Genomic DNA, 72,089 nt, shown 5'->3' with positions numbered 1-72,089 from the left:
TTAAAAAGTGCTCGTTTATATTTTAATTTATTTAATAATGATTTTAAAATTTCAATGTAAACAGACACGGTAGTCTTAATATTTTACAAATTGTAAAAATTATATATTTTACAAATTTAGTCATTTACGAAATTATTAAAATATTATTGATTTCCTTTGAGTGCAGCAGCGTACGTTTTTGCTTGGTGTGCCAGTTGGAAATCCACCAAGTCTTAAAATAAAGCATCAACATGTTCGTTAAGTTAATAATGCTTTAAAATCTAAAATTAAATTAAAAATTTATTAAAAACTCAATACCATAATAAACTCTGTAAAAGCCGAAGATGTCTAAACTCATTGCTGCCACAACCGCTAACTCGATCATTTTTGTTAGAGAATTAAATAAAACAAAGAATTAATTAATTAAAGCAATTAAATGAATGAATTAATTAAAGTAACGAATTCTGAGCGGAATTTGTTGCTTTCAGACAGAACTAATTTTTAAAAAATTTATCACTTAATAATTTAAAATTTATCATTTAATAAGCAATAAATTACTCTTTATTTTAAAATATATTAATTCGTGCAGAAACGAGTGGAATTCCCAAAAATTCCATAATCTGGGTATTTTATTTTTTTAATATTGAGACAAATTAATCCATGGATCTTATCGCAATATTCAGTAATACAAATTAATCCGTGAATCGAATGGTGTGAAAACTATCCGATAGATGGCAGCATATATTTCTGATTTGAATTATTTCGATTCTTGATTTAGTATACGTCTCACCATCCTAGATTCCATCTGTAAAGAATTATTTATTTAGTGAAATGAAAATTACTCTAGGATTTGGGAAAACTTTGGATTTTGTTGATTCCAAGTTGCAAAATAAAATATGGATTTATGATGCTTCCTATTTTATTAATGAATAATTCAAAGAATCTTTTCTTCGACATGTTCATATTCGTCACCAATTTAAAAAAAAGTATTTTGATCTGAAATTCAAAGATTATCAAATAAAAATAATGTTATCACCCACTCATTAATAGAATAGACCACAAATTAAGGAATAATATGGAGCGGTTATGTTCATCAATTGAGAAAAGATTAGCATAATCATTGAGGTATTGTAATATATGAATCCCTGCAAAAATACGAATTCCAATACAGTGGCTTTTAAATTATTAATTATTCGATATCTTCCTTCGTTGTTCTAGAGTTTCTATGAAATAGAATTAGAAAATAATTGATATTCAAGTTTTAATTCTATATCTAATAAGGACGTTACTGGGATACTAGAAATACTAAGGATATAATTTAAATTTTCGCCTCTTCCTTTCTTGTCAGTAAATGTTACAGATACATGAAAGTTGTTATTTTTCTGCTCTGTCATTCAATTTTGGTTTCAAGAAGTGATGCAAGAAAGTGATATTTTGTTTCCATGGCATCTCCTCATACTTCTCCATCACGATGTCATTATATGTATCTAATTTTCGAAATCTTGCCGGAAAGTTTACCTTCTTTCTGAATTTCCTTCGATTATAATCTGTTTTCCTTCTTTTATTTTATTAATTTTATCCGAACGCATTAAAAGAAATGATGGCGCTTTTTTGAAAGCCACAACCACGCATCTCGTTCGTCTTTCAATGAATAAACAAAGAATAAAAATAAACGATAACCACACTGGCTACACCGACCCCCTAATGAAGACTTTCGGATTAAATCTGATTGACCAGACCACTGCGACAACAACTCTGACGGGAACTAAGGTTGAGTTCTAAGGGCAATCACCGGTTACGGTACAACCCTTCCTGTGGGAAGCACGTCCCATCTTCGATAAGAAGTAGCTGACCCCCCTCATTTCTGCACCCACCATGGTGGCGAGAGCCAACCACCATACCGGAAACTTCTCGTCCTCATTTCTAAGATGCCCCCCGATGGGAGAAAAGGAAGTGATAGAACAGGGAAATTTTAATTTCTAGAATTTAGATTGATACTAGAACTTTGAATAGAAAACATTTAAAAAGTCTAACCCTGCAAAATTATGAACTTTTTAGAAAACATTTTTACAAAACATTGAACTTTTTAGAAATAAAAGTTTCTTATCGGTACCTTAACAAATGTAAATTACATAAAAAATAAAAATAAAAGATAGACAAAAGAAATGACAAATAGGAGAAAACATTTAATTTCTAGAAATTAGGTTAGATACTGAAACTTTCTCCATCAGCAAAATCTGAAAGATGCAATGATAGAAGACTTCCCATACCATTCACTACTTTCGTTTTTAAATAATAAAAATGTAATAAAGATTAAGTTATAGTTCTAAACCCTGTTCAAGCTTAAAACTTGTTCGGCCCATAATTTTAATATCTGAAAGAAATGGGCAATAATGTATTTGCCCACTGCCCCCCCCCCTCAGTTTTCTTTTTCTTTGAATATATATATTTTCTTTTACCTAATGATGTTCATAGGCTGCATGATACTTTAGATGACATACATGATGAAAAAACCGTTGAAAGAAACTGTGTACTGTAGGGGCAGAGAGCACATTATTAGACCTTGGAAAGCAGATGCTCAATAAGAAAGGGCAAAATATTTATTAGACATTCTAGAAAAAATTAATTGGAATGTTTATAATTAATTATTTTTTTATTAAAAATTAATCGAAATGTTAACGTTCTTCTTCAATAATTTCGAAATGCATGTCACAAAAGCTATTTTTACATCATTTTTTTAATTAACTCTGTAGTGATATCATTTTCTTTTCTAAACAATTTTTACTTTCTCGTATATGCAGTACAGAGAAAAAACATTATATAAACTCTCGACGACTCTTCACGTTTTAGATTTTCCTGAGGTCGAAGGGCACATTCTTGGAAAACGTTTGTCTGTCTGTCTACAAGGCGAAAAAAATACTTTAGAATGAAAATTGATACAGGATTCTTACACCGAATTTGTAGATTTCTGTTAAATTTCGAGCGAAATTCATTCAAAGAAACTCTGTCCGTCCAACTGTCCAAAGATAAATTTACACGGTAACTACAAAATGGAGAGAGTCAGATATATAAATTTTGGTGCAAAGTTTAGCATCTAAAATATAGAATCTTATCAAATTTCGATCCAAGTCTAACAGAGGCTCGATCGTCATTTGGTCTGTGCTTCGCACGCATCTAAGCGCAATAACTCATAAACGGAATGATTTAAATCAATGAAATTCGATGTGTGACAAGAACTATAATTCCGTGTTAAAATTTTGCTATCAATCGTCCAAAATACATATTCTCACGATAGATTCAACAAAAATAATAGATTCAAGCCAAAGATTATATTTCGTATCTATCGTTCACCAGTGCCATGCAAAGAATTCGTGACCTTACTTGAGTTCCACAATTTTATGCTGAAAGGGGGGGGGGTAAAAAACTGATCGGAGACTATGCGAGAAAATTTCGGAAAGATCATTCTCGCTGGTTTTCTTTAATTTTAATACATATGACACAAAAATTATTTTTTATTTCCTTCTGAAAATACAAAACATTAACTTTTCGATACCAGCTCAGCTGCCATGAAGTTATGATCAAATTTTAATAAAATTTTCAAATTATTTTTATAACTATAATGTTTATCTTTTTAGTCACGTACGTTCTTTAATGTGGAACTCAATGACACATACAAGAAGTAGAGATAAAACAATTTATTAACTCAACTCTGAACTGAGAATACAGTGACTGACAGATCCTCTGCTTTTATACCAACAGGGAAAGTTCCAGTATACTTTCCTGGAGACAGTAAGAAAAGTCCAGAACACTTGTCTGGTAAATTAAAGAAATGTCCAGAATCTTCTGGAATATGAAATAAAGGAAAACATAAAATCAAGAAATCAAATATTTACACATACTATGAATGGCATTGTCTCTAGCGGGATTCGAACTTAGGGTCTCTTGATTATGAAACCAGTGCTATGACCATTCGGACATTTAGACTCGATTGTCTGTTTTTCAATGCGACAGTATGTTCGTATACACAAAATTGCGATGATTTCGAACACATTTTTGTGAGTAAATTATCATAGCTCTAATTAAGAGTAAATTTTTAAAATTAGTAAAAAGATAAATGAATAAAGCTTGAAGCATTTTCATGTTACGATATTGCGGACAAGAGATACGAATCCCCATTTTACTTTTCCGTATAGGTAGTGCAGAGAAAGTAAAGTAATCGTCAAAAAATTCGAACTCACGATTTTGAAGAATCTCCACGTTTTAGAACTCCCTGAATTCGAAAGATATATCTTTGGAAAATGCCCATCTATCTGTCTGTCTGTCTGTGACAAAGATAACTCAAAAGCTCATTGAGCTAGACGGATGAAATTTGGTATACGTTCTTTATGCTAAATTTGTAGAATTCTATAAAATGTTGAGCAAAATCCGCTCAGAGGAAGTCCATCTGTCCGGTTGTTCGTATATAATTTAACACAATAACTGCACATCGAAGAGAGCTAGATATATTAAATTTGGTACATAGATTTAACATTTAATGTGTAGGCACCTGTCAAATTTTGAGCCAAATCCAACAAGGGATTAACTGTATGTCGGTCTGTAATTTCAGAAACATGTAAGTGCGATAGCTGAAAAACGCTATGCTTTAAATTCATCAAATTTAGTCTGGGATTTTGCAACTACAATTTTATTTTTGTGTCAATTTTTTTGTTTTAATCGGTTGAGAAAAACGCTTCTAAAACACAAATTTGATTTCGGATACTATTAACCACATGCCAGGGATTAAACGCCAAATATTTCACCAAGGATTAAGAGATAGATTTAGTAAAAATGCTATATTCACGCCAAAAGCTAATATTTCGTAACTATTGTACGCCAATGCCATGCAAGGTGTTCTCTAGGCTAATATCTTTATTAGAGTGTATGAGAGAAAGTTTTGAGGAAACTCCTCCCCCCTGGTATAAGATGCAAACTGATATAAAATGTGGAAATACATGAAAAACTGGTGATGAAATTTTTTCGTCAATTATAATGCTTTCTGTTTCTGAATGAGAAAATAAAAATTCCTATATTCATCTAAACTTTCAGTCATCAAAGTTATAAATATTATTTCTTTTTCAAACAGAAAATATTATATAAATTAAGCCAACGGATCTTTAAATGACTGTAAATTTTAAATACTCAAGAACCAACTTAGACTAAACTGCACCAACGGAACTTTAAAAGTAAAATGTCAATGGCATCATGCTGACTCCATATTTTATGGAAGGAAGTGTTACTGCGGATGATTCAGTGCAAAAACAGCCAGACCTCGAATTAAATAGCGATAGAATAAATAAAATCAATAAAGTAATGCTTTACACTCAGGACCGACATTAAATGAGAGTTGATTGACTTTTATTGATGAGTCACAACAGATAAAGCGCTTTAACTGTCTCTCTGCTCTAGAAATGCCTCTTTAAGAATGGAACTTCTAGCTAGAATTCAGGCAGAATTAAATAAGGATGGTTTAAGCAGTAGATCGTAAGCCGTTGCGAGACAGCATAAATAAATATCGCATCACAAAAACTTTAGATATTTCAGTATTTTTCAGCAAAAATAATTTAGAAATTCATCGTGACTTTGAAGATTTTATAAAGAAAATATTTGCTGAATAACAACAGTTGTTTTCTTGTATAAAAAATATAGAAAGAACTATAATCAGCAAAAGAAAAAAATTCGACCTCGAGATATTCATAAATTTCCAAACTTTAGACCTCTTTTTTTGAGCAAATTATTCTATCTGCGTTTCGCTCAGTCTAGACACAAACTTGCTAAGTTTATGGATAAACCGATCAAGTTTGAAAGGCGAAATTTCGCACACGTTCTTACCATTAAAAAAAAATGTAAATTCTGGCACATTTTCATTAGAAATGCGCTAGTACAAACGAATGATTTTTATGTTTGGCTACTTAAACTACTAATCTGTTGCCAATAGATGGCTACTATTCATAGTGCGTTGCTTGTTAAAAAAAATTTTCCTGCTGATAATATATTGTTTGGCGCATATATTTTAGCTCGGCGACTACTGGGTCAGTTTTTGTTTAGAACTAAGGTTATCTATTTGTAAATCTATTTATAAAGCTATTTATACTGTATTACTATGTTGTATATAATATTTGGCTTCAACGTAGAATTTGGCGACAACTCTCGCTCATATTTTACCTTGAAGAAGATAGATGCTTTGCTGAAGAAGAAATATTAAACCTCAATCATTGTTTGTATGAACTGTATGCAAGTTAAATCTTTCTGCTTGGATGTCCAAGCACATTTGAACGCGTCAATTCTTATACGAAACAATCGAAATGAAATTTTGGGCGAAACAATCTAAACAAATTTGGACGAAATTTTTTTTCTAATTGTAGATATGCGTCAATGCTCCGATCAAATCAATTAAAAAAATGATTATCTTCGGTTTATTTTTCCGTTGATATATATGAACGTGATATCTCATAAATGTACAAGATAAATTAATGAAATTTGGTGTTTGATCTTGAAATCAAAATTGGGAGTGTGTATCAAATTTGGTCACAATTAACTAATTGGAAGAGATCCAAATGTACAATCATTTCTCTTAATTCCACAAACTTTAACGTAAAAGTGCAATATTATGTATATAAATAAGAAGAGTACTTGGTTTTATTAAATTTTTAGCAACCATCAACAATTAATATGTGTGTGTATGTATATGGGTATAACTAAGCTACTAAAGAAGATAATATTTTAAAAATTACTCCACTGCTGAAGAAATTAAATATTATGATATATTGAGAAATTAAAATGAAATGCTATTGAAATGATTTCAATATCGTTATATTTTAATTATTTTATTGGATGCAAAAACATTTATGTTTCATTTATATATTATTTTCAAACATATAAATGAAAATTAGCAGAGAAACTGAAAATTCCCTTTTTTAGAGAAGTTCAGATATGTTAGTATGTTACGAGAGCGTATGTGTTAGTATGTTACGACAGCGTATATGTTAGTATGTTACGAGTTATGTATTTATAATTTATAATTGCAACAAATCTATACTACTATTATAAATGTGAAAGTTTGGATGGATGGATGGATGTTTGTTAGTCAATCACGCCAGAACGGCTGAACGGAATTAGATGAAATTTAGCACAGAGGTAGACTATAGTCTGGAATAGAACACTGGCTACTATTTGTTCCGGTTAATTGAATGGCTAATTTTTTATTAATTAAAAACAAACTTTCTCGCCAAAAATCTGAGGCCAAATCCCGCCAAAAATGAATAAAGCTTCAGTTGTTTTTTTCTACTCTAATCAGGTTAGGCTTAACGTATTTTCGACCGAATATTTCAAACGATTCTATTTATTTTCTTAGTGTTTGATGCATTTAAAATTAAACATTGTTAATGAATCTATCTTTCGGATTCATTCTGAAGTACTTTTAAATTAAAATAAAACAGAATAAAGGAAATTAAAAATTTATAATCTATATTGCGTTACCTTAACTGGCGTAGAAAATTCATACATTTGTGTTGCCCAAATTGGCGTTGAAAATTCACGCATGCGCAGGAGTAACAAAAGATAAAGCCATTGATGCTATAAATTCCAATCTATTTCCACGCGTACGAAGTCGCGGGTAAAAGCTAGTAAATAATAAAATCACGATATATCGAGAGAAATATTGATTTATCGGATGCTATATCTTGATAATGAAGATTAATCATCGCTTAATGGAAATATAAATCTAATGACATAAACAGTTTATGAAAAAAAGGGAATCTCTTAATGTGCTTTACCAAAGACCGCAAAGTGCCTAAATCAGCCATTATAACAAGGCATTCTTCATTTAAATAGGTTCGTTATTTCTATAATTATGGTACATAATGGATCTTCCTTAAAATTCTGATGAAAGAACGACAATTTCATCTAATGAGCAAACGCCCGATTACAATGGCGTTTCCCTAAGTGGTTAGTAGAATTACCTCATTGTAGAGCTGTGGTTCTAAATATAATGAAGTAAAATATCCCTGAAATAATCTTAATAATAATGCCTAAATCAGCCATTATTGCAAGGTATTCATTCTAAGGCATTTTTCATTTAAATAGGTTCGTTATTTCTAGAATTATGGTACATAATGGATCTTCCCTAAAATTCTGATGAAAGAACGACAATTTCATCTAATGAGCCAACGCGCGATTACAATGGTGTTTCCCTAAGTGGTTGGTAGATTTACCTCATTGTAAATCTGTGACTCTAAATATAATGAAGTAAAATATTCCTGAAATAATCTTAATAATTATGCAGAAATAAAATACTGAAAGAGTGAAACTAATAAAGAAAATTGAAGTAATAAAATTCTAAGATTTTGTTGATGAGTTTACTGAAAAAATATTATTTTGTTTCTTAAAGACCAGTAAGATTAAATCCTAAATGAGATTCATCAAAGAAAATTTCCTTCTTTTTCAGTAATAAAAAAGTATCTGAACCACTTTACTATCAATAAACTTCAATACAATTTTAAAAAAATTATTTCAATTTTTATCTGATGGTGTAACATTTCGTAAACATAAACAACTTTCATATTTTGCATATAAATTTTCGAGATATCACTTTATCTAAAAGATTTGAGGAGCCTTAAAAAAATTACCCACATTCGCCACTTATCAAAATTCATCTGAGAGAATGACCGAATGACTCAGAGACCCCATTCAGGATACTGTCCTATTAAGTAAGCGCATCTCAAAGAAACTGGGAGACATTTTTTCTTTTCTTCCAACAATATAGATAAAGTTACATTTTTCATCACTCCATGGAATGAGATTGGAAAGCTGTGAACTAAATCTTGGGGTAAAATTAAAGAAACATAAACATAACCTTAAGGTCAATCAAACAAATACATCCCGCAACTGTGCGAGAGATAAGATTTCGCTTGTATACATCCGTGGTCCAAAACTGCGGAAATACTAAGAAAAAAAGAGCACACGAATGTTAAGTGTACATTTCATCACCAGCTTGCTTAACACGGACAGTATGTTGATTCAAAAATGCCTGAAAGAAATAAATCACATGTCTTTTTGGCGTTCGAGTTAAGTTTTATAAACATCTGCCGCTCTCCGCTTCAACCAGAAAAGCGGCATTGTTTGTAATCCATTACAGGTTTTTAAATATTTAGTAAGGAATGCAGACCAGATGTCTCGATTTAGAAATTTTCGAATCCTTATTCCAAATTATTTAGTTTTATATTATAGAGCATTTATAAATAGCTCGTACCCAGAGTTTTGCTGTCGTAGACGAAATAATTTTGGAAATATCGTTTGAAATTTGAAATAGCTATCGTGTTTAATTAGGAATGATAAGAAGAATGATATTTATTTTCTTGCTGACAATGAATACATTCATCGAAATAATAATAAATAATATTTATTCTTTTTTTTACTGTATGTTTGTAATAATTACATTATGCCTATAATCTTCGCGCAAATGCAAGCAATTAGTTGGCAAAGTTTTACCGTAATCGGATGAACGGTATGGCAGCGCATAAGATACGAACAAGCAAACATTCATTTTTATAAATTAGATGAATTGTTCATTTATATAAAAGTTAGATTATAAATTTTTATATAAAAGTTAGTTTATGAAGAAATCTGTACCTCAATACTTATTGACGTAGAATATGGTCACTTGATATGACCAATGTATCAGACAAAAAAAAGTAGTAATAGTTTGCTTCGGATTGTTCCTTTTATATTTATGAGTTAATAAATAGTTTTTTTAAAGTTAACTCTATATAGATTTTTTTTAGTTCTTCTATTTTTCAATTTTTAAAATGGAAACAACATAATCACTTTAATGTGATAAACAGTAGTGTTTATAGTACATTGTAAGTTTTTAAATAATAGACTAATATGCAATAGAAATCAGAAATCCCAAACTACTCTGGAAAGATTCAGTTTTCATATCTTTTCCCGAAATGTTCCAATTTATATTTATTTGTTAATAGTTTATATCTGAAATCTATTCTTACTTTTACAAAGTTAGTTTGGGATATTTCTATTTTCTAGCTTTTACTATACATAGAATATGGTTACTCCATAATAGCCAATGTGTTAGACAGAAAGGAAAAGTTGTAAAAATGATAATTTGTGCAGAATTATTTTCATACTCTTCAGTTAAAAAGACACTTTTCTTGTATGAAAAAAATAATTAAAGATGCATATAAAATATTTTCTATGAATTTATACTGTAGTCCTAATAAGCGTCTTTTTATTTCATCTAAAAAATACTTTTAAAACTTTTAGCTATTTCGATGGTGCACAAGGAAAGTTCAAAAGTCCAGAACAATTTTTAAAATCGATATTTCGTAAAAGAATGTAGATAAAAAGACATTATTTCGGGAGAAATAATGTAAATTAAATGGATTTTTTTTTAAGAAACCAGATCATGACAGTTGACTGTTTAACAGTTTCAAACATCAGATGGCTCTACAGTTGTTGAAATGCTCAATTCATTAGATAGGATAAGGCAGCAGTAGATGTAACGATTGACAAATAATCAATATGTCGTCTTCCATTTAGTTTAATTTTCAAATGACGAACTACATTTTTCAATGCGATAAGCAACATTATTGATAATATGACAGAACGTAAGTCAAGAAATATTGCTGACTTTTGTTAATCGGCGACAGTATTCTTTCCTCTATTTTCTCGTATATTTAAACACTTTATTACCTTCTATTATGTTTTCCTTCTATGCTCCTCTGCATTCCATGAAAGTAGAGTGCGGGGGGGGGGGGGGGGAGAAAGGAAAAAAGCAGCAAACCCAAAAATCTACAATAGTGAGTAAAGCAGCAAACCAAGCATGGCAATCTGCAACAGTGAGTGCGCCTCCGCCTGATATCTGCCTATAGTGACATGAAATGACGCATTTTGTATCTCATGAAATAATTATGAAAACTGAGTATGCCTTTCAGACACATTCTTTCTTACTGATAGCACCCAAAATTTGACATAATCTGTAATTTTGGCCGCATCGTGGCATATCAAATTTTATTTATCTATGTCGTTTCGCTTTTCAGTTATCCTTTCACATAAGCTTGAATATACGGAACAACAAATTATTCCCTTTCCCCTTGACAGATTTGGTTGATTGAAAACTGTAAAGCACCGTTCACACGAGGCCAATTATTGAGCGCAACAGAAGGAGGCCGCACCTACCTTAAAAAGATCATGTGAGACAATGGGAAGTAGTTGCCCCGGTGAGAAAACTATTTGCCATTGTCTCATTTCGGTCACGTGATCTTTCTGAGGTAATCATGGCAGTCTATTGTGCGCAATAATCGGCCTCGTGTGAACGCTGCTTAACTCTGTTGATAAATACTTATACCAATTTAATCCACACAGCCCTTTGCGTTTTGGATTATTCACATGTATACGGACAGGCAGACTTCCTTTCGATAGATTTCTTTTAAATTTTGGCACAGATACGTAAATTTGATATTAAGACTATATATTAAATTTCATTGATCTAGCTAAACACATTTTTGAGTTATTACTTTCATAGACATACAGACATATATTTGCAAAGATGTACTTTTCGGACTCAAGAAAGTTTGAGACGCGAAGATTCACTGTCGAGAATCGAGTTTCCAAAATGGAGACTTTTGATGATTAAAATATTTTTTCTTCCATATCATGCGCGAGAAAGTTAAACTCTGTGATACCTAACCTCCGCAATGGAACTGTAGCGTATTTCCGACTAGTCGAAATAGGTAAATGTCTAGGGTTTGTAAGTTGAATAGTGGCAGGTCAGTTAAAAAAAATTATTTTTCCAATTTCCATGCGAATAAGTTTGTAGAAATTACAGCTTCTGTAAATTGTGAAGTATTAGGATCCTATTAACATTTTATCAAGTATAAATAGTTAGGTTCTCGTATGTTTCATCATATATTGAATTCATTTACCTACTGAAATATTTATAAACATTGAACCTCAACTTCAATAGTATTTATTGCGAATAAATATTAATGCCAGGCAGACTGGATTCATTATAGACAAATAAAAGCAAACTCATCTTCATAAAGTTTATAAAATAAATACAGATTAACTTAAACAAATAATTAGCATGTTAAAAATGCGTTGAAGCGTGATACTAAATTGACCAGATTTTTTAAAGAGATTTACTTAATAAATAATTAGCATGCCAAAAATGAGTTGAAATGTGAAACTGAATAGGCCAGATTGTTAAGAGATTAACTTGAGTAAATAATTAACAAGTTGAAAATGTGTTGAAAAGTTAAACTAAACTGATCAGATTGTTAACAGAGAGACCTCACTTTATGGACAGTCTAGGGCCACAAAATGCTGAAATTCCACTATTAATCGAAGACAACATATGAAACATTTGCAAGCCATTTTTTTTTTACCGTTGCTTATCCTAAACAACACATTGAACATTCTAGCAACTGCAGAACCTTCTGGAGCAATAAATTCGGATTTCATGACAAAAAAAATTTTTATCAACATTTTTCTGAAAAAAATGGTATTTCTCTATCTTCATAGATTTACAAATGATTGATTTGTGAAGTTATTTAGAAATTCTGAATCCTACTGCATTTTGTTTAAAAAATTTGTGATATTTAATTTTTTTTTAAATGTCATCATTTTAAACCCTTCAGATGGTAGTATCTATTTACTCAGCTACTGAGACAAAAGCAGAAAAAAAAATCTCATAACTTTTTCAGAAGCTTCACTAGAGATTCTTATCTTGAATGTAATTCAGTCCATCGTATTTGTCAAGATAAAATCACGAATTAGATTTGTTTGCTTTACACTTGAGATAAAACATAAAAAATTAAAAAGATGAGATAAAAAAAATCTATTTTTTTTTTTCAATTAAGAGAACAGCTGGTCTTCTCTTGTTATAAATGGCTTATACAAACATTACTTATACAGCTAAAAATAGATCTTAAATACTATTTCAGTACTATTTAATCTTAGTATCTAAACTATCTTAATACTTAAAAAGGAGGATCTTTGTTATTTGCTATTTAAGCAAAAATGGACAAAAAAAAATATCAAAATATTTTCCGAAATTTTAATACAAATTTAAAATAAATGCTTTTTATCTTCTCTCCGTGCCTGCATTTAACCCTCTAAGTATCCAGTTATTTTAACTTAATAGCCAGAAGATTAGTAAAAACTGAGAATTAAAGTAAATGAATAGTATTTATCTTTTGTATTTAATAAAATTTATTAAATTTTAACTTATTCTCTGTCGTTATTTAAGTCTGTTATTCGGATCATAGAATCATTTAACTTTTTCTTTGCTATCTTTTAACTATAATAGAAAAGGTATAAACTAATTAGATAATAGATGTGATCTAAGTAGATAGCAATCATATAGGAGTCATGCAGCGACAAACGTGATAAAAAATATTTTAAATTTAAGGTGGGTTTACCCTCGGCCATTTATAAGACGGCCAGTAAGACAACGCTTGCGCAGAAAGGGACTGATTTATATTTGCCACATTCATGATAGATTCAGGCATTCCATGATTGGCTACAAATTGACTTTTTGGCGCCCCTGAATTTTTCTTTTTCCACTGGGTATCGTATTAAAATGATGTATCTTTTACACAAAGAAATATCGTAAAATAAAAAAAAAGGTCAATATACCTAAATTTGGAAAACTATAGAAAAAAAAACGGTAAATGAAATGAAAAAAAAAAATCACATCAGAAAGATTAAAGAGCAAAAAGTGTCGGAATTAATCTATGATGAGTGATTATTTTTTCACGCCTAAAAGAAAACGTCAAATTCTACGAACGCATGCACAGTAAGAAAAATTACAATACACTGGCAAGTTATTGTCCCGTCGGGACTTGCCATGAACCGAGCAGCAGTTTTCTGCCTTTCTACTGCCCACTGGCCTTCTTATAACTGGCCGAGTGTAAACCCAACTTTAGAATTTAAAAAATATGCACATAAACTTGAATTATTTGCTTTTGCAGTCAGCATGAAATAATCAAAATATCAATTTGGATATTTGGAGGATGAAATAAAAATTTTAATTAATCAATAATCATAATATTTTTACTTGATCAATTTTACACACTGATATAGAAGAGAGTAGCTTACTGGAGCTTGCAATATAATGAAATTCGTAAGCACGGCAGATGCTGTCAAATGCAGATAATTCAAAAACTAAATATTTATTACAACTCATATTATATGAGATTTTTCTGTCAGAGCGTGATGCATTCAGTTTTAACAAGTTTCTGTATCGCATGGACGAGTCTGATTCAGTGAATAAACCTCTCTAAGATATTAGATGAATCATGAATCATAACACGTGCTCACAAACACAACTGTGAAGTTAAATAGTTTTTCTTCTTTTAAATGAGTGTTCAGACTTTTCTAATCCTATTTTGGGTTGTTTAAGTCTTTAATCTTTTCCGCTTTTACAGTAGAGCTAAAAAAATATAGGGTAGATCACAGAACCATAACTAGGTACCTGAGGATACAACTAAAAACTGATGGTTTTAAAATGGTACGTGCTAAACGTTAGTCATGGTTTTCGAGTTTTAAAAATAATATTTTAATAAAGGAACCGTGAAAAGAAAGTCAGTGGTATATTATTGAAAGTCGAAGAAACGCATCCAATATTTCGAACAATCAGTTCATTTGCCAAAATGGATACTATTTTAATATTACTTCATGTTTTACTTCAGAATCATTTTATTTCAAAAGTAAATATGTTTAGTAAAATATAAAATATAAATTGCAGATAAGATTTTGGTACAAGTATATCCATTAAGGAACGAATATTGTTAAGGAACGATAAGGAACGAATATTGTTAAGAAATTCTATATTTAAGTTATGAAATTACTTGTATTCATTTTCTAAAATTATATTATCTCTTGTATTTTTTATTATAGGATTAAAAGTATGCTTTCCTCAAAGATTTGGGGCAGAGTTTTGAGCTTGACATCTATCTTTACTTGACATCAAACTTAATAGTTATCTTTACTTGACATCTAACTTAACATCTATCTTTACTTGACATCTAATTTAACATCCATCTTTACCTGACATCTAACTTAACATCTATCTTTTCTTGATATCTAACTTAACAGCTATCTTTACTTGACATCAAACTTAATAGTTATCTTTACTTGACATCTAACTCAACAGCTATCTTTACTTGACATCTAACTTAACATATATCTTTACTTGACATCTAATTTAACATCTAACTTTACCTGGCATCTAACTTAGCATCTATCTTTACTTGACATCTAACTTAACATCTATCTTTACTTGACATCTAATTTAACATCTATCTTTACTTGACATCTAACTCAACAGCTATCTTTACTTAACATCTAGCTTAATATCTATCTTTACTTGACATCTAATTTAACATCTAACTTCACCTGACATCTAATTTAACATCTAACTTAACATCTATCTTTACTTGACATCTAATTTAACATTTATCTTTACCTGACATCTAACGTAACAGCTATCTTTACTTGATATCTAACTTAACAGCTATCTTTACTTCACATCTAAATTCACAGCCATTTAATCAGAATCATATGCATTTATCTACGATTAACACAGAGGAGATGCAGATCTTCTGAATATTAGCAGAATGTATATGTTTGTCTTTAAACTGTGCCTTAAAGCACATTTCTGAAGATTTAATAAGACAAGTATCTACTCTGTAAGGTGGAAATGTTTTAACTATAAATATATTCTGAAAATGTTCCTCCTAATAAATATTGTTTAATATATTCTTCCGTCATCCTTGATGTAATTTTATTGCTTAAACATTCATTAAAATTCCACATAAATGTCGGCAAGTTTTAGCTTATCGCCCTGTAGCAACTCTTTCATAACCAAAATTATAAGCTAGGCTATCAGTCTCTAATATAGGAATTATGTCCCTTTTGGATCTAAATAAAATAAACCGAAAATGAATCCTTGGCCAACTCGTTATTTATCTCTAATAAATATATGCACGCTTCAGAAGTTAATTTTTAGTTTTTTTAACATTCAATTATTCAATATTTAATAATAATCTATAGTCTAACCAAGTTAAATTTAAACTATTATTCTCAATTTTTTGTAAGTTAAAAATTGTAAAAGCTAGTGTTCCTGCACTTTGTCTTTTTCAGCACTAATAACTAAATACAAAAAAAAATCATTAATTTAAAAAAATTACTGATTTTTTTAAAAAACTGCGTTATACAAAATTTGTTTTTATTCATCAAATTTGCTTCAGTTATGTACCATAATAACATATTCCTTCAATCGAAGCTTATGAGTTTTAATTTGAGCTTCGGCCTTTTGCAATATTTAATGTCTCTAAAATGGAAGGGAGAAGTAAGCTATCAGTTTCATTGAACTCAAAAGAATATTAAAATGAGCTTTTGAGCATTTTTTTTAATGTAAGAAGTAAGCAATCATTTGAATTTAAAACAGCTTTATTAGAAATCAGTGCTCATTTTCTCCTTCTCACCCTTCATCCTAAAGTGGAATCTGACGTTATGTAAGCTGCCAAACTGCGCCTGCGCTGTTGCTACGTCACTAGTATTCTATATGACTAAAGATCCTTCCGATGCTGTTCCTAATTTTTCTCTCATGCTCTTAATTATTCATTTATCGTTATGTCTTCATTTGTGTAAATAAATGCTTTTGATGTTTTGCAATATCCGCTGCGTAAATCTCCAACAAGCTCGATTTTCAGTATTAATTTACCCACTTTATAAACTATATTTCAACATTCTAAATTTCCTTTTAATTGAAAAATGATGTTTGTAAAGAAAAAAAAAGTATGTTCATGTTATTTCCGATGAACTTGTTTCATTTAATAGTCTTGTACTTAAAACATTCTTTATAAAGAAAATTCGTTAAATAGAAATTTGTAAATTACTTTATATAATCAAGAAAACACGATTTGAACTTAGCTAATCCACTTCATTCACTTATCTTAAATTGTAAAAAAAAAAAAAAAAAAAAAAAAAAAAGCCTGGAAACATATTTTTAATAGGTTTACTACAAAAAGTCCATTTTTCTTATAAAATCTTTCCCTCTTTTAAAAATATTGAACGTATCATCTGTACATGTTGGAACTAATTATCTTCATAATGTATCAAAGAGAAATGCTGTAAATATCTTTTCTAGCTGAATTTTTAATATTCTCGTCATTATCGTCTTCATCACTGAATATAATGTTTTCATTTCTTTTCGTTGTGCTTTGTAATACTCTGAATGATAGTAAGCAATTACAGTGTCTTAGGCAGTTCTATGCTTCTTTCAGCAACTCCCATATCATTCAAATGCTACCGTTTTTTATTGAATTTTTTGGGACTTCGAAAAATGAGAAGCAATGAAATGTTGAAAGAAATATTCTAAAAAAACTTCATAATATGGAAATCAGCTTTTGTAATATGGGAAGAAAGTACTGTTCATTTCAATATTCTAAGACGATCACTTTTCGACGATTCTATCTCATTAAGGGGAGAGACGTGGAAGAATGGACGCATTTTTGGAATTCTGCGGATAATTTTTTTACCTTGATTTTCGTCCTATTAGAAACATTTTTTTATTCAATTTTTTTTTCACATGTATGTGAGTTTCGCATCATTTCTGTCCGTATTATTTTAATTCAGTCTGCGAGTAATTCGAGTTTATTTTATTGTTAAATCTAAGCATCCCTCCTTTCATCTTTCCTCTTACCCCTATTTTGACGAATTAAACCCATCCTAACACATGCGGAAAAGCGCAGAGGGTTTTAGAATCCGTTATCAAACAATAAGTATAAATACCATTAAAAATCAGTGGTCTGTAAAAAAAATACCGTTAAATAGAAAACTTTTTTAAAGGAATAAATGCTGAATAAACTATTATTTAATTTTTAAAATTGAATGCCTATATTTCTATTCTGTTGTTCAAGAGTACAGTAAAGCTATGAAAGCAGCATACTTAAAATCTGAATAAATATAATAGTGAGTAAAGCATGGAAAATTAATCATCATGAAAATAACAAAAATAAAAATTCAAAATTGAAAAAATGGAATTCTTCGCTTTCGTTCTAATCGTTTTAAGTATGCTTTTAAGACGTCAGAGCTTGTTAGTGTAAACTCTTATGTAATTTACATAAGTGGAAGTAATGAGATAAACAATAAAAAGTATACTAGAGAAAGATTTTCTTTTCACAGTGATGATCGAATATTTAGTAAACTATAAGTTTTCTACTTTAATATTTTAACTATTTAATTAAGGCATAAATTTCAGATCACTGAATTGAAAATATTTTAAAAAGCTCTTATTTACAATTTATAGTAATATTCAACTTTTTTTTCTAAAGAAAAAAAATAATAAAGTTTAATTATTTCAAAAATTTCAAGTTATTGCTTCTTTCTTGTGAGAAGTATTTTAAATATGTTTCGTATGCAAAATAAGCAAAAATGTATTTAATATTCTCAGTTCTCAACAGAATCACAAAGTATCCGTAAACAAAAGCTTTTTAAATAAATTATTTTTAATACAAAAGTGTCTTTTAAATAAGATATAATAGTAAGTAAAATCTTTTTATTGTTTGGAGTTTTATTTTTTAGTAAAAATTTTTAGAGTTCTTTTAATTTTCTTTAAATTAAAAGAATTTCAATAAATAAATTTTAGAATTTTTAAATTTGATTTTTTAACTAAATTTTAGAAATCTTTTAAACATTGCCACAAATATTTAAAAAATAAAATTGGAATATCAAAAAAAAAAAAAAGTCGAACAGCTTTACTGTTACAAAACTACGCAAAATCTTTAAATTTCTTTGTTTTAAAATCATTTTCATCTGGTCAACTATTAATTAAAATTTAAAAAGTAAATTAAAAAAATGAAAAAAAAATTGATCGAAAAAGAATCTGATGCCAATGAGGGATAAAATTATGATTTTTGATGTGATTTATGATTAATTTGCTCCAAAGCTGGGAAATTAAAAATTGTTGGTTAATTTCCAATTAGTTGAATATTTAATCACTTTTCACATTCTGAAAGGTGACAGTATCCTCTTGTCTTAAATAAGAAGTGTACAAAACTTTGTTGAATTTCCCATTGCTATTTAGAAGAAGATGTGGAATATATAAACCTTCATAGGCTTTTCGTTATATTAATATTAGTTGATATACTAAGATTAAATCCTTACAATACTTGGGATTAAAATCTTTCATGTATAATATTTTTAACATAAATACTGCTTCATAAATACTGAAGTATAAGAAATGTTTTAAAGAACATTTTGAGACAGTTTATTAAACATTTAATTTTTCATTAGTAGACAGAATAAAAATAATCAAAAGTAATTGTTCCTGATAAAATTGTTAATCGTTTGCTTTTAAAGTTTTCCTTTGGAATTTTGATATTGTATTTTGACAATAGCTCGGAAGTTTTATGTATCTTACTTTCACGTAAATTTGAGCGATGAGTTTATGTTTTCTTTCAAGTGTCATTAAATCGTTGCTCCAAATTTCTCATTATTCAATTTTCTACTTTTCTCAAATATCATTTATACATATATTACTTCTTAGAAGATGTAGGTAAAGATGATAGGCGGCAGGAAATTTTTAATTAAATTAAATCAGCTTTAGGATTTTTTTCAACCAATAAAACTTGTTTCTAAAATATTTAAAGCAAAAATATAACAGAAATGTCAAAATAGAGTAATTCAAATTCTCTCCGTTGATTAGCAGAGGAATATCTGTCAATTTTCTTAGTTCAAAATCTTCTGCCTGCAACAATTCAATTATTTATTAAATTTCGAATAATTAATTAAAGTTGAAAAAAGAAAATAGCCTAAAAATAGATTTAGTAAAATAGAAAAAAATTCTGTTTGTTGTAGACGACTTTCCCGTTGTTTTTCAACTACTCCGCTCGTGATGTTTTAACATGATCTTTCATTAGTCTGAAGATATTATTGTCATCAAACATGTGTTTCATTTCTCGTAAAATCTTTGCTTTTATTGCCTTCGTTTGAGTTTTGACTTGCGCTTGTTTTTAAGCATCATCAAATCATTACTTTAAAACCAACAAAACATTTTCAAAATATATGTTTTAAAATAACAGAGAAATTTAACAAACAATGCATAAATAATTCGAAGTCTTACTGTTTGTCTAACAATGGTGTATTTATATATTTCCATATTTCAAAATCATATACGTGAATTTTTTTTAATAATAAATTAATGGATTAAAATTAATTTAAAAGGGTCAGAGAAATTGATATTGTTGAAGCGTTAAATTTTTGAATTTTAAAATAGAGTAAAAATAATTATTGTGGAATAAAATCCTATGAAATTACTGCGAGAAAAAAAAGGCATCATTTTGATTAACTTTTAATTAATTAAGTTCTTACTTAATTTTTGCACTTTGAAAACTTGATAATATACTTCTCTTAAATAATAAATATGCAAAAATTTAGTTGAATTTCAGGAAGAAACGCGGAACATACGTATATACGTAGACATGACGATTTTTATTTATATTAATATTATACAGATTCAAAATGTTTCACCTGATGGCTATTTTTAATTGACTTTTTTAACTTAAATTAAAAACGTAAAATCTAATTTACATGGTTTTTATCTAATGACAGAAAGCATCTTAATATTTTCCTTGCTGTTGAATGTAAATCCGATTGGCAAAGAACACTTTAGTCACAAAAATAACTTTGACTGGCAAATTTTGTCTGCCGGCATCAGCATGGCAGCATAAATTTGTTGTTAATTAAGCCATTGAATGGCGTTGAGGTCAATGGAGATTGGCACTAGGTTGGCGCGGGACGTCAAATTAGCCGGAAATGCATTTAAGTGCTTCCATGTGTAAACAAAATTTCACACGGAAGACTGGTTAACAACTCAGTAGTTCTAAATATGTCTTGGGTACCATCTCTGGGATTGTCACTGACAATTCTTAAGATCATTGCGTAACATTTGGAAAGCATTAAAACGAATGACATGGGAGAACAAAGTTAAGGAATAAAATAAAAGATTACTGGTATTTATTTTTAGAACTACTTCATTGATAAAATGGGAGGACTGAAATAACAGATTAAAAACTCACATCTAATGAAATATTTTCTTTTTCTTCTTATTATTTTTATAGTCAGTCAAGTGAAATACTGATTAAAAAAATTATTTTTGTAGTACAGTGGAACATAGAAAATTCGAATTCTTTGACAATTATATATTTTTCTTTTCCTTTGGATTTAAGATTAGATAGTGTACTGTCTATTTTCAGATTCCTTAACACGCTTCGTTTTCGCGCATAGTCAGCTTGGTTTCATAACCCCAAAACTGAGCTGAAATCAAAAATGGAATGAGACATTTTATTTTATTTATTTTTACCATGCTATTTGTAGAAACGTTGGCAATTTCGAATTAAAATAAAGTAGAACAAATGAAAAAGAAAATCAATGCTAAGATAAGAAAAAAATAGATTTTAAAATTTTCAAAACAGGAATAGCACCAAAAATTAGCAATTTTCTCATTTTTCTACGGTACAAATTGCCTCAAAATGATATGGCAAATTTTTGGAACAGACAATTTGCTTATAATCCAAATTTATTTTAGTTAGACAGAATAAAAGAATTCTGCTTATCTAATGGAATTTTACAATAGTAAATTTTTAATGATTTTTTCTCTGATCATCTTCAGTATTTAATATTAAGTGCAGTCGTTAAGTATGTAATGAGAAAAATTCTTTTTTATTAAACTAATTTAATATTTTAAAATAATTTTTTATACTTTATTTGAATGATATCACTTCTTATGGCGACGATAGAGTATTCTGACATGACATTTTGTGAATAAGGAGTAAAAATAAGGTTGTTTCTTGAAAATTTTATCAACATAAATGTAAATGTTAATGCAATTTTATCTAAATGTCTCATTTTGTATTAAAATAAGCAACTAATTATTAAAATGTAGAGCATCATTCATGGAATTTAAAATATTAAAGTTAAAATTCACACAGCTTTCACGTCCGTAGCAAACTTTATGAGTTCCGCCAGAATCAATTGAACAACTAAACTCATTACCATCATTACAATTCTCAAAGTTTCAATTCCTGTAGTAAACTCTTTCACAGATAAATAACGTCCTGTTACCTTACTGTTTCATCCGATTTTGTCCCAATCTTTCGCAGGCTTTTTGCGCGGTTGTTATTCCGGTTTCATCAACAGTTTTTGCACTTTTTCAAAAACTATTTATAAATTTTTTTAGTAGTTACTTCTTTTTTCTAATTAAAATCAATGAATTGATTTATGTTTGTCTGTTTGGGTTTTTCTTAATAATATGAAAAGTCCGTTTAAAAAATACCGCCAACCAATCCTTACAGACAATTCTTGTTGATTTATTTAATGAAATCATTTTGAGCTGGTGAATGCAGCAAAACTGTACTACAATTTTCGAATGCCAAATAAGCTATAAAAAAATATCCTACTTAGCTTGAGAGTGTATTCAGCGAATTCTTCTTGGGAAATTGAGAAAACCACCTTTCATTCAATTTGACTCTCTGATAGATTAGAATAGTAGAAATTTATCTCTCATAAGGTAGGTTCAGGATCTGCAAAAGATCTTCCTAATTCCTTGATTATGTTGCCTCTCCGTGTAACAATTTCAAGTGATGCTTCAAATTGAATATAGCTCTCAAATCCTTCATTAATATGGTACCTATAATTTCGGGGCATCTATAAAATTAACAAAATATGCGTATTAGACAGAAATTTTTTTTTTTGCTCAGAGTATCGACGTAAACAAGTTGATATGTTGTAGGGAATTACCTCACAAAGTGCTTTTCTAATCGTAACGTCTCATCTCAATTAAAAATGACTCAAAAATTAATTGACTAAAAAATTGATTTATTCTAATGAAGAAGTATCAATTTAATTTATTATGAATTTTTCTTCCTTAAAAAGTATTCAGCCAAAAAAAAAAAATTCTAATTCTTAAAAATTTTTGAACAAGTTAGTCAGGAATTGAACGGTTAATTTTGACATTTATTTGTGCAACTAATAAGCCCATTCGATATTTTATCATCTTCAACGACTGAAAATATTTTATTGTTGTCTTTAGCTTAAAAATTGTCCTTTTCTTTTACTGTTTTCGAATTTAGATTTCTTTGCGTATACGAAGAAAATAAAGAGAACATTGTGTAATTATCAAAAAATTCGAACTCGAGATTTTGATGAATCTTCGCATTTCAAACCTTCCTGAGTTCCAAAAACATTATAGAATTAAGTGTGTCTGTCTGTGAACATAATACCTCAAAACCGCTTTAAGCTAAATGAATGAAATTTGGCATATGATCTTTATACCAAATTTGAAGATTTCTATCAATTTTTGTTTGAAATCATTCAGAGGAAGTCTATCTGTCCTGGTGTTTGAGTATAAGTTTGCACAATAACTACAAAACTATTAAATAAAATTAAGTTCACAGATTTAGCATTTGAAACGTAAATCTGTATCAGATCCGTCGAGCACTGGAATCAAATCCGTCGAGGGATTGGTGGTCTGTTGATTAAAGTGTTTTGCATATTTGTAAACGCTGTAATTCAAAACATGAGAATTGCGTAAATAAAATTTGGTTCGCAGTTTTAACATAAAAGATGCAGATCCATGTTAAATCTTGAACCACATCTTTCAAAAGATTGACTGTCTGTCGGCCTGCTCTTATAAACACGATACTTAAAAACTCACAAATTAATGAAATTTCGTGTGTGATCTTGTAACTAAAATTGCAGTTCTCTGTCAAATTTTGGTTTCAATAGGTCGGAAAAAAGACATCTAAAATACTTATTCGGTTTTTTGGTATTTGTGTATTAACCACAATCCAGCGATTAATCATCAAAGATTCATGCTATAAGCTCTCTCACCTATCATAGAATTTTTGTATGCTAATGGTATAAGGTTAATAATACACAAGTATATATATATATATATATATATATATATATATATTTAAATATTCTGGGAAACACGCAACTCCCATTCTCAAGACTTCGAAAATAAATAGTTAAGCATATGTGGCGTTCACGGCTTTGCTCAAAGTTCATATTTTTATGTCGGGACACTCTTATAATGCTCTTTTCAAAGAGTATGCAAGAAATTTTGGGGGAGAGAACTTTTGCTATATTCTTTATTCTAATTTTTGGATAAACTGAATTTTTGAGCACATCAGTTTCGAATTAGCAAAGGAATAAAGAGATATTTATAAAAAAATACTAATTTATTGTTTTTAAGTTAGTTATATTCCCATTTCGAATCACTTTGAGAAATTAAGTTATTTCCAAGCACTAATAAAATGCAATTCGAAAAAAAATGGCCGTACACATATATCTTAAAAAATGGAAAGCTTGTATTATTCTAAATAGTTCGTTCGTATATTCAATGTAGATGGAATATAAATATAACATGCATTTTTCGGATTTGATTTTGTTTTTCCTTCGGATTTGTCATAATAATTCCATATTTCAAATGCTCCAAAATTGTGAACTCTGTGCTTGACATCTTCGAAACAGTCTTTTTTTGGTAACAGTGAAAAAAAAAGCAGAGCAAAAAGCTTTCAAAGCCAGAAATAATTCTTTTCATCAAAGGACGAATATCATCTCTTTACGGCATGCCGCATCAAAGGTCAATTTCGTAGTTTTTTGCAAGAAAGAAAAACAAGTAACGAATAATCAGCTGCTGTTTTATGAAGGGGAAAACAGCTGTTATGAAAATCACGCAACTTTCATCCATAAATCCATTTACATATTCTTTGCACTTACGAATATGAATAGTCTGTGCAATGGAGAATTATTCAACGAATCTCTATCATTTTCACTTTTTTAAAAAAAAAATGCCTTTTTATTTATTAATCTTCGATTTTTGAAAGCTGTTTTCAGTTATGCAAGAGGGGGAAATACACTATTTTATAGATTTTGAGTTCGTTATTTCTAACTATATTTTTATATAGTTTGCCATGTAAAAACTGGGTTATTTTCAATCCGTTTCAAAGAACAAACTACTGGTAATGTGGTAATAAATGTTAAGAAATATTTATTATAACTATAATAGACATTTTTATAATTATTTTTATTTAAAATAGAAATATTTTGCACTCAATTAAAATTTTGTAACTATCAGAAAAAATACATATAATTCTAAAAGATTTTTAAAAACCGCAGAAAACTTATATTTATTTTTCCCGTAAGAGAATAATTTTAAAAGAATTAAACAAAATTTAATTAAACGTTATGAGTAGTAACTATGTGTTTACGGCATGGAATATGAAAGTATTTTCAATAGTGAGCTTCTATCTCCATTTCTGTTTAAATCCAAGAAAATGCGCCATTCATTTATTGTCGCACTTCAGATTGTTTTCCGGTTTATAAAACGAACAGGAGTTTCTATTCTCAAGTTGGCAATTTTTCAGTCAAAAAATAAATTAATTAAAATCGTTTGGAACTCTTTTTTTTTATTATTCATTAAAAATTATTCTTACTTTAATTTTCAAGGTTTTTTTTCATATTTTGTCTGTAATTGATTGTTTTTTCTTATTATTTTTATTAAATATTAAATATTAATATAATATTATATAATATCCGGAGGATTTATTTATGGCCACATACAATTCCTTTGACCGTTTAAAGTAAGTAGAAATCATGTTTTGATTCAATATTTAACTAACAGAAAAGTAATTTTCAATGTAAGAAACTTTTCGATTCCCAAGAGATAAAGAAAATCCTATTTATAAAGGTCTCTTTTGCATATTTTAACTTCTTAAAATTAATTTTAGTAAACAAATCATGCGACCACCATATTGTTTTCCGGCATAACATGCAGGCGAAAAGGGAGCATAATAATTAATAAAAATTACCTGTTTAATTCATCACCAAGAAATATTTTTTTAAATCTTTCTTATGCTTCACAGGGTTCGAAAGAAAAATTTGGAAAAAGTCTGTTCTGTAATTTGGATTTCTATAAGATATTTTTAAAATTTGTACTTCAATTTTGTTTATATAGAATGTTGTAATTATTGCACGAAGTTTACAAGTGCTAAAACAATGACTGTTGGATTTTTTTCCTAAAAATATCCTTTTTAGACTATCTACCAACTTAGTTGAAAAGTGCTTCCTTTTTTTTTTTCACTTTCTCGTATACTTAGTATAGAACAAGTATTGTAATTGTCAAAAAAGTCGAGATTTTGTCATAAATCTCTTAAAGCTACCTGAATTCTAAAATCACATTTTTCGAAAATGGCTATATGCCTGTCTGTCTTTGTCACAGACAGACAAACCGCTGCATCCCTGAGTTTGGAAAACACATTATTAGAAAATATCCATCTGTTCTGTCTGTAATAAAGAGACCCAAAAATTGCTTTGATGCAGACGATTGAAATTTGTTATACGATCTTTACACTAAATTTGCAGATTTTAATCAAATTGTGGGTAAAATCTATTTGGTGGAAGTCCGTCTGTCTGGCAGTTTAAATATAAGTTAACAAAATAATTATAAAACGAAGAGCATTAGATAGGTAAAATTTAGTGCATAGATGTAATACATCTATGCATCCATAGTGTAGACGCTTTACAAATTTTGAATCAAATACAACTACGGGTTACTGTCTGTTCGTCTGCACTTTCAGAAGAATCATGTAAACGCGATAGTTCAAAAATACAATGATTTAAATACATCATATTTGGTATGGGATTTTATGACTAAAAATGCAGATTTGTGTCAAATTATTGTTACAATCAGTTGAGAAAAATGTGTCTAAAACACAAAATATTATCTCCCTGAAAATTGTTTTTTCTATTTAAAAATTATTTATAAATAAAAAGCAGATTTTGACAAATATTTATTAATATTCGTCAAAAATTTCATTTTTTTTTCAATTAGGTTTGTGCTATGTTTAAACCTTGTTGCAAAATTTAGATACAGCAGAAAAATGTATAAAACTGCTTAATTATCTTCCAACTTTCTAACCGACAAAAGTATGCTTGACTGACTTAAAATGTTTTTATTACTGTGCTAACTATGTTCAGAAACCATGCCTTTCTATATAATGTATTATTTCAATTGAATTACCTCTAAATTTAATGCTTCTCTTTAAAATTAAATAAAAATAATTTAATACGTCCTCTCTAATCGCCTTGAATATTATCCAAACAGACCTGAAGGCCATTCTCTCTTTTATTGTCCGTCTCGAACTCGAATTTTTTTTTCAACTTGATTACGAAAGCTCTTTAATCTGTACTATCAAATTGTTCAATAAATAATTAATTTTTTTATTAAAAGTGTACAAAAATAATATAATTTATAAATATTTCTCTAAGCTGTAAATTTCCTCCTGTGAATTTCCCTTTGCACAATGCTTAATTTATCTGCTGATTTTCAAGGTCATCTGGCTTTGTGAATTCCAAATTACGAGTCGTTGTTAGCCAATTCTCAATAGAAAAACTCAATAGCATTTTTATGTTATCATTCATACACGTAGAAAAAGTATTGGAATGGCCAAGAAATTCAAACTTGAGTTCCGATGAATATCCATATTTTAAATATTTGAACCGTGAAAAAATAAAAATACTTTTAGCATTGTATTCACTTGTTGATCATTAGTTTAAAAGTAACATAACATTTTTTTTTTAACGTTTCTAAGTAATCGTATTTGTGAACAATCAATAGATCTACAGAGAGGCAGTCAACTCAGTGGTTTGTCTGAAGCAAAATTTGTACGGATATACAGTTTTGGTAATAAAACTATATGACAGTTTTCATTTATGTACTTTGTTTTCTTATTTTATTTTCTCTCATGCACACTATGCAAAGAGAAGATATAATCGTTGAAAAATTCAACATTGAGACTTTGATGAGTCTTCAAATTTCAAACCTTTTTCTTAAAAACACAGTTTTAAAATTATGTCTTTTTTTCTTCTTTTTTTTTTTTTTTCGTAATTTAAAAACGCGGAAACTAAAAACTGAACTACTCAAGCAAATTTAATTTTATAGTCCAAATTTTATTGTCAAGCTAATTTTATAGTCCAAATTTATAAATTTTTACCAAAATTTGGACCAAGAGATTTCATTGAAGGTAAGTCGTGTAAAATAAAGTTGTAAAGTAAGGTATGTCTTCCTGTCTGTATGCTTGCGAATACGATAGCTCAAAAATCTAAAGAGCACATTGAATTTTATATTCAAAACTAGAAGAGCATTACATTTTTTTTACAATCTAACAAAAGTAGGACCATTTGTTGATCTGTGTATCTAAAATAGAATGCGGTAACTGAAAAATACGACAAATTAGATAAAGTGATATTTGGTGTATGTTCTAGAGGCCAAAATCGCAGAATCTTTATCAATTTTTTTTTATCCAACACGTACGACGGAAGACATCTAAAATATGTAATAAATTTTCTTCATTATATTAAGAAGTATAAATCACAAGTCAGGAGGCACAGGCCCTCATACTTGCGGATTGCCATGCCTTCTAAGACTTGTCCCCTCTCATCATGCATTCCGGGAATGCAAAGAAGGGCCAACGGAAAAGAAAGAAAAGATGCTAGATCGTCAAAGTTTACGAAAAAAATTGAGGGGGAAACAATCTCTATGGTTAACTATCGTTTTTGTCTGCACATTAGTGGATGGACAGATAGACTTACAATTGGCCAAATTTATCATAATTTGAGAGGAGTCTCAAATTATGACGAGGAACCGAGACATAATAGTCATAATTTGAGGGGAGTCTCAAATTATTATGTCTCAATTATGTCTTGAGCAAGTGAAAAGAACACGCGCTAAATTTCATCTTTCTGGTTCATTGAGGTTTTCAATCATCGCATTCACAAACAAAAAGACAGATAAGAAGAATGATTGAAAAGTAGAGAAACTTGATTCTAAAAATAGTTTTTCTCATTTCTAGGAGGTCTGAAACATAAAGATTTATCGAATTTTTTGTTGATTCTCTTGGTGTACTTTACATTCAACAGAGTAAAGAAAAAAATTATTTCTCTGATCTGGTTGCATCTGGTTTAAAAGAATTATGAAAGAAGCATCATTTACTTAGATTTTAGTTCAAGCGATTCTATTATACTCTGAAAATGAAGTACATGTAGAAATGGTTTTAACCGTTACTTCATGGAATGCTTCCACGGCACTTAACGATTGCGTATCAATCACATTTTATAGCATCAAAAAGGACAGCACAATATTTTTCTATCGAAAAAAACTGACATTTTTTAAATAGGCGTGCAATTCCTTTTATGAGTTTTTTATTAAATTGTTTGCAGAATTTTTCTGACGTATTTGTCGAAATCAAGAATACGTTCTTCTCCCTCAAGCTTCATTTCATGTTATTAAATCTTTCAATTTGTATCGTGAAATATTCCTTTAATATTGGATCTATTAAATTAATCAATAAATGTTAATTTTAATAAATAAGGTGCGAATAATTAAAATGAATAACTTTAAATTAATAATCTCTAGGAATAAAAAGTTAATTTAATAAACATTTATGATTTTATTCTTTGACAGCAATAATTGTACAATAAAAGTTCAGAATAAAGAGTACATATAATATGATCAATTTTTTAAGTGAAATTTTTACGGTTCTCTGGGGCTGAATCCATTATATACGAATTTAGTCCTGGAAATGAATGAAGGGCATTAAAAAGTTTTTCATTTTCATTTACTAATGGCATTAACATATTTAACGAACAAAAACAATTCCGAAATAAAAGCAGTTTTCAGTTTTAATGTTGAACTAATCAAAATATATTCGTAATCAAACAATATTTTAAAAACATCTCAATAGAAAATTAAGGAATTAGAGAGAAAAAATCGCAATATCAATGAATTCAAAGTGAAAACGATCAAGTCAGCAAAAATTAAAAAATTAAATTAAATTCATTAGATATAAATACAATTTTTCTTTTCTTTTGTAACATAATTTATGGAAAAAAATTATTTTTACGAATTCTTTTAAATATACACTGAAATTCCATTTAGATTGCATATAATTTAACTAGATTATTATTTCTTATAAACCGCTCATCCATTTATTGTTTTGAAATGAATATGCATATGAAATAATACGAAGCCAAATAGTTCATGATCTTTCAAAGTTTTGACGGTTATCGGCATGGGGAAAGGAATCTGATTTAATTTAAAAAAAACTTCTTGTCTAAAAATACACAATCAGACAGTGAAGATCCAAATCCAAAATCCAGAGTATGACACAATAATTTATATAATTTCGGTTTATCTGTCAGTTGCATTTGAGATAAGGTGCCATCTTGTCGCATAAACAAATCTCAAAAAAAAAAAGTAAGTCCGGAAATTTGAAAGGAAATGAAATCTCTAGTCTGTAACATTGTATCATGATTGTATTATAAGATTGATTTGTCTCTCTTCATATTATTTTTTAAATTTAAATCTAATTGCGCAGTAGCAATAATGTGCATATAAAAATGTGTTTAATATCATAGGAATATGAATGAGTTTGTATTCAGTAACTAAAGCAACGAAAATTATTATGGCAAAATTATATAAGAATAGTTTTAAAAATTTATTAAAATTAGAAAAATATTATATGGAAACAAAACTGGTACCTCAAAAAGTCTCTCTTTTTTTATTTGAAAGTGATGTGAATTGATTCTTATGCGAAAATAGTTTCCGAACTTATCGAGATGAAACATTAAAATTTTAAATTAATATTTGAATCAAAAATCTAAATAAAGTTTTTAAAAAAACTCCTTATTAGTGATCCAAAATGAAATGAGAAATTTGATGACTGCAGGATCAATTGTTTCTCTGAAGAGCTTTTTGCAGGACTCTTTTTATCATGCATGTCTCAATTTAAGATAATATTCCAACTTATAAACATTATCCTGCCAAAAGAAGTAAAAATTGATGATAACGCGGTCCGTTGTGGGAGAGGGAAATATTCCTATCAATATTTTGAAGTGATTATATAGAGTGTATTTACACATTTTTTTAAGGATTTCTGGATTTTTATTTAATTAATTTAAAATATAAAGACTACTTTTTTAAAGTTTCACTCTAATACCTTTTCTCTGGTCCTTAACTAAGTCCGTACCGTGGTTTCCACGATTGCAGAGCTTTTAGTATAATTTCTAAGGGTACCAATTTCTATTCTTCTTTTACTACTTTCAAGAGTCCACCAATTGTAGTGGTTTTGCACTAGGAAAGAGATCTAGAATACATGGAAAAGATATACATGCAATATTAGTATCAGTGCTCATTTTTTCAAGGAATGCAGTTTTCGAAATATAACTTCTAATTTTGTCTTGATGAAGTTTCACTCTTTGAAAGTCAGTGGGATTAAGAAACGGAATTTCTTCTTTAAATGTCAGACGTAAATCACTCTTTTAAATTGATTGATTGATTTGATTAAAATAAAATTTCAATAATTTAAAAAAATCTCTATTTTTTTTTTTTTTTTATTTCCTATTAAATGAAAAGACTGCGACAATCATAAATCCTTTACTGAAACTTTCTTTATATTGACGGAACCAGGTTTGTATGTCTTTTTCCCCTTTTTCTCGATAGTAAAAAGACCTATTTTTTTATAACAGTCATTTAGGTAAACCCATGCTTCATCAAAGGTCACAATGCATTTTCATTAATCTCCTGTGAAATAATTTTCATCCAAGTTTTAACAAATTGTTCTGCGTTGAGTCACATGATTCGGAAAAAGCTGGTAAACTTAGTATTTTTTGCTTTTTTAAACTGTAAACCCGGTTTATAATTTTTTACAGACATATTTAAAGATTTTACAATTAATATATGCATTGGTGTATTGTCTCCTTTTTTGCCAGAGATTTCACTTTAGACATATTTAAAATAGCACGTCGAATATTCATTTGGAATAATTTTTCTCTGTCTAAGAAAAACTGATAATTTTTTCCCATTCCGATTGATAATGTTAACTATATTTCTCTTAGAATTTTTAATATCATTCTTTTCATAACGTTTTTAAACAATAGAATAGGAATATTTCGCTTTGGAAAGCACAGAAACATATCCTTCAACTCACAGTTTGCTTACATGAAATATTTTGAAAGAAGAAAAAAATTTTAAAGTGGTGGACGAAATTTCTTGTTTTAAATATTGAGCTGCTGGCAGAAATTTTAGTCCAAGACATTTGCTTTTTTTAAATTTTTTTATCAAAATTGTTTTAAGAATGTGTAATTATCTCTGTATTTGAAATATTCTTCGTAAATTATAAATAACTAGGAATGGGTTTGTGCAGGATTTGTGTTGTAAAAAATATATGAAAACGTTTCAAATGAACAATGCATTAAAGTCAATAGAATCATGTTTTCTGCTTATTTCATTTTAAACATGGCGAACAAACAACAATGTTTTTTTCTTTGAATTAGCATTTTCCTATTCTAGAAAATTTCCAAACCTATTTTAAAAAACGGAAAATCTCTATTTATTTCTTGAATGTTAGCTGAAAGAGAAATTGAATTTCTCAACTTTATCTTTGGTGATAATACTTCAGTGTATTCAGCTGCGAATTCTGCTACTTTTTTTTCAATGCATCTGTATTTATTTACGTTTGCTATATTTAATTTACGAAGACTCTGAAGAGAACTAATGTATTAGACTGGTTTCGCTCCACTGAGTTTTTATTACTTATTTAAATGGAAATAGCATTTGTCAACCGGATATTGCGTAAGGGATGTTGGTAATATTAATCTCAATTAATATTCTTATGCATGATTTAATGCTCATAATTCATTTATTAAAATACATTTAAGCATCTAATTGTAATAAATACTTCGTCTTGTTATTTTAATAGGCTCATACTTATTGTTATGCACGTGAATCTTCTTACTGGAGTCAAATTCCAAGAATGCCATTAAAAATCAAACTGTTCACGAAATTATTTTTAATTATACGTTATTTTTCGTGGTATTGTAACTTCACTTTCTCATTCTTCTAGTAAACCACGCAAATGATATAATATTTCTGCCATAGATTTCAGCAGTGAAAGAAATTCATTCAAGTAAGTATTTATATTAACAAGAACGGTTTATTTTTAAAAAGCGAGCAGTTTAATTTTAACATCTTAATCTTTATTACAACAATAGAAGATAACGATGGAAATTATACAACAAAAAAAATATTTTTTTAAGGAATCGTCAAAGTAAAGAAAAAATATACAACCAACTACAGTACACTCCCGATTATCCGCGGAATTGGGTGGCGCGGCCGCCGCGGATAACAAAAATCGCGGATAATCCGAAAAAAGCTAAAAACGGGTATAGCAAAAGAGAAAACAGTCATTCGAACTTTGAAAAATCGTTTTATGTACAATAAAACGTAAAATAAACAGCACAAAATGTTTAACTAACGCCTAATATTTTAGTATATCAGTCAAAACGAACCTAAAATTCATTTTGTTAATGAAAACAGAAAAGTGCTTTGTACTTACGAGAGGCGTCAAGCATACACAGAAAAATTAATACATATATACTGTTTTAATACTGTAATGTATTATGTAATTACAAAAGCATAACTGTAAAACTACACCTTTTTGAAGAAATCAGTCATTTGTGTTTGCTTCTTGTTTTGGAAGCATTTTCTCTTTGCTTGGAAGCAAAAAAAAAAAAAAAAAACTTAGTGCTGCAGGCGCGGATAATCGGGAGTCTACTGTACATTCATATTGATATCATTATATCATTGTATAGTATATTGATATCATCATAAGATGATAGTGTAGTAATTATAAGATAGTGTTTTGAATTTTCAAATGATTTTTGTGACTATATTTTCAAAAATTTCTGAAATTTCTTAAAAATTTGCTTGGTTTTTAATTAATAAAAATTATAGTTAAAATTTTGAAAAAATCGAGCACAAAGAAGAGCACATCTTACTTTCCAAAATATATTTGGAACAAATTTCGCATTGTAAATACATTTACAACAAATTAATGGACAATGATCTTTTTCCTATATAGCGCTAATACAAACACATATGATACACATTCTCTTTCATTACTAAGAAAAATTATTACTATCTAGAATTGTAATTGCACTCTTTTGCTCTTGAAAAACAAATTTGCATGAAAAAAAAAGGATTTTATAAATGATGTCGATTTTGGATTACAAGCAGAAGTATCGTTATTTGTTCCTGATCATAAAAAGTTCGATAATTAAAGATTACATAAACAATTTCTACTCCTTCTAGTAATCTGTTATCATGTTAGATAATCTTCTGATAATCATGTTAGAACAAAGAATCGAGTGAACATTCCTGAGCTTTTATCAGTTATTGTAAGTGATTAGGACCTTTTCTTCCGTATTTACTTTGCTTTCAAAAAGAGTAATTTTTTCTTTATTGTCTTTATCTTTAATTCAAAATATTAAGTTAATACTACGTTGCTTATTTCAAATAAAACGTCAGTGGTGAGCATATATCCAAGCAAACCTGTCTGGTGATCCAAATAAGCAAGTAATACATGCCATTAGCTAACAAATAGAATGGATTATGAATTAATTTCAGAGAGTTAAAGAAAGAAAGAAGTCGTCAAAATGAGAAATTTGAAAAAAATAATAAAACTCAATTCACCAGATATATTTTAAGAGAAATGTCTTAACACTTGAATGCCAAAGAATTTCATAAAAATTGGTTTAAGAATGATTATTTGTTTTTTAAGCTTATTGTTTGAGAATATATAAATATAATTAATATTTAATTATTTTGGTGCACTTTTAAAAAAGCTTAACATATGTTTGATGTATTCGCTAATGCACAACACAGCTTTTATGGAATAATTTTACAACAAATTACTATATATGTTTGTTTTAAATAACATCCTCAAGCCAAATCGCAAAATTTGCAAAAAGGCACGTCGATTATTTTCAAATACCTAGAGAATGTAATCAGCAGCGTTGAACGATAGCTCAAAGATTCATATATGAGAAAATAAAAACTACAATCATATAAAATGACATCATACGTTACGATTCCTTATGACCAGCTTATAAACAATTTTTTCTACGGACAAATAAAAAATATTTCGAATGAATGTCAGACCAATGTCGTGAAACATGAAGATTGAAAACAATACTATAAAGAAATTACGACACATTAATTATAATATGAAAAAAAAATCCTAATATACAAAAAAAATTCGAAATATGTTATTAATATGGTTACCATCTCAATTTACTTAGAATATTTTTATCAGCACTTTATGCTCTTACGATTTCGTACAGATGTCCTTATTTTTTCATTTAAAATATCTAATTTTTAGTTCATTTATAAAGACGGAATCTTTTGGTCAACTGTTATTTTAATTTTAATTACCATCTGTAGTGCTTTATAGACAAGCTGTAAAATTTAATTGAGCAACTATAGTTATATCTATTCGAAATAAAGTAAATACAGTTTCAGAAAAATAACATTTCTAATAAATATCTCCAGCTTCTGGTTATACCATTGCGTTCTTTTATCCAGAAGTGTAAGAATTTATGAATGAAAACTGAGTGGACTAAAATGGTAAGAAGCAATAACTCGATCAATCTTAGCAAAGTTTAATCATTGAGATAAAGCTGCGCATCTCTACCTGTGGGGCGTTTCTGCGACCTTCTCTTTGAATATCTCAAATGCTGATTGGATGGGACTCACTGAGCCAAACCACAATCAATTCCAATCGAGATTAGATATTTTCTTTCTTCTCTAACTAGATTTAAAATGTTGTTTAACTGAATTTCAGAAGATTTTGCAAGATCTTTCTTTGCATACAAGTTGAGAAAAGTGCATAGGCACTGGGATATAAACGAATCAAGCAAGCAGTCTTTCTTGTTATACATCTTTTTTTGTTCCTTTTTTTCATCATTACTGATTGACTAAAGCATATAAGGTGTTGATGCTCTTCATCTGCAACTGCAGTTTCAACTGATTTATCCATTCACTGTGAAATTTATCTTATATATTATGGTAACTGAAATGGAAACTAAAAAAAAGATGACGGAGTCCACATGTTCAACGAAGAAAGCTGACCAGAAAGCTGATGATAAATCTGTTGGTCTGAAGAAAGAATTGGGTTTGTTGGATGGCATTGGTGTCATTGTTGGAGTTATTATAGGATCTGGTATTTTCGTCTCACCAAAAGGTGTGCTAATACATTCAGGATCGATATTGATGTGCCTTGCTGTATGGGCGTTAAGCGGAGTGCTGTCAACATTTGGTGCATGTTGTTATGCAGAATTAGGTACTGCGATTCCCAAGTCAGGAGGTGAATTTGCGTATCTCAACGCAAGTTTTGGACCTTTACTAGCATTTTTGTATTTATGGGTCGCCTTGTTGATTATCATGCCAACGGGAAATGCAATAATTGCATTGACATTTGCAGAATACATTTTACAGCCTTATTATGGACATTGCTCAACTCCGCAGCTTGCTGTTAAGCTACTTGCTGCACTAGTTATTTGTGAGTATATCAATAATTTTATTTTATATTAAACTTTGCTTCAATTTATTTCTTTTAATTTCGTATATTCAAATTGCATATTTCAACATGCATTGGAATTTGGTACCAAATGTTAACGATTATTTACAATTGTATTTTAAAATAAAATTGTTCATTTTTATAGGAGTTAAATCTTAATAAAATTTCATTTTGAATCGTGGTTACTTTTAAACATTTCAAATTACTTAATTAACATTTAATTTACTTCGAATTAATTTACTTTGCGAAAATTATAAAAGGGACTTGATGCTTTTATTATAGAGAATATAACTGTGATACATGGAAAAAATAACTTACTTAAATTTTAATTTTTGAAGCAAATATTTTAAACGACTGTTAAGAAATAAGGTGTATTTTATACAATATACCATACATTTAAAAGCATATCACTTCTGCTTCATAGCAGCTTTTAATGAAATATTTTTTTCTTTTTATTTACTTTAATTAATAACACGTATATTGGCTGTGTGGACATTTATAGTGAAAGTGAGAGCGGAAAGAGGGTCTTATGGACTAATATTCTATTCTTGATGTCTTACTTCGAAATGGCCTAAAAAATCTTTACTATTATCTCATATAAAATATATAGAGGATTATTCCAAATTCAGCCTACTGACTGTTTCGGCAGGTAGAAAACATGAAAACAAATTAAAACTATTAAAGAAAGTATTCAACTTAGACCATTATGGTAAATAAAAACATAAAAGCAAATTAAAATTATTTAAGAGAATATGACCAATTGAATGAGTTAGAAGATACTGCTAAATCATTATTGCTGTAGTTGGACTTCAATGCCTTTCATTTGAAGTTCCGACCAGGTGCTGAGAATATGCAAAAATGGGCGATTTCTAAAATTATGGGCATACACGTTTGTGTATAAAGCAGTCAATGTTAAATGATGAGTGATTGCGGAATGATATCAGAAGACACAACAATAATAGTACAGAAATATCGCCAAATAGGCGCCAACAGGCTTAGGAATAGTTGAATGCTGCAGTTAAACTTTGTGAGTATTCATTTATTAGATAGCTCAAGTCTGTTTAAAAACTAGTTACAATTGTAATTTTATTGATTTAATTTATATAAATCCTTTTTTCGGAAGTATTTTCACTGTTTCTCATAATATAATTTGAAATAATTAGGGAAAATAGGCATTTTAAATATAATTAGGGAATAGAAATATGAAGACCTTATATTTTCAAAAATTGAAAAGTCATTGAATATCTTTCGTTATTATTATAATCGTTCTGTGCTTTTTCAGTCACAAATGCTCTTCACTAAAAACTTTGTAATTTGAGCCAAATGTCATGTGAATGCCTACATTTAAAATTTCACTACATTCCTATGCAATATTGGTCATTTTCTATGTGCTATTAGAAATGAATGTATAAGTTTGCCAAGTTATGATGTAAGTTAATTAACTCATATTTTTAAAACATAAGCATTTATTGCATCATCAATTATATAAGAGAAACGATGTTTATATTGAGAAATAAAGAAGTAGAAGTTAATTAGATGAAATACATTTATCTGTACTAATGTGATCAAATGGAATGAAAAATGTTATTTTATTGGTTAAAATTTATTGCATTCCTGCCGAGTGCAGAATATTTCCGCTTATATTTTTTCCACTCATCAAAGCATACCTAAAAGTCTTTTATGCAAATAATTTAGAGTTCGTGCCGAATTTTTTAAAGGAATTAATGGATTCAAAAAACTGACTGCGGTAAATATACCAGATCGGGTGAAAACAGAAATTGTGTCACCGCATTTATTGATAGTTTGATTAAAATCTCACGGACAAATATTCATCTGTAAAAAAGTATACTATTGTGGATCAAATCTCATGAACTTTCTTGACACATTTTAAGATATTTTCGATAAATTGCTTAACCCAAGCAACGCAAAACACTCAAATAATAATCTTCATTGAATATGTTTAAAAGTTCTTTACAACATTCTAAATGCTTCTGTAGCAAAAATTTTATCGAAAACAATTTTTAATGCGTGTTTTTTGCTGCATAACATTCGCCATCTCGGAAAATCAATGAAATGAAAATTATTAATTTTCATTAAAAACAAATTTATTTTCAGGCGATAAAATGAAATAAATTCCTGACTGTTTCCAGGTGCTTTGAGAAGTCGTAAAAATGTTTGATAAAAATTTGACTTTTGTAACGTAGTAAAAAGATGATATTTTGCATATTTTAAATGAAGCATACCGGATACTTTTTTATCACAATAGTATACAATAGTAAGTAATAGCATTAATAAAATCATTCTAGTTTTTCAAGTTCTTTGAATTCGTCTAATGCGGCCTTATGACTGAATTGTTATATACCGCATCACAAATATATGTGAATTTTCATCAGGATTTGAGCAAATGAGGGACATTTTGTAGCAGCAGATATGGTGATACCCACTAGCTGTCCAACAAACCTCATTGTAAGAATCTCCATCGCTTCTATAAATATCCATAAAAATTATGAATAATTCTGAAAAGTTCGCCAATCTATCATCCATCTTTATGAAGAAATCATAGATATTAAGACCTTGAGTAACTCTGAAATTGAATTGAATCTTGAATATTGTGCAGATGTAAAGTATCACCAAATAAAATTCATCAACCATCACCACTCACACTTTAAAAAAAAGAAAGAAAAAAAGGTATAGTTTTTCGACAAGTACGCAAAATTCATTCCAACCGTCTGAAAAATTGCCAAAAATCCCCAGACTGGATACCACGCAAGATTGCCAAAATTTCTACATTTGGTAAAAAATCTTTTAAAAAAATTCATCAACAGTGACCTATTTTTAAGTCCGACCAAAGAGTTATTTATTAGCTTGTCATTTTTTTCGTGTGATCTCTAGCTTACTTCGGTGCATTTCAGATCATACATTCTTATGTGATAATGACTTTTGTGGGTTTTCTACACTTTTTTTACAGTTTTTACGCTGAATTTTAAATCATACTATGTATCCTTACTGGCTCCGAGAGGCGAATTTCAAACGACAACCTTTAAAATATAAAAATTAGCTTTTCTTAAATCGCCCATTAAAAAAAATAAAATACTCGACCAATAAAAAAAAATTGACCATTTGATGCAGAATAATTGTTAAAACTTTTTACTTCGACTAAAGATGTTAGAAGACATTCTGAGAATACCATTGAAGTCGGCGATAGTAAGTGAAATGTCTGGGCGGATAGTGTGCGAAAAGCTACGAGAGTATGGATAGGATAAGGTGGAATGGCCTTGCTCTTGTATATCCATTATATAGTGGAACTTCAACTATCCAAACTGCGGTTATTCATATTTATTTGAAAGAAAAAGATGAAGCTGACAAACAAAATATTTGTAGTAAACGCAAAGGAATAACCTATTTCGACTGATATGTTCAAACAGTTATACTTTAATATAGTTTATAAATATGCAAAATGCAAACAACATTATTTTTTTGCTTGTTTGTCACTCTCTTCAATTATTTAACTATTCAGATACTGAGCCCGATCGTAATTGATTAAGTAGAATTCTACTGCATTACATTCTTTTCAAATTTAAGATATACTATAAAATAGATTATGATAAGATTCTAACTATTTCGTTGATTCTAATGATAACGACACAACGAAATAGTCTAGAACCTGCTCTACGTTATCAATGAGTAGTCTCTATGAACTCATAAACAATTTGGGGGGAGAGGGCTCTTTTCTCCTATCCAACTTCGATTTTTTTTCTTTTGCTTCAATTTAATCTCTATATAAGAAGGTTTAAGTAGCCAAATTCGACATATATAAATTATAAAACATTTGATTTCGGATCATTTGCAAGAGAGTAGTTTTCATTTTTTAAGAAAATTCAAAAAGTAATAAAAATTTTATTCCAAAAATATAAGCATAAGGAAATTAAAAATTCAAGTTTAAAAATAATTTTAAATTCTGAAAATAATGTTCATTAAAATAACAAAAAAAATTAAAGCAATTTAAATAATATTTACATATTATTACAGTTATATTCCATGTAAGGCTTGGCAATGTAAATTAGATAAAAATGTTTTTAAAATAATATTTCATATTTAAAGGTGTAAAGGTAAAGGTTTCTCAACCTTTATAAGTTAACTGACAGTACGAAACTTATTCTGAAACATCACAAAAAAATTATCCTAACATCTAGGAGCTCTTAGACGTTTTGCCTGCTTTGCTCATTTAGTAATCCGACCCTGTTACTAATTGATTATAGCGCGTAGAGTTTAATAATCAGGCATAGTTCTAAATAGGGAAAAAAGATTATTAGAAATTATTAGCATATCGCACGATAAGCGATTTTAATTGCTTTAAAAATATCTCTGAAGAATGATACTTCAATTTTTGTGCCCCATCACGAAAAAAATATAAATGACATTGCATTTCTCCTCTTTTTAAATCTACAGTTAATTTCTTTATAAAAGGATTGGAAATGTCAAAGGAAAAGAGGAGAAATGTGATGATATCAGTGGAAGGAAAAAAGGAAGTAGAGACATTTGACAATTACTTTCTTGATGCCTTATCTGCATCTATATTAATAATAAAAATGTGTGTGTGTGTGTGTGTGTGTGTGTGTGTGTGTGTGCGCGCGCGTGTGTGTGTGTGTGTGTGAGAGCGCGTGTGTGTGTCGCAATAGCGCTATATAGGCCAGACCGTTTGATTCAAACCTACCAAACTTTTTTCACATGTATACCTTAGTGGATAGGTATGTAATTAGTTATGTTACATTTTGGAATGTTTCCGTAATAACTAACGAAAACATTATTGCGCAGAAAATGAACTTTTCACTAATTTAAAAAATGTTTTTTTCTATTATATATATTTAATAGCTGTGCGAATTTTTCCTGAATTTAAAAAAAAATACTTTTTGCCTAATTTCCAGCATTGTTGCCATAAAATTAAAACCAATTTCAATGTTTCATCAAATATTTCATCTCGTAATTTTCTTCTATTGGTGAAAGCTATAGAGCAAAGATTCTATTGAATATCCGTATAATTTACAAGACAAATAAAAAAGTGAAATTAAAATATTGCGAAATTTAGAGGTTGGGGGAACTCGATATTTACATCTTTAATAGCGGTATGATGTTATAGGACTGTCTCCAGTAGAAAGATTCATTACGCAATAAACAAAACTTAAGAAAGACAATTTAAATCAGATAAGGTGACAAAATAGTGGACATAAAGATTATCTAAACTATTTATCAAAAATTAAATATAACCAATATTCTCGGAGAACCAGTTGGTGGTCAGAAGAGAAAGTAAACATATTAAGTGAACAATCAGTAAACATATAAATTGACAATCAACCTGGCAATTATTTGTTACTCAGAGGAATTTGCATTTAAGAGCATTTTGAATGGTTTTTACTTTATAGTACATGAAATAAAGAGAATGTATTATAACAGTTTTACAAATTCGTAGTCGCAATTGTGACAAATGTCCACGCTTCTGATCTTCCTTGATCAGAACAGCACATGTCTGTAAAAAATAAAATTGGATACACAGTTTTAGCATTTAAATTGAAAAACCAAAACACATTTTAAACTGAATCTGCCAAAAGTTTGACCGTCTGTCGGATGTATGTATAAATCTCATGCTGAATTTTTTAAATTCAAAACTACAATTACTTTTATTTATACCATAAATATATGTGATAAAATTATCAATTTATATATTTTGCCCAATCGAATTTAATATAAAATATTGTTTCTAAGCGATGATTTATTGAAACTTTATGATAGCAAATAAAATTAATTCATAAATAAATTGACCCTATATTCCACTTTTATGAGCAATAAAAAGTAGTGAAATGTTTTTCAAATAAAATTATATAAAATTATATTATATGACGCATTTTTACAGATTCGAGTCAAAAGTTGACATTTACATGCGTTTTAAATTCCGATGATTAAATGAAACGAAAACTTTACTAAAATAGAAAAACATCATGGTCATATCTTTTTAATTAATTGTTCAATGAATTTTTGCTTTTCATTACTAGCAAATTGTTATCTGCTCGACTCCTTTTTTATGGAAGAAGATAATACATATGAGTGTCTCACTACCACAGGATTGCATTGTTCTGCCGCTATCCATTGATTAGATGATATGAAGCGTTATACCATTCCATTCAGAAAAGTTCTGGAATTATTTTATTATGTAAGTCTGAGTGTAGATAAAGCTGCTCAGTTCGCATTTCCTTTGAAATAACACCCTCTGTAAATAAGCATTTTTACCATCTTACTTAAGAAAATGTAAATGAATTTTGTAAGTTTCCTTTTGCTATATTTTCCGGAGCCTTTATCACTGCATATTTTGAAAACTTGACAATTGTTGCCTTTTAAGCAAATTTTTCTTTCGAAGAAAAATCATATAGATAGAAGTCAGGAGAATCAGAGAGTTGTGGAAATATCGGGAATGATATTTTGAACAATAATTTGGCATCAGGAAGAAGAATCATTGACTGTGAACTCCATGACTTGCCCTTTACCATGATGGGAAGTTTTAAATGCCTGTAATCATGAGATATCTAAATGTTCTGTAGATTTTTAACTGAATGAAACTTGTTGTAACCAATCGTCATCTAATATTCTTCACTTGTTCTGTAAGAAATGGCATAATTTTTTTAATTTTAAAAATATTTTTAAAAAATTTCGCGTCTTTTTTTTACAGTTGTAGCAATAATTTTACTGTCATAATAGAATTCACTTTGAAAAGTTATTATTAAAAAGTTAACCAAACAGCTGGATAATGAAAATGACGCTTTATTTCGCAAATATTTCAAAAATTGAGGAACACAGATCATGAAAATAAAGATGTGAACAAAGAATACCGTTTGTAGACATTAACAATACAAAGCAGGTAGCAAACTGATAGTTAAATAATAGTAATAGTGTTCAGCAACCGCATTCTTTAGCCACATGCGAATTTATCTCCAGTGAGAGATTAATAAAACTGACAAGTTTATATAGATTGTGCGGAAGGACGTGATGTCACATGGAATTTTCCAGAAGAGTCTTTAAATCTCTGTTCGTATTAGAGATAAAACCATAGCTCTTGCATTTTCCAGAACCTACATTTTTGTCGCCAAATGATAACAAGTTTTATATCACGGATTAGGTCATCGAATTATCCATTAAGAATCTCTGCCAATGCCTCTTTCCAACTATAAGACTAACATTGCAAGGAAATGGTTTCACAGATTCGTAAAGATATATTCAAACAGTAATGTATGTTTGCCCTTCAATTAACTTAGAGCAACCAGATTTCTCATTTAGTTACTTTTTCAGTAGCATATGTTCACTAAGATAGAATTATTTGAAACTGTAAAAAAATTAAATAAAGATAATTCAAAATATTAATTTTTTTCTTCAATAATTTCAGAGCATATTATTGCACAAAAACCATTTCACGAAACTTTAAAATTCAAAAAATTACTTTTCACAAATTTAAAAATCAAAAAATAAGTTTTCAATTATGCCCATTTTAATTCCGTAAAAATTTTACTCTGATTTTAATTATTTTTAATTATAATTATTTAAGTATTTAAGTATATTTTTATAAGTATAATTTAATTATTTAAATATATTTTACAGCAATACTTTTCATTGCTTTAGTTACTATGACGACAATATTAAATGCATTTTTTTGTATGAACGATATAGTTACTATGTAATTAAGAATAAATTTTTAAAATAAATAAAATTAGACAAATCCAAACAAAAGCATCATTATATTACGATGTTTCAGATTAGAGGTTCGAATAGCTCCTTAAAAAAATCCTTTTAGATTAGAAAGTTTATCCGAGTAGCTTTCTTTTAGATGAGATGTATAAAGCAATGTTTGTAACTCAAGGCTAACATTTAATGAATTAAAAGCATCAGCTGAAAGGAAATGCTCTGAAACGCCACTTGACATACTTAGTCGTATATGCAACTCACTTGGATGAATTTGTCAATAGTGCATGAAAAATCTTACTGTTAGTGCTCCGGCAAAATTGCAGTCATTAATTCGAATTAAAAAGTACACAGAAATTAATTTGCTTTAAAAATAAAATAAAGATAGATGAATTAAGCCTAAACCATTATCACGCCTCGATGTTTCTTCTACAAGAATATCATTTATTTATTTTATAGGTTAAGTATTATACAGAAAACTTAACTTTGGCGATTTTTCCTCCATCCAATTTTCTTAATCCCTGAATGTTTTCATTTATAAATCTGTTTAAATCTTATTTTAAAAATCATTTTCATCGATCTTAAAATTTTTATAATATGTTTTTAATACTTTTTCTTTGTTTTTAATTTTTTATGTTTAATAGTTTTTTATTTCTTTAAATGCCATTTTCTGAAATTTCAAATTTGGGTAAAATTTTCTTGTGAAGAATTTCATGGATGAAAACACAAAACATATTTTTTGTTGAAATTTAGTATAATAATTTCTCAACATTTTTAGTGATTTAGTAACAGAATAAGGTTTTACATAAGTTTTACGGTTGTTTTCATTCTTTATAATGTGAAAAAAAATGAAAATATTGTGTTGTTTGCCATTCGAATTACTGTAAAAATTCCAAGAAATGCAACAAACTTGTAGATTTAGAAAATAAATAAAATGATTTTGAAGTAATCATATGCTAAATTTCTAAATTAGAAGGTTTCTGCTTTTATACCTTTCATTAACAAAAAAAATTTATCACATTTCTTCAAATTTTTAAAATACCTTTAGGTTTTAATTTATATTCTTTTGTTTCATAAGCGTCTTTTAAATATACTTAATGTGAAAAAATTAAAAAACATGAATATTTTAATACCTTTTACAAAAAAATTTCATCCCGAAAATAATCAAATACAAAAAAAATCAAATATCCAGATAAATTTTGTATAGAAACTCCTGCAGACGATTAAGAGCATTAAAATGTTTATATTTAAAAATATAAACGCGAACCGAATGTTAAAAACATTTTCAAGAGAATCTAATATTTTGGAATGTATTTCGCTGAAGTTTATCGTTCGCGCACAGTGTTTTCTTTCTCTATCAAATATAGACTTCAAGGCCACTGTCACATTTTTTTTAAATTTTTTTTTAATATGCTAATGTTTACAGATTAGAATCTATCGACAAACTGCGCGATGGGTAATGATGAAATTTGTGCAAAATCATTAACTCAGAATTACCAAATGCGGTAGATAATTATTTCTTGTAAAAGTTCATGAGGAAAAGGTTTTTCAAAATTTAAATTAAAATTACAAATAAAAATTAATCAAAATTTTAGCGTATTTCCTTAATAATTTCAGAGAATATTTATTGAGAGACGTTAGTATAATATATATTTATTTTCTTCACTATATGTAGACGTTACAAATCAAAGGAGTAGTTGTAGAATAACAACAAGGGTGATGCCACTCAAGCTAAAACTAATTATGTGAAAATGTTTGCTTGCTTGCTGCAGCTATATTTATTGACGAAGCCTTTTATCATTTTTTCCTCTAATTTTAATATTTTTAGCTATTTTTTACGATAATTCTTTTTATTGTCTTAAGGTGTACGTACACACTTGAAACTTCGAAATTCGTTCAAAATATCGAATATTTTTTTTATTGCTTAATAATGTTCTCTGATCCTTTAGCTTTCAAACGATACCAAGATGTTGTCAATATTCGAAATATTTTTCGAGTTATAATTATTTTTCTTGAGGTGCTTTCATTAAAAACTCTAGTTACGGTTTTTTTTTAACTCATTTTATGAAGAATGGCATTTTCCCACTATGTTGTTTTTCAAACAATCATAACTCAACAAGAAATGAACCAAATACAATTATTTATATATCAAAACAATCTGTATGAAATAGCGGATGTCTTTTGCCTCAATCAAAGTTATATTTATAGAAATAAATTTTTAATAGCTATTTAAAAGTTAAAATGACAGAAAAAATCTCGCTTTTTCTATTTATCGTTGATGAAAAAATTGTTAAAAAAAACTATATATTTTTATAATTTGATTGAAGCAGACAACATGAAGACTCATATTAGGCATCATTTCCAACTAGAATTGTGTGTCTGTACAAATTAGAATTTAAGATATCATGTTTCAAAAAATGTGCTAATTAGCTCATTAAATATTATTTAATTAATTAATAATTAGTGTAATATGGTTTTTTTCTCTCTGAAATGAGTTTAAACATATAATAATGACCTACTGAAAAAAAACTGGATTTTTAAAGTTAAAATTTTAAAAAAAATCTTCAAGTATGTACGTACATCTTAATAAATTATACGCACCCACTCCGTGGTTATATAAAATACATTTTTATATGTGCATTATCATTACTGTAATAAGAGTAAATTTTTAAAAAAATATTATAAGCGTAGATGTATCAACTCTAAAACATTAGCATACTATGATGTTTCGCACTAATGGTTCGAATATTTAATTTTTGCTTTCTTTTTTTGGCCGAGCTCATAAAAAGGAAGAGCTTGACGTCAGTAACATTTAATTATAGAGTCATTAGTATTCTTCCCAAAAGAAGGTACGTTTTGCTTTGTTAATTTTTTGAGAAAATGACTTGAGAAGATTCAGCCACATCTGTTTTCTGTCAACTGCAGTCATTGCCTTTGTTGTAAAAAGAAAGTAGGAACCTCTCATGAATTCTAATATTAACTTGTGAAAATAAACAAAATCGTAGAGTCATTCTGATTGCAAGCGGATAAAATCTTAGTACAATCCTTTTCACCTCTTCTAATACGAAATTTATGAAGAAAAAAAATGTTATCTTTAAAAAAAATTATTTCGAGATTTTTATGATTTTCTACATTTTAAACTACGGAGACATAGCATTTACATTATAGAAAATAAAAGGTCCAATATGGGGGCAGGAAAAAAAATTTAATTTTAATTTCATTTATTTATTATTGCTGTAGTTTTTTTTATAATCAAATATGATGATTTATTACAACATAAAAAAAATTTCGGTCGTTAATAGCTAAAATTTTCTGGAGACAAAAAGAGGAAGATAGGGGAGTCTGTCTATCTCTTAACTCGAAGCTAGAAGCATGAAATTTGGTTAGGGATGTTTACACAAAATTGTAGTGTCTGCCAAATTTTGAATGAAGGCCTGAGCTCTGGTCGACCTTATGCATAATAATACGAAACTAAAAAACGTAACTAGCTAGATAAATGACATCTGTATCATTTTGAATTCAATAGATTGTCTGTCTGTCAATCTGAGTATTCGTGTTTTTGTGAATTCAATAATTTAAAAGCGTAACAAGTTAGACATCTGAATTTAAACAAATGATATTTACACCCACATTGTTGATCTATATTTCATTTAGGGCCAAAGAATAGATTGTATGTTTTTAGTCTTGCCGTATGTATATGAACATTATAACCGCGATACAAAATAAGCGAAATTAATGAAATTTAGATACATTATTTAAATTCAAATCATAAATCTGCTTAATTTTCTGGAAATAGTCGGTTATCGAGTAGAAAACTAAAATACTTACTTAATTATCTTCACTTCACTGAATATAATATGCTCAATATAAAATGTATTGTAATGTTTAAGTATAAGAGGAAGTCGATAGAAAAATATTCCCATGTCCAGTTGTTTATCTGCAGATAAAATAAATTTCGTTATTTCAGACTCGATTAATAAGCAGCTCTATACTGTCGAAACGAGGTGGTAAGTTAAATATGATTTTAGAGAAACCTGAAATAAACCTGCAAACTGGTTTCTTAATATTGTAGATTTTTAAAAAATGAAAATAGAAGAAATATTGTTATTATAGGCTTATAAATAAATATGCTCATTTGTATTCAGCTTTGAAATAAAATTTAAATCTGTGAGAAATTCTTACTCGTAACTTAGTTCATACTTGAGTTATGTTCAAAATAATCTTTCCTTGGAGCTTTATTATTACGCGATATTTAGAAGCCAAGCACGACAAAGCTGGATGCTTTAAGTAAAAGAAAATTATCATTGTTAGAAACCTTTTTTTTTTTTTTTTTTTTTTTTTTTGCCAAGAACGTTTTCTGCATAAAATGTTGTAATATAATTATCTGAATCCTTGCACTTTATCCCTATGCTATGTGTCTTTAATCATACTGCCACCAGTTTTTTTTAAAAAATTAAATAACTGAATAGACTCCATTCATCTTCTTACATATAGTACCAGCCACTTTTGCCTACCAGCTGGTGCGCCAGGAATAATGATGTGTTTTTTAATTAAATCTTATTGTGACTGATGTTCATCACGAGCCTACTTTTGTGCAATTACTGTCAATTTGCACGGCAGACAGACAAAGTTTCTTGAATTGATTTCGTTCAAAATTTGACAGAAACCTAAATATTTGGTGTAAAGCCGACATACTAAATTTCATCCGTTTAGCTGATAGTACTTTGAATACTTTTCCCAAATACTAGAAAGTAAAACTAACAGCATTATCAATTCGAACTCGAAAAAAAGTTTAGCCTCATATTTCATCAAAATGAATCAGAATGAAGCTATTAGTTAAGCAACCTGATAAAAGAAGCTAAAAATTGTAATTTATTTTTTAGATATTAAACCTATGTGCCGAATTTTATTTATTTGTCTCTAAATGTTTTGTAGTCATCAAGTTCATTTGTACTCGAACAATAAAACAGATTGACTTCCTCTGAATGGACTTCGTTCCAACTTTAATAGAAATCTACAAATTTAGTTTTAAATCCATATACCAAATTTCATACATCTAGTACAAAGTATTTCTGATTTTTTCGTGTTGACACATAGACAGAAATAATTTCAAAAATGTGTTTGGGGGAAGTTTGAAACGCGGAATTCATTAAAATCTCGAATTCGAATTGTTTGCCAGTTATAAAATTTCCCCTATATTTCGTATATGAGAAAGCAGAAATCGCAAAATATTCAGCCAATACAGATGTACTTTGAAAAAAGAAATAAGTAATAAATATCCAATTTAGCATTTCCTATAACTTGTTTTATAAAAACATCCAAAGTTATGTGGTGAATAGTGAATAGCAGCATATAAGCCAGTTAACAGCTCTTCTATCCGAACAGTTGTTTTGGTATAATGGTTATGTTACTGTACTGCGAACCACACGGTCCCAGGTTCTATCCTCGCTCATAACAAACCGCTACAGTTGCAAGGACCGACTCCCATGAAATCTGGCATTTTCAAGGCATCTTCAATCCATAACAATAAAAATTCATGTCCCCGCCCTCCCCCCATCTTTCTGAGATATTTCCCAATATGGCGCGTTTTGTGCTTATTGGGAAATGGTGAAGAAAATCGAGTGTGAATTTTGTACTAGTATCACCATCTATCGTATCTAAAATTCCACAATGATGAATATATTTCCGTTTAAAAATTGCATAACATTTGTTCATGAATCTAGTCTGCTGCATTTTTGAGTTAACATTTTTAATTGATGTTCATGAAAGAACGGATTGACGGATATTGTCCAAGATTTGATATAAATCAATTTTTGTATAAAGATCTTATACTGCTTTAATCATTCCAGTTGATTATAAGGCAGACTTAGTTAAAGGCATTAGCAAATTTGAAAGTCCTGACTAGAGTAATTTGACTTCCCATTTTTTAATTTCAGAGGCAACAACAAATCAAGATATCTAACAAACAAAATAAGTAAGGACCAAAAGAAGTCAATTATCTTACAATTCAGAAAATAGGAGCCTTTTCAAAAGCAGTTTGGCGAGATCTTTCCACTCCTTCCCCTCGAATACATACATGATTAATTTAACAGTTACATTTGGAAAAAGGATTCTATTCTATGTATTTATTTAATACAATGATATACTTAATATTTAAATTAATGTAACAAAACATGTATGAATTCCTTGTATTCTTTTTGTTTTTAAATTATTTATTTATTTGGTATAAAAATACTTTTTTTAATTTATTATAAGAAAATATATTTAAGTAAATAAATTTTATATACTTAGATAATATAAATTACTATAACAATAGTAATACTCTGCATCTTATTTAATATTTTTGTAGTTATATATAAAATAATTTATTGTAATTTATGCATTTTTCGGTAGATTCACCAATAATTTTGATTTTATCGATATTCTCTAATAAATCATATTCTTTATATAAAATAGTTAAATTATTAAATTAAGATTGCCCTGATGACGAGTAGCTTTTCAAAATGACAAATTAAGATTGTTTTGATTATTATTTTTTTCCTTCAAAGTTAAAATAAAATCAGACTGATATGTTTTTAAGCATCTTTATATCGATGGCTACAATCTAATTTGTCCATTACATGGCTAATAGCATTTTTGAGTCACCTTATTAAAAGAAATGAATAAACAGATATTCAAAACGTGTTTTTCGGAATAGGTAGATTATGAAGTATGCAGATTGAACATAATCCCAAGGTCGAGATTTTTAACGGTTACATTACTTTTTTCCTACATACTCCCTGCATGAAAAAGAAAGAAAAAAAGATTTTAACTGCTGATGAAATTTTCAAATAAAATGCTAAAAATTTCAATATCTATAGTGACAATGCATCGTGTAAGAAGTCTAATTAATTTATTGACATTTTGAGTGCCCATTTTAAACGAAATGAGAAAATAAGTCCGTAAAATAATTTAGATAAGAAAATCCATCCATAAAATGTATTAAAAGAAAAAAATATTGGCACTTTTTAATAAATAAATCAATTTTTGTCTCAAGATGTAAAAGCGTTTTATATTTACATAAAAAATTCTAATTATAATCAACCTAATAAATAATGCTATATTCAATTACATTGATATTAGTCTATAAATTAAATACAATGGTAAAAAAGTTTATAATTCTTATTTTTAGGAATATTTTGTCTGAATGATTTAGTTCTAACTTGATTTCTTTAAAATGTATATATATATATCAGAATAATTGTATTCCCATGCCAGAAACTTAAAAAAAATATTGAATTTAAATTTCTATAGTTAAAAATTATATGAGTGAATAACAACATTTACAATTCTAAAAACTGTTTTCCACTTGTTAATTAACATCTTTAAAAAAATTAAATTTCTTTTCGTTGTTAATAAAGCAAAGAAATTTCAAACGAAAGCAGCCTCTTTGCCGGCAAATAATAATTATCTTCTTAGAAGTTTAAAATAATCAACTACTATTATTTTCGGGTCTTAAGAGGGATTTGAATCTCTTTTGAATATGAGACAGATATCTTTTTTAGCTCTTTTATTAAAAATCTTAATAAGTCTTTCCTTAAGTCTTTGGTAGCAAATTTATCAAATAACCACTGCACAGAATCGTTGAATAAAATTATGAACCATAGATTCTAGTAAAATTTTCTTTAATTGTTGCTTTTGAGGGAAAATAAATTTGTCAAAACGTTCTGTCTAACTTTTCAAAAATTTAGAGATAAAAGACTGTGAGAAAGAAAAAGAAAAATAGAAGGACATCTATGAATAGAGGTAAAACTTTAATAAAGAAATTTGAAAGGGACCCTTTTTTCTTCTTTCACTATTTATATCGTTGATTTTTTAATGAGAATGTATATTTATTTTGTGAAATTGCCTTTAGTAACCTAAGTATTTAAAAATAAATTTATATTAGCAGTATGATTAACAGAATAGGGTAATGAAAATGATAATCACTGTTTATTCAATTCAGGAAGATGAGTACGTAGCTGGATGTGAATTCAGATTTTATCGGATTTTTTCAACAAAGTATATTGAAATTGATAGAATAAAATATTTTTTTAAACATCGAGCTCAGTTCATAGTGAAGGATAATGCCAAAACGGATTTTTCATTATTATTATTATTATTTTTCATGTATGAAATTACTATCCCAGCACAAAGCAAAATCGTCCATTATAAAACGCTGTAGCACAAATTCAACAGGATTGTATCAAATAAAGTTAATATAAATCGTTCTTTTCTTTGGAAGATTATCTCCTTTTCATTAAGAGCTATCTATAAGAAAGCAAATTTAGAACGAAATATCTGCTATACGAGAAAGAATCTCATTCTGTTTTAACGCATGCAGCCCAAATGTGAGAAACAGCTGTTAAAACTTTCAGAAATAAAATTAAAATTCCATAGAATAAGCGCGAATGCGCTATGCAAAATATAATGTCATACATAAAAAAAAATCTTAAAATTTATAAATTGAAGATTAATCTAGAAGTTATCTCGAAACTTCAAATGAAAATTCATCCAAATCCAATTATCAGTTGTCGTTCGTTATCCATTTAAAAAAAAAAAAAAAAAAAAAACAAGCATACTCAAATACAACTACTAAATTGTGCCAATCCGTCAAACTACCTTAATTTGTACCAGTCTGAGATGATATCTTTTGTTTCAAATATGTTATTGCAACCTCAAAGTTATTAAAGATTTTAAAACTCAATTCAAATGTGGCATCTGTGACCAATTTTAATTACCCTTTAGCTAAGTTTGGCAAAATTTTCACCAAGGGTATTTTTTTTTTCCAGTATTCAGGGGAAAGAAAATCTGAATTGGCACTGATGCTCAAAGAGATATTTAATTCAAATCAAGAACTAAAGAAACTCAACATATCAGTTTTCTTTGTTGTTGGATATACATCAGTATAAAATTCCGATCAAGCTCGGAGTTATTATACTGCGGTGATAAAAAAAATTAAAGCATGTAACTATATGTCATGATCAGGAATGCAGGTATTTTAGGGAACGTATTCTATTAGCACAAGATATTGTACGATATCTTCCCGATGCTCTTCAATTTATGAAGCTGGACAGTATCAGGGAGATATCATGGCACTGCTGTTAGGATTAGGAAAAAGAAGATTGTATCTGCTTGTGCTTGGGTTTGAGTAAAAATGTTAGCTGTTAACTCTAAAATTAGTACAAAATACTACCAGCATTTTTATGAAATCTTCGCGATAATGTCCATGGATATCAACTCATGATGAAATATCAATTCTCAAGTGTATAATGGAATTCAAACGAAAAATTAAGTCAAAGCATGAACGTACGAAAATGGCATTCTTAAGAAGAAACCTTACAGCAGAAAACAGAGGTATATAAAAGTGCTGAAGCAAAAAAAAAGGGGGGGGGGGTACTTTGTCGAGAAGAGGGAAAAATTTATACAATGTATAAGTATATATATCTGTATTTTTGACAGTGATGTAACGTCGAAAAAAAAAGCTGTATCATGAATTCAAATTTCTATATTTTTATCAGTGACAATATTTCTTTTTATGAATTTGCAAAATAATAATAATGATCAATATATATTTCAAAACTAATAAACTTTTCTGAATTTTAAAGAAAAACCTTTACTGAATTTTTATTAATGCAACGGGTTACTTTTTTAAATAAAAACGAAGGCAGAAACAATCGAAAAATAAAGAAAGCGAAAGTAAATAAATTTATTTAAAAAACAATAATTTAATTTCAATAATGATAATTATACTAAGATTTCGTATAAACTTTTCATTTCCTAAGTTTCTACTCATCATTTTCTTAATTTGTAGCGTCATATTGAATAGTTAGGGAAATGAAAAGTCATGAATGAAACGAAACAGAGGAACAAAACAAAAACCCAATAAATCTTGCACAACCTAAATGAAGATAAGGCTGCGCAAGATGCTTTTGCGGCGTTTCTCCGAACTATTTACAAATTTTCTCGATATCTGATTGGATGTAAATCCTTGTGCCAAATCTTGTTGATTTCAAACCGGAACCGCAGCTGTGATCAGTTTTTCACTCATTTCTGAGTTTCCGCTGTTATTTTGTTTGGGAGAGCGGCACACGTGTTTGCTCATATTGTAGCTGCTACATATTTCAATAATCATTTGCTTCATTATTTATTGCAAAATTCAGTCTCTCTAAAATGACTTCTAAAATTAACAGCGACAAAAAGTCACCATCTTCAAGTTCAGTGAATACAGCTGAATATTCTGCTATTCCTGAAGCTGTGCAACTTAAAAAAGAATTAGGTGTAATTGATGGTATAGGTGTTATTGTTGGTGTCATTATAGGATCTGGAATTTTTGTCTCACCCAAAGGGGTGCTTTTAAATGCGGGTTCAGTTCTGATGTCCCTTGTGGTATGGATGCTTTGTGGTTTGTTATCGACATTCGGTGCTTGCTGTTATGCAGAATTAGGTGCAGCTATACCAAAATCTGGAGGCGAATTTGCTTATCTCAATGAAAGTTTTGGACCTTTGCTAGCATTTTTGTATTTATGGGTTGCCTTACTGATTATTATGCCTACGGGAAATGCAATAATTGCTTTGACATTTGCTGAATACATCTTGCAACCATTTTATGGCACATGTCAGGCCCCTCATATGGCTGTCAAACTGCTTGCAGTGGTCGTTATTTGTGAGTATTTTAATCGTTTACTTTCACTCTGAATTAATATCACTTTTTTAATATAATTTATTTTTTTATCAACAAATTTCGAAAATCTTTAACAAGTTTTGATTGTAGCTTTATTATTATTATTCTATTGCAAAAATTGAAAGATGTAAGTTTGTCCATGTGTTAAAATTTTTTTAACTTGATCTGCTTAAAAAAATTGTTAATATAATCCTCTTTAAAAATTAAATAAAATCTCACAAACTCATTGTTTGCTGAAGATCTTTTATGTTTATGGTATGTTTTTATAAATTTCTTCCTCTGATATAGGTATGCCTTTTTTTCCCCCATGCCTTTAGTTGCACTAATGCTCAGTGTTTATGAATATAAATGTATACCCTCTATATCACTATAATCCATTATATTCTATTGAGCATAAATAAATGCTATCCCTCCTCCCCGCTTTTTTTTAATTTTATGAATTTTTTTTATTATAATTTATTATTTGTTTTTAGAGAGGAATTAGTAGAAAAACTATGGTTAATTCATGCATATATATATATATATATATATATATATATATATATATATATATATATATATATATATATATATATATATATATATATATATATATATATATATATATTCCTAATAATATGAAATCCTAGCATCTTATAATTACAAAAATGTAAAGATTATTTCATTAATAAAACACTTTTTTCATAAATTGTACCATTTTTATTGCTTAAGTTTTCTAAAATGTGTTTAAAAAAATTTTCTAATATTAATGATCTTCTGATTTAAAAATGCAAGTATATTTTTTTATTTAGAAATGTTTTGTTTGTTTCATCAATTTTTATTGGAATTAAATAAAGAAAAAAGTTTCTATATTTCTATCTAAAAATTTCTATATTAATTTTTTCATATCTTTCAGTGTTCTTGACATTTGTTAACTGCTATAGTATGAAATGGGTGACAAGGATACAAGATAGCTTTGCTTTTGCTAAAATTGTAGCTCTTCTTATTATCATTGGTGCTGGAATGTATCATTTGATTTTTGGCAAGTATATATTATTTTTCATCAAAGAAACTTTTTTTAGTAGTTTCATATTAAAAAATTTATTTTACAATATTTAAATTATAAAAAATATTTATATTTATTTCCTTATAAATATTTTTTCTTTCTTTGGTTTTAAATAGTTTTTTTTTTTTTCATCTTAAAAGCATTTTAAAAATTTTAGTTAGATTTGCTTGATTTAGAATGTTTTTTTCAGGCAGTACTGAAAACCTACAAAATGTAACAGAAGATACATCGTGGAATTTCTCCAACATTGCTCTGGCATTTTATTCAGGAATGTTTTCATTCTCTGGCTGGTAATAAAATATTTATATGCTGTTTAATGAGATTTAAATCGTCTAATATTTGTATCATAAAAGTAATTACTTATTAAACTTTGATTAAATATATATATTCATAATTAATTATATTTTTCATGTGATTCTTGTAATTAAAAATTTGTATGTTTAGCTGGTTTTATAATTTATTGATAATAATGCTGTAACTATATTATGAAAAGTTTACAGTTTAAAAATTTTGAATTATATTGTATTTATTAATTTTTTTAAATTTAAAATGTGTTTATTCAAGAATTTACATATCAGATTTTTTTCTCCTCCCTTTTATCTGTTATGCCAATAATGACTTTCTTATTTTAGGAATGCACTAAATTTTGTTACTGAAGAAATGAAGAATCCTGTAAGGTAGAAATCTTTTATAAAATTGGAATATGAATTTACTATTTAACAGTTTTTGAAATTGTTTAATCCAAATAAGAAAATTTATGGCTAAAAGAATGTTAGAAAATACAGTTCAAACTTTTATAAAACTTTCCTTGTATATTTTACAAATCTTGTCTGTTTTGCATTTTGTATATTCATATTTGATATTTGTAGTTTAATTTAAATTTTTAAAATGATTTCACTGAATATTTCCTATGATTAATCATCTGTTATTTAATTTAATTATTTAAATTAATGAATGTTGAGTGGTTAAATAAATAAGATATTCTACCCTGATGTCATATTTGCCTTTTTTTTTCTTCCCCTCCCTCTTTTGAAGAAGATAAAAATATAATTTTCATTCTGTGAGAAATGAAAATTATATTTTTACATTTACTTTCAAATGTATTTAGATGCTTTATATCCTCTTTTCCTTTATTTTGAATTATGAAGTACTGCATTTATTCTGTTAGAAGAGCTCACTTGATAAATAACCTTCAAATAAATCCACGTGATATATTAATCAAAGAGTTCTAAGAAAAATAATGATATGTAAATTGCATATTTATATTGCATGTTTTTACATTTTTCAATATATATATTTCTTTAAGTGATAATTTTAAAATAATTGATTAGTTTTAAATATAAATGATTACTATTTCTAAAAACATGCATAAATACCAGTAAAAATTTCTTAAATAAAATTGCAAATATAACTTCTGCAAGTACATCTTAAATAATTATATAAGTATAAAATGATATGCAAGTATTAAATTAAAATGTGTTGAAAGAATTTCATATTTTTAGGGATTTACCTCGAGCTATAATAATTTCCATTCCACTAGTGTCTCTGATATATCTTATGACCAATGTAGCTTACTTTTCTGTCCTTACAAAAGATGAAATACTTTCTTCAAGTGCTACAGCTGGAGTATGTATTATACCATTTCAATTATTTTTCAAAATGATTTGTATTAATCTTTTTTTATTTCCAGAAAAAGTCACAAATTTTGTCATTGTCTATTCTTTCTGTTTTGGTTGAATAGCTCTAAAATCTGAAACAATTTTTTTTCCCTTAACTTTAAATTTTTGTGTGAAGATTTTTTTTTCTTTTTTTTTTTTTTTCTTCCCAACAGTATGTATATTTTTCCAGGAGTTTCAATCTGATTTCTAGGTATCTTTTACTTAATTTTCAATGCAAGAAATTAGGTAAGAGAGCATGAATGTCCCAAGTTTTGTAGAGGTATTATCGGAACAATATTTTGGAGCCTTTATTCTACATTCTTTTTTTTTATTATTATTATTGGTTTTCGGTTTTGAATGAAAAGAAAAGCAAATACTATGCCTCAATATCCTTTATTTGTGCTTTATCACTATTTCAAAGAATGCATTTTGTATTTCCTTTAATGAATTTAGAACTTTTATTTGTAAAACCTTTTCTAGCAGGTTTGAAGAGGCTAAGAGTGTGAACAACTTGCCTTATTCCTGAAGTTTCACAAATAGTTTACTGTAAAATTTCAGTAAGAATATGGTACATTTATAATAATAGATTTCACTTCACATGTGAAATTTTTTTAACCATTTACATTCAGTGATTTTAGAATTTATTATTTAATTAATATCTTAATTGTTTCCTTGTTCAGCATGAAGATGGCAAAACATTATGTTGAAATTTGAAGCAACATGTTTAGGGCTTTGTATCAATAAAGTCAGTTATCCCTTATTTTCAAATTAAACCATTATTGGCAAATGTCAAATAATTTGTCTGCTGTATTTATATTTTAAGAGTAATATATATCACTGTCACGGTTCATCCCGTAAGTCTGCTTTCTTAATTTTAAAAAATCAAAAGCATCAGTATAATTAACTTATAGAAATTGACACAATTCTTACTTCAGATAAAATGAAAAATTGTAGTCTAATAACTGTATAATTTTTTTATTAAATTCCTTCAGTCAGTATAGGGAATTGTACTCTAAAACAAAACATGTATCTTCCTTTACTAATGTAATATGTTAGATTTATATTTTCTGTATTTTAGTTTAAGTTTGTCCTAGCTTGTGGTTTAAACATAATCAGAAGGTTGATTTAAAACACTAAAAATTATATTTCAAGCATTCAGAGAAAGTAATGTATAGTATAAGTAGGTAGATAAAAATTTACAAAAATAGAAAAATGTGCTTCTAAGACAATAATACAGTTCATAAAATCTGTTGTGTGAATTACTTCCATTTCAGTTCTTTACTTAAGATATTGGAATGCTTCATGATTTTGATTAGCATGTGAAATATAACAGAGAATTGTAGAATATTAGCACATGAAAGATATGAAGTTAAACTTGACTTTTCCCCATTCTTAATCCTTTAATTGAATTGGGATTTTATGATGATTACTACATTTTTAGAATTTAAAGTTGTTGTAAAATGTAGCTCAATGTATCCTTTTTTTTTTAATTATAGTCTTTTGGTGATAAAGTCCTGGGTGTCATGTCTTGGATCATGCCTTTATGTGTAGCATTGTCAACTTTTGGTGGCTTAAATGGTGGCATATTTTCTTCATCAAGGTATATTTTGGAACAGAATTGCTTCATGTGTTATCTTAATTTAATTGGTTTATATTGAAAGAACAAAACTTTTTTTCATATTATATATGTAAAGATTTGATTTTTCAGTAGAACGAAAAAGGTAAATATTAAAAATATATTTTTATTAAATGTGTATAGGATTTCTAGATCATGTTGAAAAAATGTCTTAATGCAATTACACAGATGTATTTCTTCTACTTTTCTCATCTTCTCCTTTTCTTTTTTTCACTTCAGATTTATCTTCTGAATTTGAACAAATAAAGTTTTAAATCTGGTATGTGTCTTTCTCTACTTCAAGTTTTTCTTGTTCCTAAGTGCATGTTATTCTGTTCATAATTAATACTTATTATGTATTTTTTAAAAATATTTTCTCTTTCTCTTACCTTTTTATATGTTATCATTAATGCATATAATTTAACTATTTCATAAAATATCCAGCTATTTCAGAGCATAAGGATTGTTAATTGTATGTTTTGGATTAATTCACTCTGTAATAGAACTAATCATTCTGTGAAACGAAAAATTATACAAATTATTTATATTACACAACATTCAAAATCTTGTTTATAAATGCACAAAGAAATATTAAAACAATCTAATATACAATTAAATCATTAGCGCTTAGAATTGCAATAAATATTATTTTAAACCTAGTATTTTATTGCCTTTATTATAACTTTAACATCTAAATTGTACTAGTAATTACTTTTCCTTCTGAATCAAAACATAGAGTCAGCTAATTTTTTTGTACATCTTTGTACTTTTCTTTTGTACTTTCTGTAATTCTTTTAATTAATTTCCTGTAATTTTTCTTTGTTAATTCTTTTGTGCTGTTTTTGTTTGTAATTTAATACACAGCATCCAAATATGTTCTTACAGACTGTTTTTTCTGCTTTCTTCTTTTCTGCTCAGTTTGCTACATTACTCTCAGCATGGCTTGAACAAAGAAATCCAGGCAAAAGCTTAAAATTGGACGATTTCCTTTAAGTTACATAAAATAAAAATCAGTAAAGACCTCTTGTTTCTTCAAAACAAGTTTTACCTATATGTATATTGACGCCTGTATTATAGTTAATGTTATTTAGATATAACTTTAACTAAGCACAATTTATTGCTTGCTTTAATGACGTTAATGGGTTCAAGTATATTTTATACCTGTTATTACTTGCTGTAATGGGGATTGGTTTTTATTCTAACTTTATTCTAGCACATTTTATGTTTTAGCTGATAACATCTATTATTACATGGAATTTTCTCTTAACATTAACACTATACTCAATATAAAGTATGTGATACATCATCATTGGGAATATCTAATTCATCTTCTTTAATATCATAAAAAATAAGCTACATCTGTTGCTATCAACAGGTCATGAACCTACAGATTTACAAAAAAAAAATTTTAATTACTATACTTCTAATTTCATTCAGCATAATATGAAATCTAAATTTTTCATGAATAGGTTTTATGTGTCTTATCATAAAGGATGTCAAATTTAATATTTTATTTTCGTGAAATTATTTTAATTAACTTTTATCTGCTGAATGTCAATAATTCACAGTATATATAAATAAATTATATTTACCCAAAAGGAGAAAATGACAGATGCATATTAAAGTAGTCATTTGGCATAGAGAAACTAATAGTGTTTTATAATTATAATCAAATTTTTTGCTTTTGCCTATGTACGGATGTATGTATGTTTCAATCTATTTTTCTATATAGATTTGCATTTTAATTAACTTTTAAATAAATTTTATAAGATTTTTTTATTAAATCTTAATTAGCTGCTTCATTATTATTTTATTTATTTACTTTTTCTTTTACTTTACATGTCTCTCCCCTTCCTTAGTACTGAATTAGAAAATTACTTTTCCATTATAGGTTGTTTTTTGTTGGTGCTCGCGAAGGTCACTTGCCAAGAATAGTTTCTATGATAAATGTTCAACATTCTACACCTACTCCAAGTTTAATATTTTTGGTAAGTCTAATTTTTAAAAATATGCTGAATATTTTGGGAATCAAATTCCTGTTATCTTATCTCTATCTAAACCATAATTTCAGTGTCATGCAAAATAATTAGTCTTGAAATTATAAAACATGTCCATACATAAATGGCAATTTTTTTTAATGAACCTCAAAAATAGAAAGTTGAAAGTCAATACAAAAAAAAATATAGGACAATGTTTGTTTGTTTTTAATTTTATAGTATTTTAAAATAAGTTTTCTTTAAAATAAGAAAGATATCAGAATATCCAGTCATGTATACTCCATTAAGTTATGTGCCTAAATTTACTCATGTTAAAATTTGTTATTATTGTTATGTGTTAAAATTCATAATTTTGTGGTTTAATACCACAAAATTCATTTTTCTTAGCAAACTTTAAAAAACTCTTAGCAAATTTCATTTTTCTCTTGACCTTGGGCTTTATCTTTTGCTCTATGGCTCTTAATTTTAACAATAGATGATAACAGAAAAAGATAAACATTAAGAATTTTCATTTGCTGTAATAAAAATAAATTGCCATTAATCTGAAATTGATCTTTATTTAAGAAAATTATAAATGTTCTTAGCTTTTAGCTGAAATGGCCCTCACTCTCTTTTAATAACTATGCTTTCAGATTGTAAGATTTTAATTTTGCTTGATTTATATTATTTATTTTCATTTTTTTTTCATATAAATTATGCATTATTGATATATATTATTAGTACTCATTACAGTATTTGTATTCAAATTTTCAATTTCTGTCTTTCTCTCGCTCAAGACTTTCTTAAAAAAATATCTGAAATAAAAGTGTATTAAAATAAATAATAAATTTTTTTGTCAAAATTAATGTTCTTTTTAATTATTTGAAAATTTATATTTAAAATTATTTGAAATATTTTTTTCAGGCAATAATGACAATTTTTTATTTATGGGTTGGAGGTATATATGTTCTGATTAATTTTACTTCATTTATTGAAGCCCTTTTCATTACATTGACAATCAGTGCTTTATTATATCTTCGAATAAGAGCTCCAAAAATGGATAGACCAATTAAAGTAAGTGAAAAATTTTTCCTATTAGAATATTCATATTCATTCTTGATATATTGAATAATTATTTATCAGAAACTTTTATCTGTATTTAATAGTTTTTAAGTATCAATGAAATAAATTGGATATAAAATATTCTATATTTCTTCTAATTGTGATTTTAGTAAAATTTAAAGCAATTGTGTTTGTTATAATTGCTTTAATATAAAAATTAAATATTTTTACATAATTTGTAATAAAAAAAATGTTCCATTTTAATAATATACATTGGCATTTAACTGTTTAGATCTAAAAGAATCAATTAGACTTAAATTTTCTTTTAATAGTTGTTGATTTGTACTCAAGTGTTGCATATCAAAATTTAAAACATCATTTAAGTTCTTGAATGCATTGTCCATCTTGTAGGAAGAGGAGGAAGTGAGAAATGAATGTCTTCATAACATTGTGCTTGATAACATGCGAGTAGGGATTGCAATACTGGGATACCGAATACCGGTATTTTAAGCCATTTGTACAATTTTGTAATACCGGTATTCACAAGTTTAAATTTCGGTATTTACTAGAAATTTTTAAAATTCTCCACTATATGTTCAGGGATCGCGAACATAGCAAAATAGTATACATTTTTGTTTTTATGTCTCCCTAACGGGCAAATTAATTAGCTAATTAATGGCTTAATTAATTGCTTAAATCTAAATTAGCAAAACATGGATTATCCCTGAAAGAAGATATTGTATCCATAACGACTGATTAAGCAACATTTATGGAAAAAGTTGGAAAGTTGATTGGTGCAAATCAGCAGTTGTACTATGCACATGGAATTCAATTAGGAGTAATAGATGTATTATACCAAAAAAATAAAGGACAGAAGAATCCAAATACTGTGGATATAGAAACTTCTGATTCCAACTTAGAAGAAAGTAAGTGTGAGAGTGATATTGACAATGAAGATAATGAGAATGTAATTATTGAAGAAGATATTGCTAATGAGGATGAAATATTAACCTATCAAGAATTTCTTCCTATAATTTATAAAGTTCGAAAAATTGTTAAGATATTTAAACGTCCCCCTATAAAAAAGGATATATTACTAAAATATATACTAACTGAAAATAAAACAGAATATATGTTAATATTAGATTCTAAAACACGTTGGAACAGTTTACTCCTAATGATGGAACGATTTTTGAAACTGAGAAATCCGATCCAAAAAGCAATAATCGACTTAAATATGCAAATTAATTTTTCAGATAGTGAATTCGATTTTCTATCCTGAACTATATCAGCTCTACTTCCAATAAAACTGACTATTGAGCCATTATGTCCGATAGATTCTAATTTATTAATAGCTAATGCAACAATAAATTTCATGTTGCAGTCACTGAAAGATCAGCACACATCACTATCTGAATAATTATATATTACATTGAAAAATCGCACAGAAGAAAGGCATACCGAAATAGAAAATGTCTTATGTTATTTACATAATTATAATGATTATAAAAATGAAAAAGAAGAAAAGAAAATAACCAATTCAAATCTGATTAAGTTTAAAGTAAATTTTCTTAAAATTTTTTACCCACAAACTTATCCACATTCAGAAGAATTCGGTTCAATTATCGAAGATTATGATGTCACTACTGTCGATAGTGAAAAGGGATTGTCTCTTGAACAAAAATTAGAATTAGCGATAAATAAAAAAAAATTCAACGAACCAAAATACAATACAGAAATCAGCTATATCCAAAACCAACCGACGATAAATCGATTTATTTGAAGATGAGGGATTTAGAGGTAAATACTTGAAAAAAATATATCGCACATTGCTAACAGTACCACCAGCTAGCGTAGATGCCGAAAGAGCGTTTTCGACAGCTGGTAATTTTTACACAAAATTACTTTTCATGCTTAATGACAGTACAATTGATGCATTATGTTTTTTTTAAGATCACATTTCAAAAATTTGTAATAGTACCACAGACTGAATAGTGATATTTACACTTCTTTGTGATTTAAATAAATAAGATGTTCCTTTACTTTTTTGTGATTATATACTGTTATAATTTATAAGTTACAAATTATTTTTTGTGATATTTACACTCTCTGGCAAATAAAACAAACAACTGACAAATAAAACAAAGAAACACCTGTGTTTTCTTTCTTTTTCTAAAATTGTTAAAACCGGTATCCCCATTATTAAGATTTATAAAATACCGAATACCGGTATTGAAATTTTGGTCCGGTATTGCAATCCCTACATGCAAGTTAGATTGTAAATAGCATGCACATATGTGCTTTTCTTGTGATGATTATAACTTGGAAATCTATTACATTTAAACACAATTTATTAAATCAGTCATTAAGTTATGGAGAAAAAAGGAATTTAAATAAATGAAATCTTGTAAAATGCATCCAATTTTTAACAGTGCATTTCACAATGCTGTTATTTATTTAATTTTGTTATACTAATTCAGTGCTTTCAAAATTAGTATTACAAAAGTTATTAAATATCTAATATATAGTCATGATCTATAATTAAATACTTTTTTTTTTTTAGGTTAGTCTATTTTTTCCAATTTGCTTTCTTCTCATTGGAATTCTACTTGTCATTCTTCCATTTTTCCAAGATTTCTTTGAAACTGGAATTGCTCTGGCCATAACATTATCTGGTATACCTGTGTATGTTGTTTTTGTAATGTGGAAGAATAAACCTAGATGGATGGTTGCATTCTCAGGTATGTTTGTCTAAATGTATTTTCTGACATGGACAGGTTAATAGCCTGGGAAATTATCTTCTAAATGCAATACATCTAATACAACATGAATGATTCAAAAATCACTCAGGATGCTGTAGAAAAGCAAACTGCATTGGATTTAGATATGCTAAATTTGATTCATGATTACTTCTTGAGTACTAGTTGTTCCTTAAAAAAGGAAAAGAAATTGAAAGTTTAATTAAAAATAGTCATTTTTTTACATTTTCTCCTCAATATATTTCTCATTTAAAACATATTATTGTATAAAAATAAAAAAAAATTTTTTAATTGGTTTGATTTTTTTCATATTATGTTTTTTTCTTAAATTATTAAAAACATTCAATTTTTTTATTTCTTATTTACCATGAAATTTTAAATAATTCTCCTTCAGTGAAGGCTGTTAATATTTTATTATAACTAACCTTGAACTATAAACATTGTTTCAAATATTCTATTAAAAAAGAATCACCAATTTTAAAATATTATTTATTAAAACAATATTAAGATATGATTAGTAAACATCTAAGTTTAATGTTTGCTTATCAATACTCGCAAATATATATTATTTATATTTAATGAAATCTTAATATTCTGACCATTACTGAGAAGTATATATTATTGTAGAAATCAAATTGAAAGATTTTACTTGAAGCCCCTTACAATGATATTGCAATTTAAATTAACAAAAATTGGGATCATTTATGATTTTTTAAAATTATTGTGGATTTATGGAATTTTTCATTAATATTTTCCTTCCATGTTGAAGGAATATCGATTCTACATAATTGGCTACCTGACTGACAGTTCAGTAGTTCTATTAAATTGATTATTTCTGGATTGCAGGTCTAGTTTATTTTAAAGAAATAAGTAATAACTGTATTTGTGAAATATTTTCTGGGTTGTTCAATGAAAGAGTTCATGAGAACATTTTTTCAATTATTATTTATTTTAATAATACAAATTAAATTGTGGAGTTTATTATTATTAGAAATTTATATTATTAATAAATTCAGCAGCTAAATAAATGGAAGAATGATTAGACATGACATGTTTCAGCATTTTCAAAATCAAACTTTGTCATTCTTGAGATCAATTAATTTTCTTTTATGCAATAATTTTACAATATTTTTGTACCCAAAGCACTTTCTGTATGAATTTATTAAATCACATTATTTTACTTTGATATTTATGCTTGATATAATTCATTATTCTACAATTTTTTTTTTTTTTTTTTAAGCCTGTGTTATGTTTGAGTGTAAAAAAATAATTAGTTAAAGCTATAATTCTATTTTAATTCTTTTAAAATTCTGGCTGATATAGATTTTTAATTATAACAATGTTACTACTCATATATTTATATAATATAGAAATAAGTGATGTACATTTTTAGAATATTTTCTCATAACCTTTTACATTCCAGATTGGTGTACTGATTTCACACAAAAATTCCTTTTGTGTGCTCCAACAGATGCTGAAGGATCTATTGAAGATATAACTAATGTTGACTATTTTAGTGATGACAGTGGAAAAGCAAACAAATCATTATAAGTAATTATATTTCCCTTCTTTATACCATTCTTGTTGGCAATTTTATTTCCCAGTATAAATTGTACTCTTTATTAATCCTATTTCAAGCAAGGAAAGAGCAACAAATGTAATTGTCTTTTATTTGTAATCTGCATATTGAACAATATTTTACTATAATTTGTTTTTAGAATTAACATATTTTGAATCATATAAATTTAACAGATGGTTTAAAAATGTGTTTGAATTCGTTTGTTAATTAAGTTTTTCAAGTAGCAACAGAAGGAGGAATTTCTAAATTCATATTGCTCAGTAATTATATTTTTGTAATATTTGCTTACTATATTCACTTGATTGTTGTTTAATTGGCGATTTCTCAACTGTCAGAAATATTTATATATATTTTTTAATTAGAATGATGCTTTGTCATGAAATATTATATTTTAAAGTTGTGTCAATCAATGTATTTCTGCAAAGATGCAATTCTTCAACAAATTCACAATTTTTTTTGTCCCCCCCTCTCCCCTCTTTTTTTAATCACTTGTTTCTACCTGCTCATCTGTTTTCTTGGGCCTAAAACTGAGTCAATTTTTGAAATTTGTTTGTCTTTTCTGAAACATATAGAATAAGTGGAGAGTTGCTTAATGCTGTTCAGACTGCAAAATATGAGTTTTTTCAGTAGAAGTCTAGATTCAAATATGTAAAATGTACTATCTGAAAGATAAAGTGAATCTTTGTAAAAACATGAATTCAGCAGTAAAGAATGAATTCTGATAAAAAGAAGAAAATTATTTAAAAATGCAAAATCTTATTATTTTTTGCATTTTTATTATTTATCTTATTTATTTTTAAAATCCTGCCCTTCATTGGCAATCAGGATTGGGAGTGAAAGCATTCTGAACTGTTTTTCATTTGTAACCTTACGGGTCCTTATCCCTCCTTCAAAAAAATATGTATAATAGCAATGTATTAGATATGGTTATTACATGTAGTACATACACACCACTATGTGATGTACATTTTTTCATTTGACTATAAATTATATTTCCACAAACATTTCTTTATTAATAAAAACTGAATTATTTTAGACTGGGATTCTTTTAATGAGTCTAAATTTCAATTTACTAATTTTGTCACTTCTGTTTCAACAGTAAATTTTATATCAAATTTATTTGGGCATCTACAAATAAAACCTTGTATTGCTAATATGTGAAATAACATTCATTGATGTATTTGATGGAGAAAAGTGCTATGTTTATGGTGATAAGAAAGGAAGAACTGAAAAGATTAAGCAAAAAAAAAAAAGGAAAGAAAGGGGGAAAAAACTAATAATTTACTAAGCATTTAAAATAAAACTCATTATGTGTTGTCTAAATACATAAAATCCAAAAGCTTATGAAATATATATTTTTATATAGAAGAAAAATGTGCATAAATATAAGAATATATATGTGCAAATTTGCCTAATCAATTTCCAATTGGTTGCATGTCAAAGATTTGTCAGATATCTTGCTAAGCATATAACTAGGATGGATTATTTACAATTTTAAAATCAAAAATTCCAACTAGCCAAAAAAAAAAAAAAAATCTTTAAAATTTACAAAAAAAAAAAAAATTATAAACTTTATTAGAACCGTAGTCCTATTTGTATTTGGGCAAGTTTTATGCATTCAGTGTTTTTTCAGGTTTTCCTTTCAGTTCTTATAAATCGTACTGTGAAAAAAACAGGTTTGAAGTTCTTTAAAAAATTTTATTCTTTATCAAAATTTCTTTGTTAAAGACATATTTGTATCACAGCATATATTAATATTAATAATAATGATGATATATTAATGCATCTTTTTCCTTTAGATATTAACCATTTTGAATATTTGGAGGGGCTTCCTTGGATATTGAATTATCAAAGTCTATGCAAATTTCGGAAACTATTTTCCAACTGTTTTTGGAGCTCTCATAGTGCACCATAATGTATGATTATTATTTGAAAAAATTGTTTTTGTGAAAAAAAAGATTAATTGAGGAAACATGAAAATATGGGTTAAAAGTAACAGCTTCAATTTGTATTTTGCATGTGTGTGAAATTTGTTAGCTGAAAAATAAATTCAGCTTTTATTTTGGGCTACAGTGAATCGAAGTTACTTATCTGTGATTTTTGCTTGGTGCTCAGTCTCTTCATACTTGAACTTTATCAAAACCAAAAGAAATTTTATTGTTGTTTCTATAAATCTTTAATCAGTTATAATTCAGTTTACTATAATTAATTTTCCGATTATTAAATGTCGAAAATACAAAGTATTTAGTAATATTTTTTTCTTATCGTCCCATTTCATTTATGATCTTTGAAGGACTGCTTAGGTCCTTTAAGTTTGTTTAAAACTAAAACCTAAATTTGCTTCATTTTAAAATCGTTTGCTTGAGTAAAATTCAAACTAAATTATCAAGTTAGTTATTTATCTTTTCTTCTGACGTTCAATACTCCTAATTGTTTATGTAAAATAAATTAATGGCCACATTTTAATAATTATTTTTCTAACCAGTTTTTTTAATGTGAATTTTAAATTTACTTTATTTTTTGTTTATATGTGTAAATATGCTTTTTTAATAAGCTTTTCATTGATTGTACAATTATTTTTTCTTCGAAAATTAAAGTGACTGTCAGAGCTTTTACTGCAAAGGTTATTAAAAATTTATTCAAACTTTTCCTCTAAATCTTAAATTTATTTATAAAAACAAAGAAAATAAGTTTTTAAGATTAAGAAAATACTAATGTGGCATAAATTTTGTGGATATGACTTTTTTTAGTATTTAAATGGATATTTCATCCAAAACCTTTGCTGTAAAAATTGTGCAAAATTTTATTTAAATAATGTTATCTCCTTCACCTTTTTTATTAAAACAACTCCTTGATTTATCTTAAATCCTAATTACAAATTTTATTTTATTGGATTCTTATTAAGCATTTTTTTATTTATTTTATTAATTACTATGTTAATTGTTGAACTCATAAGACTTTTCATTCTTACTTGCATTTGTCATTATCAACTATGAAGATTTCATTTTTATTTAATATATCCTACAATATTTTTTTTCATTTCATCCTTTATTGAAGATGGGGACACTTAAGTCAATTATATATATATATATATATATATATATATATATATATATATATATATATATATATATATATATATATATATATATATATATATATATATATATATATAATAACATTTAATCTCTGTTTCATGTAACTTCCTGTTCTGGAATGCTACTAATATATTTTTTCAGCTGGCCAGTAAATATAAACTTAGTTTTTTTTTAGTTAAGACTTAAAATAAACTACCTCTTTTATTCTATAGAATGTTGTAATACATTCTTAATAAAATGAAGCCCAAAATTTTTGTAAATAAGGAAAAAATTTCAGTGTTAAGATATTTTTTTTTTATAAACCTCGGTAAAATTTTGTAAAATAAAGCCCATTTATTGTTATAAACACTGCATCGACACAAAATTTGCAAATTGATCATTTTAGTTCCTTGTTTTACTTGTGTGATATTGGAATGTTATTTAAAAATTCATTTGGTCACATTGACTACATTTTATGCTAATGTTGAGAATGTTACTGATTTAACTTCTTAAAACTATAATATTTAAATTTATTTTAAAACCTCTGATCAGTTTGATTGCAATATCAAAATAATAGAGGTAACAATATGTTTTGTTTTTGTTTGGTAAAAGGGTACATTATTTTCTATATATCATTGGTCACACAGTACAGTTGTTTAAGTAAGATATCGCTATAAATTTGTGTTTTTTTTATAATGCTATTATTTTTATAAGATATATAAAACAATTCTTTTGAGATAGCATTTTATCTCATAGTAACATTACATTGGATTTGTTTGTTTTACATGTTATCCAAAGTTTTAAAAAATTAATTGCATTATAAAAATTATTTGGGCATGTAATTATTCCTTAAAAAAATAAAACAACAAAGGTTAAATAAGTTTTTTTTATATGTTTTGATATTTCAATTCCCTTAAACATAATCTGAAGTTTAAATTGAAAGCTGCTTCATATAAAATAAAAAATAGCTCTTATTTTTCTTTCTGAAGAATGTACCAATGTCATAAAATACCTCCCTATAGATCCAAAGAAAGCGTGTATTTAAATACTCTTTACATATGCAATATTTTATATTTTTTATTTACCATTCATATGTCATCAACATAATTTTTTTCAATTCAGTTGCTTTTAAGTTCATTATATGGTTGCTTGAATGGTGTAGAAATGAAGTTGCCAAAGACTTTCCTGTTTGCGTACCTCTTTTTGTATTCATAGATTTCTGATCTAATTAGTCGATAGTTTTCTTCGATTGTATAATCAAATCACTTTTACAATTCAGTCATTGATTACAGAAGCTGAAAAACTAGAAAAAAAAAAAAAAGGTTTTGATGTAAGTAATAATAATAATCAGATTGTATTTATTGTGTGTTCCAACTAATTGAATTAGAAAGATAGTACTAAACCAAAATACTCAATTCAAAATAATCATTTTTAAATTTGAACAGATGCTGTTCTTTTATGCTTATTCAAATTTAAAACATGCTGGAACCAGTAAAGGAAAGCTGGTATTGTATTGTTCTTACATTCAGTGTTTACATTTATTCACAGATTTATAAATTTTTTTTTAAATCGGAATTTAAATGTATACTGTTCTACTCACTGATTTAGTTAGACTTAAAAAGAAGTATCATTTGTTTTAAAAGTTTGTCATTATATTGTGTGTGAATCTCAAATCAGTATTGTGAAGAGCAATCCATTTTATTGTTCTTCAAACATTCTATATATATATTCATTACATTCATTTTATATGTAAGAACATACTTCGTTTAATGAATATAATTTGCTGTACATTTTTTAAAACTTACGATATTTTAAATCACTTAATTTTTATTTAAACTTGTGTATTTTTTCAATTTACATGTCTAAATTAATGCACTGGCTTTATTGTGTGTATATTGAAAGAAATTAAATGAAGGAAATGACCAATTGAAAATTTACTCTTTTTTGTGTTACATTCCAATTGATGAAATTTTTTTATCATAATCTTTTTTCTGTTTGTGCCAAGACAATTGATATGTAAAAAAATTTATAGAACTGCTTACTTGTGATTGTGTTACACTTCAATTATACTTGTATTATCTGTATATTGGAAACTTGTATAAATATTTTACTTCAGTCATTTTATTTTCTGTGGTTGTGGCTGTAAACTGCTTATGAATCTCTACTTTTTTTGTTCAAATTGTACGAATTATTAAAATGCTCACATATTTGCACATATTAAGAAATTATATTTATGAACTATTTTTTATAATATTTGTGGTCAAACTATACATGTTTGAGACTATACTCTACTTTACAGGTTGAATTAGAAGTAGAAAAATGCATAATGAGAAAATAAATTTTTTTTATTTTGTCATCATTGTCTTTTTTTAAAAA

The 72,089-nt window shown here is 27.6% G+C and overlaps 2 protein-coding genes across 2 annotated transcripts; both read left to right on the top strand.

Moving 5' to 3' along the window:
* The first annotated feature begins 36,034 nt into the window (after positions 1-36,034).
* Positions 36,035-42,663, top strand: LOC129971767 (b(0,+)-type amino acid transporter 1-like). Its single transcript, XM_056085744.1, has 2 exons — positions 36,035-36,500; positions 42,566-42,663. Exons 1-2 carry the CDS (start codon positions 36,035-36,037, stop codon positions 42,661-42,663), a joined length of 564 nt encoding a protein of 187 aa, XP_055941719.1.
* Positions 42,664-54,177: 11,514 nt separating this feature from the next.
* On the top strand, positions 54,178-69,639 carry LOC129971477 (Y+L amino acid transporter 2-like). The gene is made up of 11 exons (XM_056085283.1): positions 54,178-54,924; positions 55,838-55,967; positions 56,182-56,277; positions 56,620-56,664; positions 57,490-57,613; positions 59,142-59,245; positions 61,152-61,248; positions 62,161-62,310; positions 64,862-65,039; positions 66,481-66,608; positions 68,436-69,639. The coding sequence occupies exons 1-10, from the start codon at positions 54,432-54,434 to the stop codon at positions 66,606-66,608; spliced, it is 1,545 nt and encodes a 514-aa protein (XP_055941258.1). The 5' UTR covers positions 54,178-54,431; the 3' UTR covers positions 68,436-69,639.
* Positions 69,640-72,089: the final 2,450 nt, after the last annotated feature.

Source organism: Argiope bruennichi, chromosome 6 (assembly GCF_947563725.1).
Source record: "Argiope bruennichi chromosome 6, qqArgBrue1.1, whole genome shotgun sequence".
NCBI lineage: Eukaryota > Metazoa > Arthropoda > Arachnida > Araneae > Araneidae > Argiope > Argiope bruennichi.
Note: the sequence above shows the minus strand (reverse complement) of the source record. Positions and strands in the feature narration are given on the sequence as shown.

What these genes read in the sequence shown, in the direction of transcription:
- LOC129971477 (XM_056085283.1), top strand. Translation starts at nt 54,432, where the DNA reads ATGACTTCTAAAATTAACAGCGACAAAAAGTCACCATCTTCAAGTTCA. An exon ending in GCTTGCAGTGGTCGTTATTT is followed by an intron (nt 54,925 to 55,837) that starts GTGAGTATTTTA and finishes CATATCTTTCAG; the next exon opens with TGTTCTTGACATTTGTTAAC. An exon ending in AAATGGATAGACCAATTAAA is followed by an intron (nt 62,311 to 64,861) that starts GTAAGTGAAAAA and finishes TTTTTTTTTTAG; the next exon opens with GTTAGTCTATTTTTTCCAAT.
- LOC129971767 (XM_056085744.1), top strand. Translation starts at nt 36,035, where the DNA reads ATGACGGAGTCCACATGTTCAACGAAGAAAGCTGACCAGAAAGCTGAT. An exon ending in ACTTGCTGCACTAGTTATTT is followed by an intron (nt 36,501 to 42,565) that starts GTGAGTATATCA and finishes TTTCATTACTAG; the next exon opens with CAAATTGTTATCTGCTCGAC.